The sequence below is a fragment of the Pseudorca crassidens genome, chromosome 2 (genome assembly GCF_039906515.1).
Source record: "Pseudorca crassidens isolate mPseCra1 chromosome 2, mPseCra1.hap1, whole genome shotgun sequence".
NCBI classification, from domain to species: Eukaryota; Metazoa; Chordata; class Mammalia; order Artiodactyla; family Delphinidae; genus Pseudorca; species Pseudorca crassidens.
In genome coordinates this window covers 10000762-10072419 of record NC_090297.1, presented here as the reverse complement: position 1 = coordinate 10072419, position 71658 = coordinate 10000762, and the positions used below count along the sequence as shown (strand labels likewise).

The 71658-nt window shown below is 49.2% G+C and overlaps 1 protein-coding gene across 1 annotated transcript; it reads left to right on the top strand.

Annotated features, from left to right (window-relative positions):
* The first annotated feature begins 23062 nt into the window (after window positions 1–23062).
* On the top strand, window positions 23063–58027 carry LRRC38 (leucine rich repeat containing 38). The gene is made up of 2 exons (XM_067729988.1): window positions 23063–23705; window positions 56559–58027. The coding sequence occupies exons 1-2, from the start codon at window positions 23063–23065 to the stop codon at window positions 56810–56812; spliced, it is 897 nt and encodes a 298-aa protein (XP_067586089.1). The 3' UTR covers window positions 56813–58027.
* The last annotated feature ends 13631 nt before the right edge of the window (window positions 58028–71658 follow it).

Sequence of the window (71658 nt, the reverse complement as noted above, 5' to 3'; positions counted from 1 at the left end):
CTTTCAGGGCTCGTGAGGAAGCTGAGAAAAAGGCCTTGAGTCAACCTCTGTGTTGGTGTGTGTGTGTGTGCCTTGCATTTGAAGGTGGAGGGTAGACTAGATGTCCAGAAGGACTTTGCCTGTAGGGCCTGGAACTGGAATGGGAAATTGGTAATTAGGTGTCATTTCTTATGAAGCATTTCCCTTTACCTCTTCTCATATTTTCAGGTGATAAAAACCACCCTCCAGTGAGGTCTTTTGCTCCCTAAAGAATCAGACACCTAGCCTCCTAATAGACTCTGGAGAATTTCCAAATGCAGCATCTCCAGTCTGATTTGAGTGACTCTGCCTAAGTGCTTCTCACTTAAACCCAGTGATGCTTAAGAGCGTTTCCATGATGAACTAGCCACCGAAGACTAGAGTTTAATGAATGTTGAGAACCAAGGACTCACACCTGTGGCTCAGAACTGTGTCTTCCACCGCCTTCCTCTCCTTCTGAGTTCCTGTTCTAGGGCTGGTTTAGGGCTTTGCGTGCACAGAGGAAGTGCTCAGTAATGCTTGCTGACTGACATGGTTCTTCACACACACACATACATAGCTCGTTTAGTGTAGTCTATTCCTTTCCTTGAGTGATCGTAGGTTTAACTGTGTCCACTCACCTTTCCATTCCACCACCTGGTCACTTTTTAAAAATTAACTAATTAATTAGCTAGTTAATTTTTGTCTGCGTTGGGTCTTCGTTGCTGCGTGCGGGCTTTCTCTGGTTGCAGTGAGCAGGGGCTACTCTTCGTTGTGGTGTGCAGAATTATTGTGGTGGCTTCTCTTGTTGTGGAGCACGGGCTCTAGGCACACGGGCTTCAGTAGTTGCAGCACGTGGGCTCAGTGGTTGTGGCTCGCGGGCTCTAGAGCGCAGGCTCAGTAGTTATGGTGCATGGGCTTAGTTGTTCTGCGGCACGTGGGATCTTCCCGGACCAGGGATCAAACCCGTGTCCGCTGCATTGGCAGGTGGATTCTTAACCACTGCACCACCAGGTAAGTCCCCACCTGGTCACTTTTGAGGTCTGTTCCACTTCATTCATCAACAGACCCAAATGTAAACTGCTAGGGAGAAGGCTTGTATCGATGAAAAAACTCATCAGAAAGCTCTGAGAACTCTTCCGTCCCTTGGAGGCAAAGCACAGTTATATAGGGTTTTTTTTTTGTTGCTGTTTGTTGGTTTGTTTTGCAGTACACGGGCCTCTCACTGTTGTGGCCTCTCCTGTTGCAGAGCACAGGCTCCGGACTCACAGGCTCAGCGGCCATGGCTCACGGGCCCGGCCTCTCCACGGCATGTGGGATCTTCCCGGACCGGGGCACGAACCTGCGTCCCCTGCATCGGCAGGCGGACTCTCAACCACTGCGCCACCAGGGAAGCCCTATATAGGTTTTTGAGACAGAGAGTTGTACAGTAAATGGCGTAGATAGTTTGCACAATCCAGGTCTGTAAGTACACAGTTGTGAGTCCTGATGACCCCTTTACAAGATCAGGAAGGAATGCTATTTTTTAAGGAGTTGTCTTCTCGGTGCTTAGGAGAATATTGCTCTCTATAGTTGAGCAGGTATTTCTGCCAATGGGGAGGTTTGGTGGATGCCTAACGCAGATACACAACAGCCAAGGGGAGAGAGGGGGCCAAAGGGCAGAGAGAATGTTCCTATGTTTAAATTTTCCTGGTCTTGCCATAAAATATTGTTACTGAACTCAGGTCTTATTGCTCACAAAAGCCAGTGCTCAAGAATCACGAATTGGTTGGAGAGGAAAGGCTGCTTTATTCAGGAGGCTGGCACCTTGCCCACCTTGGTTTCTCTGGGGAAGAGAAACCAGAAGTGAGTGTGCTTCCTGGGACATCCCTGAATTCAATTTCTAATCTCATGAGCAGATTGCAAACTGCTAGTTATTCATTTCCTGTTTTCTTTACTGGGTTAATTTACTAAGAATTAGAAATCAGTGAAGGGCAAGATTATAATGAACTCTCTCTTATGTCTCTGGTGTGTTTTCTCTGACATCACACAATTCTCCAATTCTTTGGACACCAACAGTGTGCCCGGATATTCAGTTCAATTCTGACACTATCCACCTGGAGTTCGTAAGTCTCACCTGAACTTCTGACTGACTGGCTATAAATCCGGTGTTCCCATGACTCCCTCAGTTTTGACAGGCTGTGGAACAGCTCACAGAACTTAAAAAAGCGCTTAAGTTTACCAGTTTGTTTTGAAGGACAGTTCAGAAGTAGCCAAATGGAAGAGATGCATAGGGCGAGGCATGGGGAAGGGCGTGCAGAGCTGCCATGCCCTCTCTGGGAGCACCACCCTCCCAGCACTTGATGTGCTCACCAACCCAGAATCTCTCTGAATCGAAGTGTTCAAGAGTTTTTATAGGAGTCAATCTCTAGCCTCTCTCCCCTCCCAGGAGGTCAGTGGTGGGGCTGAAAGTTCCCACCCTCTAATTACTTGGTCCTTCCGGTGACCAGCCCTACCCTGAGGCTGACTAAGGGTGCCACCCTAAGTCATGCATTAGCAGGAACTCAGGTGTGATCTAAAGGGGCTTGTGTCAGAACTGAATTGAATGGTTGGGCACGAAAAGAACTGAAGAACTGTGTGGTGTCAGAGAAAACACACCAGAGATATAAAGGAGCGTTTTGTTATGAATAGCAAAAGATACTCCTATCACTCAGGAAATTCCAAGGGTTTTAGGAACTCTGTGCCAGGAACTGGAGACAAAGGCCAGTATCCAAAGGTGACTTTTTTCAGCCCTCTATACGTTCATCCCCACCCTGGGGATGGTCTTTCTAATTGTTCCCACTGTTTCCCCGGGACCTCTTTAGATCAAGAGCACTGACTACAACTGGCCTGAGATTGAAACAATAGTGAAGTTGCTGGTTCCTGTCGACTTTAAAAATATGCACAACCTAAAAGGTGAGGGTTATGTTTTATTCGGTGGGAATTTTTAGGACTTCACACCTCACACCGGGAGACAGCATCTCAAGGAACCCTGATAACTGCTCCCAGGAAGTGAGGGGGAAGCCAAGATATACAGGAGTTTTGCAACAAAGGGCAGGTAGTCAGAACATCAAAAGATTATTGTTAAATTGAAGAAAACCAGATATCCCAAGTTAAGGAATTTAGTGCTTTTCTGTATATGGGAAGATGCAAGAGTCTGGGCTCACTGAAATCGTTCCTTTGATATGCACCTCAGCTATCTGGGGCCAGTATCATGTGTTTTCATATCGTGAGTTTCTTCAAGGCTCACCTTAGGGAGTGGCTGCAGTCTGATGGCTGCTAGGTGGCAGGTATTCTTTCCTTCCTGAGTTTCCTCAGGGCTCACCGGCTCACATTGGAGGGCTGCAGGTCTGCAGCTGTTGATGACTGTGACATTCTTTGTTTACTGATATGGCAGGAAATATTCCATTTCTCATTCCAATGGAGGTGGTATCCATTGTTTGCTGTTATTGTTGTTTTTCCAGTTGTGTGAGGCAGAAAACCCAACTCAAACTTCAAATTGCCTCAAGAAAAGTAGAACTTTATTGGCTCATGTAACTGAGAGGCCCAGAGAGACTGCACATCTTCTCACTGGCCCCCCACTCTGCTTCCCAACAATTCATCTGCAAGCTCCACACTGGTTCAGGGCCCTGCCTGCACACAGAAGGTGCTTAATAAATACTCACAAGGCCACAAAATGGCCCCAGAAACTGCAAGCACCACATCCTCACACCACAGCATCTCAACAGAGGGAGGGAGAGGATGCTCCTCTTTCCCACAAGCCCCAGCAAAACAGCCTCTGGCATCTTCTTAGAGCCAACTGAGTCATGTATTCAGAACCAAAGGAGTCACACAGAGATGGGGTGTGGTCTGTTAAACTGTTCACGACACTTGTTAAAAAAGAAAGGCAGGGGCTTCCCTGGGGGCGCAGTGGTTAAGAATCCACCTGCCAATGCAGGGGACACGAGTTTGATCCCTGGTCCAGGAAGACCCCACATACCGCGGAGCAGCTAGGCCCGTGTACCACAACTACTGAGCCTGTGCTCTAGAGCCCGCGAGCCACAACTACTGAAGCCCGTCTGCCTAGAGCCCGTGCTCCACAACAAGAGAAGCCACTGCAGTGAGAAGCCCGTGCGCTGCAATGAAGAGTAACTACCGCTCGCCACAACTAGAGAAAGCCCGCACGCAGCAACAAAGACCCAATGCAGCCAAAAATAAAAGAAATAAATAAAAGAAAGGCAGACTTTATTCAGGACTGTGGCAATAGATACAGGGACTGCTCCCATGGGGTTTTGCAGCAGAGGAGAGAAATTGTGCTCAGCTCCCAACACAGCAAGGAGAAGTGGGAATTTATAGCCAAGAAGCAGGGGCCAGGGATGGTCAGTGGATGGAAAATTACTGAGAGGAAGCATCAGAGTTAAGGGGGGATTCTGGGTAAACTGACCTCACAGAATCTTGCTGAAATCAGGCCAGGGTGATCAGATATCACCTGGGGGATGGTCGGGGGTGGGGGTGAGGAATTTGGTCAGATATTGAGAGTGAGGGTTCTGGCTAAACTGACTTAGCAAGATTCTTGCTAAAATTAAGCTCTTGAGGACATGCCCAAGGACAAGGCCTGGTGGGAAAAGAGGTCAGAGGAACCTGACTAGAATTTGGTCAAGAAGAGAATCTTTTCAGATCAGTGCCCCAAACGCAAGTCTGAGAATGGGGGAGGGGCTGAGTTCACCAACAGGAAAATCTTGGGAAGAGAAGAGAAGAAGGGATGGTGGGGTGACAATCAAAGCTTGTCTACTACGGGGGTGGAGCCAATGCTCCAAACCTGCAGAAGAGTGATGTTCAGTCTCCTGAACTGCTGGGGTGGGGGGCGGCTAATGTGAGTTTATTTCATCTATTTACCCAGCACGGCCAACCCATTAGAAGGTACTGTTACCCAAAAACTGGGTTCGCCTCTTGGTGGGAGTCGAGCCAAAAGAGACAACCAAGCCACGATCAGGAGAGGGAAGGATTTATTACTTGCAGCGAGTAAGGAGAACCCCGGGGATCTTACCCAAAGCAGGGTCACCCGGAACAGCAAAACTGGGGGAGCTTTAAGCTAAGGGTACAAGCATACTCATGAAGGGGCTTGGGCAGCAGGCAGAGTCCAAGCTTCGGTTGATTGAAGTCACGAGGGTCAGAAAAGGTCACCATCCTCATCCCTTAGGTTCCAGTTGACCTGGCGGTTGAGCACCTGAGGGGGGTTTAAATTCTGCAAAATAGCTCAAAGAAAGTGCCTTAGGCTCACCTCCCCCACTGAAAGGGAACTGGGGGCCTTTACAGCTGATTTGTTATCTTTGCTATCCTTACTTCTTTTGCCTGATAACAGTTTGTTCTTTTATGCCCTTAAGATCGTTTTTTACTGAGACCTGTTCTAGGTTAAGGATTGCGGCCAGGCTTAGATCACAAGATGGCTTAGGCAAAAATGGCTTCTCTTCTGTCCACAAAGCCGTGTCTGGTTCTCTTTCTCCAGGGACCACGCCCTCCACCCTATCTGTTTATCGAACCCCAGGAAGTGATATTAGGCATCATCTAGCCTAAGAGCGTCATTTCAGAGATGAGACCGAGGAGGACGAGAGAGCTTCATGACTTGCTTAAGATAACAGTGCGGAAGAGGCTGCACTGACCCCAGAACACAGATCTGCTGGCTCAAAGTTCAGAACTCTGTCTCCTGTCTGGAGCTAGGTGGAGAATGATAACCGGTGCCCGCCCTGGAACCAGCTCCTGCCTGCTCCCAAAAGCCAATCACCAAATGATAAGGAATTTTGCAAGCTGGTGGTAATCACAGCCATTATTAAAAATTAAATGCCATAAATTTACAATTAAATAAATTATATCAAAAATGAAGGCAATTGCAACTGTTCACAGCAGCACTATTCACAATAGCCGAAAGGCAGAAACAACCCATCCACAGATGTCCATCCCCAGATGAATGGGTATGTGAAATGTGGTCTATCCACACATGGGATGGAATATTATTCAGCCATGAAAAGGAATGAAGTACTGACGTACGATACCATATGGAAGAACTTTGAAAACATTATCCTGAGTGAAAGAAGCCAGACACAGAAGGCCACATATTGTATGATTCCCTTTATATGAAGTATCCAGGGCAAGAAAATCCAGAGAGACAGAAAGTAGATTAGTGGTCGCTGCAGTCTGGGGGTGGAGGTGGGGGGGTGATGGGAAGTCCTGCCTGATGGGTGTGGGTTTTCAGTTGGAGTCCTGAAAAATTCTGGAACTAAATAGTGGTGATGGTTGCATAACACTGTGAATGTACTTCATGCTACTAAATTGAACACATTAAAATGATTTTTTTTAAAGGCAATAAATACTCAACACATCATTTTCTAATTATTTAACTACATTTTACTATTATCTATGCTTGGGAGGTTATTTCTATCTCAGATGTCTGCATGGCAGAAAGTCTATTAAACGGTGTTCTACATTTCCCCGCAGCTCCACACTCAGTAATGTCATGCTGGTTGCTAGATGTTACCATGATTGGAGTATTTGTACCACAGAAATTGGAAAACACTTACATATCAGGGCTTACTTGGCTGGGCTTTTGAAAAATGCATAGACTTAAGAAAGTGATGGGAAAGCACTAATAACACAGATTCAACTGAAAAGCGTTTTGTGTCTGTGGTTATGGTATTGAGACCAGCCAGAAAAATTAAGGAAATATTCCAGTGTAGGAAAACAGTTACCTGATTCAGCAAAGAAGTTGCTCACATGATCGATGAAGTCTCAACATATACCTTCATGGTTTAACTTTTATTTTGGTTATTAATGCAAATGAAGAGATCAATGAATATCCATGCTAGAACTATAGCCAACAACCAACTACAGGAGTGACTGCTTTGCTGAGTCAGATAGTGATCAGGAAGTTATTTGTAGTCTGATTTTGCCAAATTATGGTTGAATTGCGACCAGAGGTTTGCTACAGCTCAAGAGTTCTATAAAAATCAGTGAAAACATGGGCTTCCCTGGTGGCACAGTGGTTGGGAGTCCGCCTGCCGATGCAGGGGACACGGGTTCGTGCCCCGGTCCGGGAGGATCCCACATGCTGCGGAGCGGCTGGGCCCGTGAGCCATGGCTGCTGAGCTTGCGCGTCCGGAGCCTGTGCTCCGCAACGGGAGAGGCCGCAGCAGTGGGAGGCCCGTGTACCGCAAAAAAAATTCTGTGAGAATTAGTTGGGTGTATGGAATTTACAAGAAAATGTATTGCATAATTTATTATTGGTTGTAAATTGTGTGCTCTACATCCTTTATGTCAGCAAAATTTTAACTTGTTTATGCATAAGTATATTTGGAATATATTTTTTCTGGAGAGGCAGATGGTTAAACACTTACCAACACATCACTGGCTACAGCACCTTTCTAACACGATAAGGCTCAATTTAAATGGGTTAAGCACTTCAAAGAGTCCTTCAAATGTGATAATCCTATTAGAGCTATCATTAATTATCATCAAGACCCAGAAACAGAATGTTGGCAGCGCTGAGAATAAGGGGGACTGGTATTTCTTGGAAAAAGTAGGATAAATTGAGTCAGAGACTTCTTGTTCAGAATTGGTTCCATTTATTTCCACCTGCCAGTTGAAATATCATTTTCTCCACTCAGAGAACCAATCTGCTGTATATTCTTTCAACCTTGCCTCCCAGAATTCAACTGGGAAACCAAGTTGTTTGATGTTTAAATGAATAAGCAAAATGACATTTGTTTAGAGTATGTTGCAGAAAATTTAGAACAAAATATTTTGGGATCCCCCAAACCTATGGGTTCCTTGTATGCTTGTCAAGAGAAATACACAGTCTTCTAGGTACGTAAGCTGGTAGGATTCCCACCAAAGGACCAGTACAAAGTGCTCCAAAGGACTCAGAACTCATCTGGTTTATCATGCCATCCAAGGAAGGGAACATTTTCGGTGAAAAACAGGTTTGTCCGACTTTTCTGCTCTTTCATACTTGAATGAACGATGGATGGATCACAGTTTCCAGGGGCTCAGGAAAGAGAGGACTCAATATTTGTGAAGCTTTTTAGAATCAATCAGGAGCTTCACAAATGTTACCCCGTCTAATCCTTGTGGCAAACTTGAAAGGGGGGTGTTATTGAGATACTGCATGTGAGGTGAGAAAACTGGGGCTCAGAGAGAGGAAACTAATGGTCTAGCCTCAAGCAGCTTTAGGAAAAATCAGATTTGAGCTCAGCCAGGAGACAAGCAAGGACCATCGGATAAAAAGGAGAGAGAAATAGCACTATGGATTTTCTATTGATTACTGATGCCTAGAGATGAAGAGGGTTGCTCTGGGCAGGAGTGGTTAAAACTAACTCCTATATAGCTTAGAAAAGAAAGTAAGAAAACGTAGTCTGCACTGATTGGGCTGCTGGGAACAGATGGAAGGCTGAGCAGGGAGGTGGTGAGGTTCAGAGGGTCTTGATAAATACCATCTCTTGTCCCTACCTGAGTTCTATATCAACTGAGAAACCAGAGAGCTGTCAGTGGACAGAGGTCTGGAACATTCTCTGTATTACTAACTTTGGAGAAGGTGGCTTAAATCTGAGAGCAAGTGGACATCCCACAGTGGAAACAGGCAGACGAAGGTGCCACGTATACGCAGAGCTGGGCCAGTTTCGTGCTGCCTCTGTAAAGCCCCAGCTTGGAGGCGCACAGATCCCAGGGGAGAGCAAGGGGAGGGGCTGGGTTAGCCAGACTCCGTTTCTCCAAGCTGCTCTTCTTCCTCTGTGAGGGATGGGTGAACCCACTGAGGACAGCTCCCTCCAGGTCGCAGGAGACATTGCCCACCATCAGCCAGCGAGGGCTGTGGCCACTATGGCCTTGGCTGGTCTGCGTGTTGCATGGCCCCTTTCTTAGCCAGCCATGAATCTGCGGCTCACCTGTCACGTGACAATGTGCATTCCAGTAGCTGGAACTGGAAAGGAGAAAGTCCCTTCCCACCTGCACAGCCCAGGAGCCGAGGAATGATTGTGTATTCACCTTCTCAGCACTTCCTCTCCATCTGCTTGGGAGGGTTCTGTCCTTTCTGTCTTTTCTGGGCTTTTGAGATATCAAATTGGGACCATGAGTAGAGAAAAGCAAGAGACAGGACGGGAAAGGACAGGAAAAGCGAGCGGGCCGAGGCTTCAGAGTGCGTGGAGAGTGAGGGATTTGGAGGGTGGAGCGTTCTGCAACAGCTGTGCGGATTTTTGCTTATATGTGGAATCTAAAAAAAAAAAAAAATGGTACAAATGAACCTATTTACAAAACAGAAATAGAGTCACAGATGTAGAAAAGAAACTTATGGTTACCAAGGGGGAAAGGGGGGGAGGGGATAAATTGGGAGATTGGGGTTGACCTATACACACTACTATATATAAAATAGTTAACTAATAAGAACCTACTGTATAGCACAGGGAAGTCTACTCAATACTATGTATTGACCTACATGGGAAAAGAATATAAAAAAGAGTGGATATATGTATATGTATAACTGATTCAACTTGCTGTACAGCAGAAATTAATACAACATTGTAAATCAACTATACTCCAATAAAAATTAATTTAAAAAAAAAGAGAGAGAGAGTTGGGGAGAAGAGAACCAGGGAGAGATTTCTAAAGAGTTGCCCTGGCTTGTTACTTAGATCCCTTTAGCGTCACTGGAGAAGCAGCAGCAAGGACTGAACCTGTACTGTAATTACTTTCCGGGACAGGATGGTGCTTCTTTGAATTTGACACCATAGAGACTATTTACACGTATTCCTGGCTTATACTAGGGTGCCCTAGATAATAAAACGACAGGCCTCTACATGCCAGGAGCTGATGGTTAGGGTGAGTCTTGGAATCTCTCCTTACAAAGCTCATGGTTTCATGCGAGAGACAGACAGGTGAGCGAATAATAATTGTAACTCAGTGAGGCTAGAGTTGCATCTGAGGGTTTACCAAGGACCAGGAGGACACAGGTGAGGGAAGGAGCCATTCTATCCTGGGGAGCAGTGCAGGTCGAAGGGGGCCCTAGGAAGGAGGTGGTACAGAGCAGGGAAGAGCATTCCGCATGGAGACAATAGCGGGATAGAGGCACAGAGGGCCAGTGACCAGTGTGTTTAGAAGCAGGAGGGAGGGTGCCTGGAGATTAGGGTGGAAAGACCCCCCAGGATGAGGTCACATCTGAACACTGAAAGCCTCGACATGTGCTCAGACTTTCTCTAAAGACAAAGGTAAGCCATCAAAATTTTTATTTTGATTTCAATACCCTTTTCCTCATTATAAAATGCCAGTTAGAGATAAATGGTTTTATTTTATTCTTTTTTCTCTGTGTGCATGTCTGTAAAACAAAATTGGGACATAATGTTTTGTAAACTGCTATGTTCACTTAATATTTTCCATGTCACTGAACAGTCTTCTAAAATAAGATTTCTAAGAGCTGCATAGCATTTCCTTAGGTGGACATTTATGTAACGAATCTTCTATTGTTGGATATTTGCCATGGTCTGAATGGTCCCCCATCAAATCATATGTTGAAATTCTAATCTCCAAGGAGATGGCCTTAGGGAGTGGGACCACTGGGAGGTGATTGGGTCATGAGGGTGGAGCCCTCGTGAATAGGATTAGTGCCCTTATAAATGGTCCCACAGAGCTCCCAGCCCCTTCCACCATGTGAGGACATAGCGAGAAGAATGCCATTTATGAACCGGGAAGCTTGTCCTCCCCAGCTATGGAACTTGACCCTGTGGGCACCCTGATCTCAGACTTCCATCCTCCAGAAATGTGAGAAATAACTTTTGTTGTTTATAACACCGCCCTCCCACTGCCCACTGCCCCGGTCTCTTGTATTTTGTTATAGCATCCCAAATGGACTAAGACAATATTTCAGGTTGTTTCTAAAAAATTTATGTCATTATAAATAACAATATAATGAACATCTTTGTGCATATCTCTTGACCAGAAGGCTATAGGCAAAAGTCAGCTCTCTTTTGAAAGATCACAGCGATAGGAATGTCAAGTGTGATTTAGGTTGTGGCAAAGCCTGGAGACAAGAAACCAGTTAGAAGAAGAAATGTTTTCCAACCACCGAGAATGTGAGGGCAACATTCCCAGACCAGGACTGTGGTCAGCTGGGAAGCAAAAGGATACAAGGAAAATATGAAGCAAATCTCCAGGACTTGGTGTTAATGGACATGGGATTGAGGGAGAAGCAGCAGCAGCCAGGGATATAATAGTGAAAATGGTGGAGACAATAATAATAATAATAGAACTCATACTTATCAAGGGTTGCTCTAAGCTTATATTATTTCTTTCCATCCTCACACAACCCTCTGAGGGAGGTACTACGATTCCCATTTTACAAATGAGGAGAACGAGGCACAGACTGTTTAAATAATGAGGCAAGATCACATAGTTAGTTATTGACAGCCTGGGACTCAAATGCAGGCAGGGTGACTGCACAATCTGTCAACCTAGCCCTGTGCTCACTGTCCCCACCCGGCTGTCCCAGCCTGGACCACACGTGACGGAAGCGGTGCGGCCTGGACCACACGTGACGGAAGCGGTGCGGCCTGGACCACACGTGACGGAAGCGGTGCGGCCTGGACCACACGTGACGGAAGCGGTGCGGCCTGGACCACACGTGACGGAAGCGGTGCGGCCTGGACCACACGTGACGGAAGCGGTGCGGCCTGGACCACACGTGACGGAAGCGGTGCGGCCTGGACCACACGTGACGGAAGCGGTGCGGCCTGGACCACACGTGACGGAAGCGGTGCGGCCTGGACCACACGTGACGGAAGCGGCGGCTAGCGCGAGAGAGGAGGCGTGGGGAAGAGCAGGCCTGCAGGCATTTTACCCCAAAATGGAGCACAAAGTCTCCGTGGCCCTGAACCAGCTTGTAAGGTACCTGTTCACCCCGCCGAGGGCAGAGCCTAGTACCTGGCTTGCAGAGCAGGTATTAGGTAAAGATTTGTCTGACGAGTGCATGACCAAGTGACCAATGACGGGCTCTGCCCAGAAACCAGGTGTTGCTGGAAGAAGACAACTCCTGACTGGGACCAGCTGGGCTGCGGGCTGGGTCTGCAGGGGTCCGAGTGTATCTGCAGAACCACATTCACAGAGCGCCACGGGACCAGAAGACTCAGGATGCGGCGGTGGGCAGCTGCCCCAGGGCTGTGGCTCTCACCGTGACGGCGGCTGGGATGAGATGCCGCAGAGGGAAAATGCCATCAGCCAAGCAGCTGACAGGTAACTTCCAGCATCTCCCTGCATCTTTGTCTTCCTTTCCTGCCCCTACCTCCTGCCGGGGAGCGGGGGTCCGCCATAGGTACAGGTGAAGTAGGCAGTCACTGGAAATGCAGTGACCTCCAGGGACACCCAGGAGCTTCCAGCCCCCAATCGCCCCACCCCCTCATCACTGCTCCATCTTCATCTTCCACTGGCTCAGATTCTGCTCTTTCCAACTCCACTGGGCAGCTAGAGGGCTGCTTCCCAAAGTTCCTGCTGTCCTTAACAGTGTCAATATTGGCCATTTCCTTCTATGTGCTTAACCGTTTTCCTTACGTAAACTCACACTTTTAAACCCGATTACCAACTTCTGCTTTGTGGTAAACAGTAAGATCTGTGAAATGCCTAACGTGCCTAACTAAGTTGTGGCGTGTGGGTTTTCTCTCTCTAGTTGTGGCGCGTGGGCTTAGTTGTCCCGCAGCATGTGGGATCTTAGTTCCCTGACCAGGGATCGAACCCGCGTGCCCTGCATTGGAAAGTGGATTCTTTACCATTGGACCACCAGGGAAGTCCCCCCGTTTGCCTTTTTATCCCAGTTCCTTGGCACAAAGGAGTTCAATGTAGTATATTTTCTAACTGAACTCATCATTCTCAAGTCTCAAGCTCCCCCATTGTCAAAGGGGGATGACAGTACCTGCCCTAAGTACCTTAAAGGCCTTTTAAAAAGAGAGTAAGATGACTGATAAATAAAAATACCTCAGTAAAAGGCATGAGGGACTCTATGAAGGTCAAATCCAGTCACCTCTTGCTTAGCCAGAGCCCCTGGTTTCTCAGCTGGACGTGAATTGACTTTGTTTGGTTCAGGGAGTGCTTGGAACTCTCCTAAGCCTAACCCTCACTGCGAGCACGGGTGTTTGTTAAGGAGAGTGATTAAGAGCTCATGACGGTCTAAAAACACGACCCTCCAGCCCCTTCCCCTGCTTTGTTTTTCTTCACTGTGTTCATCACTCTCTGACATTATCCAGTAGAGTCCTTTGCTTGGTGGGTGTGGTTCCGCGGCAAAGGCGGACGGTTGCCCACCCAGATCCATCCTCTCCTCCTCATTGGTCCCCGGCCAGACCCTGATCCCTAGCCCCTCTTGAAGTTGGATGTGGCCAGGGGCTAGGCTTTCACTCCCAGAGAGGAAACGGGAGCGATGGTTACCTTCCCCTCCCCCACCCCCAGCCTGGGCTTTAGCTGGGGTGGCCCCTGCATGTTCCCTTCCACCCTCCTTGACAGCTACACAGACGTGGCAGCAGCCCAGCTCCACTCAAGCAGGAGAGGACAGCATCGTAGGTGCTTGGCAGAGCAAGGACTTGGAAGGAACCTGGGCTCTCCCCAGCGACCAGGTGGAGCAGGGCTGCCCACCAGCCTGGGACACACATCTTAAATTACTACTGCTTGAGAGAGATTCACTTCCTTGTTCTTTAACTTTTTTTTCTTTTTTTAACTTTTTGGCTGCAACCCACGGCTAGCAGGATCTTAGTTTCCCGGCCAGGAATTGCACCCAGGCCCCAGCAGTGAAAGCACCGAGTCCCAACCACTGGACCGCCAGGGAATTCCCTCTTTGTTCTTTAATTTAACGAACGTTGGGGTCTCTTTGTTCAGCAATCCAACTTCACCCTAACTAACATATCCTGATGCTTTCTAACAGCTGGGCTTTGTCTTCTTTGTTCACTGCAGTGTTCCCAGTGCCTAGAATGATACCTGGCTCGTAGGAGGGGCTCAAACTAATATTTGCTACAGAAACGAACCGAGCCAGACTGCCCGTGTTTGAGTCACTAACAAGACATTTGACCTTAACCCCATGGAACTCAGTCTCCTCACCTGTAAAATGGGGATAGTTATTGGACCTTTTTGATTACTGAGATTAATATGTTTAGAGCTCATAGAGCCGTGCTTCAGACACAGGAAGCACTCAGTATGTGTTAGATATTGTTAGCATGATTATTGCATAAATGTTGTGTTTTCCTTTGAGGTCTTCAGCAATTCTGAAAACAATTTCATGTTAAATTAGAAGAAACTTCAGGGATAAAGAAGCCATGGCAGCTTGGATAGTAGATGTGTCCATATCTGCCATTGGCTGGCACAGATGAAGTGGATTTACCCATTAATTGTTCATTTCATGAACTCCGTGTGATGGCTTTGGGAAATGCATGCAGGTATGTATGCAAATTACATGCAAATCCACATAAAAGTAGCCTGCTTTGTGCCTCTGCATTTACTAGCAAGAATGCTGGTGGCTTTATACTCTGTTCGGGTTATGTCACGTTCCGTTCCTCATGTGCACTCTCAGGAAGACACACCTGGCTGGAAGGAGGGAGGCGTGTGCAGGTGGATGTATGCCTGTGGGGCTGTGTGCACGTCTGTGGGATGGAGGGCAGAGGTGGCTAGTGAGGGCAGCTGAAATACTGCTCTGCAATCAGATATATGTGGCTGGTCCAAACTAAACGTTAAAATTCCAGGCTCTGAGGCCCTGTATCCAATCAGTCAGCAGCCATCCTACCACCACCCGTTATTATTAAACAGCTCCCTTTAGACCACAAGAGCTGCAAAAGGAGCACAGGAAACTTGTTCCTGGAGCGGGAATGTCAAATATCCTTAGAGTTCCCCAGCCGTGCAAGCTGAGTAATCAGTGAGCCATCTGAGGCTCAGTTTCTGTAAAATGGACACAATGACGCACGGCCTGCGTACCTGACAATTGTTTTGAGGATCAGCTGGGATTATGGGTGTAAAGGGGCTTTGCAGTCCTGTGAATGGTTAATGAGAGGGCTTGGGGTCACCATCACTGTTACTGGGGAAGGGGGAGGGTTTGCAAGGAGCAGCTGCCACGGGGCCACAGAACAGCGTTTAGTATTTGTGGGGCTGAATGAACGGTTCTGTAGTATAATTCCAGAGACTCATACCTCTTGAGCTTTCCAAAGCAATTCAGACTTCAAACAGTCTTCGCCCGCTTATCATTCCGCACGGCAGAGTCATTCATTCATACAGGCATGTACTCATTTGTTCATCTAGCAAAGACATTGAGCATCTGCCCTGGGCAGAGTCCTGTGCTGGGTTCCAAAATTAAAAGATGGAAAAGACACGATCTTTGCTCACAAGGACATTTTCCTGCTGTCCTTGTTCCTAAGGACCTTTTTTCTTACACCAGAGCTCACGAACCATCCAGCAGGGGAGACAAACATGTCATCGATAAATGCCACACCACATGCAAGGGACAGTGACAGAAGCCTGGGGAGCAAGAGAGGTGAAGGGGGCTGCACTTCGGAAGGTCAAGGCCACCTGGAGAAATGCGTGGTGTCTTGAAGGGCAATCAGGCGCCTGCCAGGTGGACCAGCGGAGGGAACGCTGCGTATGCCAGGGTACAGAGCACGGAGCCACACGGCCACGTGCTCCGAAATCAGATTTGGAAAATATGGTTCATGGTGTCAAGAGGTACCTTTTCCAGTCACACAGTCACACAGTCACACAGTCACACAGTCCAGACACACAGTCCAGGCATCCCTGACTCCTCCAAATGCCTGTGACATTTATAAACTCCTAAGTCTTGTTGGCAGTCATCGTACACAGTGAGTCCTTGAATTGTCTGCCCTCTGCTGCTGCTGTGTGTCCCATCTCTTCGGAGAGATTGTGAGTCAGCTGACAATGAGACTTTCTATTCTATCTTTAGCTCCCAAGAACCCAGGTCAATGCCTTTCTTGTGAATATTAAGCAGGCGAAAGATGTTTGTTGCAGGAGGCAGCCGAACGGATGACAGCACCAGGATGCTGCTAGTTTTGAGCACCCACTTGGATGTTGTGCTGCATGCTAATTTGTACACTATCTCATTTAATCCTCACAGTAACCCTAAGAGGTGGATACTATGAGTGTCTATTTTACAGATGAAGCAACTGAGGCTGTGAGAGATTACTTGCAGAAGAGATGCAGTCTAGAAGTGATGGAAGTAGGATTTGAATGCAGGCTGACTGGCCCAAGGGCTGATGCTTTTAGCTCTGACTCTAGCCAAATTTACTGCCCCTATTTAAGTGTGCTTAATAAAGCAGCGTGAATTGGAGTTTTCAGGCTGACGGGTAAGTCCTGAGCTCTAACTAAATTGGGATTACCTCTTCCTATGGCTGCCTCCTAAGCCAGGCGCTCCTTGAGCATGGGGCTGTGCTTGCTTCATCCTTGTACCCCCATACCTAGCATAGCATCTATTCTCCTGGGATGGATAATAAGGGGACCAGGAATTTGTTCAGAGCAACTCTGGAAGGCTCCCTGGAGGAGGCCAAGTTTCCTTGAGCCAAACTTGGAACATAGTGAGAGGCAAGCTGGAAAGAGAGTGCGTGTGAAGGCTTGAGGGTGGATGTGTTAAAGCGATTTATGGGGTGCTGTGGGCTTTGATGGAGTAGAGAGAAGCTAGAAATATGTTGGTGGGAGCCCCAAACACCCAAGCTACTTCAAGGGTACAGCTGGCACACCTTGTCCTCCACACATGAATCCCTCCCCCTCCATGGGCCCAGAGCCAAGACCACCTTTGGAGGGATGAAGGTCCTTGCTCCCCCTAGGAGGTAGATAGGCATCTCCAGGTGAGATACCACTGGAAGCTGTTGGGAAACTGGTGGCCTAGTTTAGAAGCATCATTTGTAGGCGGCAATTAATTAATTAAACATTTTTCAAATGCCTATTATATTTTTGGGGTGATTCTAGCAACTGGGACAATGTAATGGTTCTCATAGAAGTTCTATTTTAGTGCCAGGAAGTAAAGCAAGTAAGTAAACTAACAAGCAAGCTAGATAATATCAGGTGGAACAAATGTTCTGAAGAAAATAAAACAAGGCGGTAGCACAGAAGTGATGGCGGGGAGAGGGAGGTCAGTGGAGGCCAGTCAGAGGAGGTGAGATTTGGGCTGAGAAGACCCGAATGACCAAATGGCACCAACCATGCCAAAAACTGGGGGAGGTGGGGGCGGGAAGTAGTCCAGCCAGAGGGCACAGCACAGGCAAAGGTCCTGGGGTTGGCACAAACGTGATGAATTACATGTATGAAAAGACCAGAGTGGCTGGAGGGTGGTGAGCCAAGGGGAGAGGGGTCCAAAATGGGGTGAGAGAAGCATGTAGGGCCAGAGGGTGCAGGGTCTGGTGGGATGATTTTATTCCAAGTGCCGAGGTGTATTAGCTAGCTGTTGCTACGTAACAAATTCCCCAGAAATTTAGCAGCTTAAACAAAACACATTTTCAATCTCACAGTTTCTGTGGGCCAGGGGTCTGACAGGCCTTTGCTGGGTCCTCTGCTTAGGGTCTCTCACAGGTTGCAACCAAAATGTTTGCTGGTCTTATGTGGTTGTTGGCAGGACACAGTTTCTCATGGGCTGTAGCTCTGAGGCCACCTTCAGTTCCTCACCACGCAGGCCACTCCAACACAGCGGCTTGCTTCATCGAAGCACACAAGCCAAAGAGGCAGCAGAGTGAGTCTGATAGCAAGATGGAAGTCACCGTCTCTTGTAACCTAATCATAGAAATGGCATCTGTCACCTTCGCTAAATATGTTAGAAGCAAGTTATGGGTCCTGCCCTCACTCAGGGAGTACCAAGAGGTGGGGATCATTGGGGGTCATCTTAGAAGTCTGCCTACCACTCACAGGAAGCCACTGGGGGTGTCTGAACTGGGAGGTAACATATTTTCAAAGGCTCACTTTGGCTTTCTTGAGTGTTGGGAGCGTGAGTGGGGAGCATGAGTGTTCCCTTGTTGGGAACAAAGCTGGAAGCAGGAAGGCCAGTGGGACTTCTGTAAAGGACGATGCCAGTTTGGACTAAGGAGATCCCAGTGGAGGCAGAGACATAGTACCAAAGGGCCTTGCTAGTGGACAGGAGGTGGGTGTGAGGGAAGAGGAAGCGGGGATGAGTCCCGAACTCGCTGGAGATCATGTGCCTCCTGCCTGTGGGATGGCAGTGCCCTTGACTGTTGGGACGTGTGCTCTGCATTTTTCTCCTGGGAGAGACGGGGTGGCAGTATCCCCATCCTCCTTACCCAAGGTCACTCATTTGCTGGCTGGCTGGCCAGCACTAGGAGCACCGGCTGTGAGCAGAGAACAGATGTCTCCTTGTGCCAGGCTGAGGGACTGACCCCATGTCCTTGGTCTCATTGGTCTGCCCATGCTCAGGCCAACCAAGCCAGGATGCTGGAAGCTGCTCACCTATAACTGTGCTTACAAAGTCAGCCAGAGCTGGAGGGGGCTAAAGGGGTGGGGATGTGTGTGTGTGTGTGTCTGAGAAATGCTACATTTGGAATAAGGTTCAGGGCAGAGAGAGTTACTAAACCCAATCCTAGAATGTAGACCATCCCTAGAAAATACATTCCAGATAAACACTTTAATTATTTACCTAAAGAATACCACTTCCATTAAATATTTATCTGCTATATGTGAAAAAACAAAGAAATAAATAATTATGATGTCAAGACTCACTGCTAAGCACTTGATAGATCTCATTTAATCCTCATAACAACCCAGTGAAATTGGCACTAGTATTATCCCACTTCATTGATGGGAAAACTGGGGCTTAGAGAAATTAAGCAACTTGCTCAAGGTGACAGAGCCAAGGAACAAGAGAACCAGGTTTGTCCCAGGTCTGTCCGACTCCAAACCCATGTTCTTAAGCACGACTACCACCCTGCCTCCATTGAGGTTGGTTAAGGATTCGTTTCCTAGTACCAGGGGTGAAACAGGGGCAGGAGCTTTTCTTCTAAAAAGTGGGTCCAGCCTTGCCAGAGGAGAGCAAAACAAAAGCAAGTTTTATGGGAGGAGACAGAGCTGCTGCCTTGAGAGAGGAAGGGTTCAGCTCGCACCAGTACAAGCGGCGGATGGTGCCCCCTGGTGGTAGTGGTGGAGAAGGGCAGTGGGTGGGAACAAATTGGAGCTTGGGGTTTGCCAGTTAGTGAGGGGACGGATACAGAGCAGTGTCCTCCTCGGAGCAGAGAGCTGGTTCCACTGAGTCAGCCTGCCCCCAGGCAAAGGGCCAGAGCACGTCTCCCTTCCTAGGGCCCACGGGGTGCCAGGTCAGCCAGGCACCCATCACAGGTGACACAGGCCAGTAACCCAAATGACATCACCAAACGCCATCCACAGTCTTATCCTTCAAACCTAGCCTCTGCACCTAAATTCAGATTCCCGCACATACCATACTGGCATCATCTTGTTTACAATTTAGGGCCTAGGATTTGGGCTAATTTAGAGGCAACCAAAGGGGAAGCCCTCACGCCCGGTTTGCTTTTGCTCAGGGACCAGCCACCACGTGGGGGATTTCCTGCGGACCCCAACCACGTAGCTCCCCAAGACCCAACCTCAGGGGGCGTCAGACAGCGGCTGCTTCCAAGATAAGATAGGAAGTGCTCTGTATCTCGGGGGGCATAGAAGAGGGGTGAGGGATTCTGCTTGGTGATTTGGGGAAGGTTCTGAAAACATCAGGATACCTCCGGTATTTGTCCCACCCCTGTTTTGAACCTCTTGATCAGGCATCACAAAGTGTGTTGACTCTGGGAATAAATACAGAAATGGAGCCGATAAACTGAGTCTCTGAAGGTGTCTCTCCACATCACCTGCAGTGTTTTTCCTCAATCTGTAAGAGGCCCCCTTCCCAGGGAGGCAGCACGGTGAGTGGGGTGGCAGGGGAGTCAGGATGCCTGCGTTCTATTTCCAGCAGCTACCACTGACTCACGGTGTGACCTTGCTGAGGTCACAGCTATGTTTTCCTTGCTGGGGGAAAATCAGAGGTGGCAAAGCTTGCATTTTCCCAAGGCATGGGAGTCTTGGAATATGGGGGGCCTGTCTGCTCCCCACGAGCCCCAGCCATGTCTGCTCCTTCTGCTATTCACAAAAAAAGCCTTTCGATTTGGATTCAAGGCACTTTGGGGGACACAAAGCAAGAAGCAAGGCGTTCCTGCCACAGCAAGACTTACCGCCACTTTTATATGCAGTGTCTCTCCAAACACTTTTCAGCTCACGTTCCAAACCAATATTTCCCCACGTTGCCTTCACAGTGGCTGTGGAAGGGGAGAGGGAAGGTATTTTCCCTCTAGTTTCAGGATGAGGCAGTCAAGGCCCAGAGTGTCATTTCTCAACATTTTCATTACCGGGGACCCTTTGATTCTTTTACAACCGTGCAACCCCCTGTTTTGCAGGCCCTTGCTAAATGCTCTGAACTTATTAGGTAGAAATTCATCTGTTTCCATGAATCAAAGTCACCAGTTTCTGCTCAACATAGAAGAACTAGGGCTATCACTGAGTTCATTGCCAAGAACTGCGGCATTTGCTCTGGGTGACCTCCTTACAGGAAAAGGCCCAATTTTCACCAGAGTTTTTGAAATTCTGAAAAGAGTTGATCCTCAGGGGGCCCAAGGATCCCCGACTGGGAAGTATTTCCCTAGAGAGGTCGAGTGGCCTGTGAAAGGTTTTGTGGCTAAGGGTAGGGCCAGGACCAGGTCCAGGGGCCTGACACTCCGGCCAGGGCTCCAGCCTACCAGACCACTTGGCAGGCAGGTAGGTGCTCTCAGACACACAGGCCCAGGGGGGCACGTGTGTAGGATGGCAGCCCAGCCAAACGCAGATGCCCCGAGCAACGATGCTAGGGGCTCAGACAGGTAAGGAATAGGTTCCCCTCAGTGCTAGAGTGAGGGACCAGAGCCAAGCCTGAGGCTGGAGGGGTGGAGGGTGTAACCGATCGTTCCAGGGTGTTCCTGGAGAGTTGTAATGGGGGGACCCGTTTGTTCTGACACCTGCCTTTGCCTTGACACGGCAATAATGCATTATTTATGCAGCCTGGGGTGTTCACCCACTCTGGGACGATTCAGACGTTTCCCCCAGACCTGCCTCATCAAAGGGATGAGACCAGAATGGGGGCTGAGCCCTTGCAGCGGGGGATGACCAAGACAAACTGGGGACCCTGGGAGAGTGGGGACACAGACAGGAGACTCAGGAGGTCTGGTGTGGAGGCCTGGGGTGTAGGCAGGCCCCCAAGTACCTCAGAGCTTCCCTCAGGGCTCTGTACCCCTCCTCACCCAGGGCTCTGTTGAGCCCGTGGCTGTGTCCCAGAGGCTGAGGCTTTGATCCATCGGAAGGCGTCAAGCTGTGTGTACCTTTGGAAAAAGGCCAGGGCTTAGCTTTGTGGCTTCAGAATTCAAGGCTCCATCAATCTGCATGGGGCCAGGGGCCAGGGCACGGGCTCTGGGGGCCTGCTGCCCAACAGCTGTTCCTGGGTTATTTTGGTCCAGGGGGAGCTTATCAATTCCAGGACACTTGGACCAAAATAGCCAACAGCAGGACAATCTCTTGGTGGCTCTGTGGGGACTTCTCCTTAGAAAAGTTTCTAAATGGGGTTGGGAAGGGAAAGGAGTTTGACTTGGGGGCTGGTGAAGGCTCTGAGGCTACACATGCCATTCCTTGCTGTCCTTCCAGCCTTGGCACCGCCCTGACCACCTTCCTTGGGGACCAAAGCTGGGGGCTGGTTGAGGATGGAGTAGAAATTAAGAGGGAAAAGATCATTTTTATTTATTTTTTATTATTTATTTTTTTGCGGTACGCGGGCCTCTCACTGTTGTGGCCTCTCCCGTTGCGGAGCACAGGCTCCGGATGCGCACTCCCAACGGCCAAGACCCACGGGCCCAGCCGCTCCGCGGCACGCGGGATATTCCCGGACCAGGGCACGAACCCGCGTCCCCCGCATCGACAGGCGGATTCTCAACCACTGCGCCACCAGGGAAGCCCGAAAAGATCATTTTTAAACTCTGTTTCTTGACTCTGTGTTCCTCCCCCAAAGCTGGTGTCATGCATATTACCTTTTCCCATCTTACAGATGGGGCACACGGGGTCCAGAGTGTGGAAGCACTGGAACTGAGGCCACACAGCTGGGAACCCTGGCCTCTGAGGCCTCTGAGGGAGCCTCTCGGCTGGGCCTTGGTTAGATCAGCAGCAGATCCGCGCCCGGGTGGCTGCCAGTTCCCCGACAAACTCAGGGCCAGCGTGGAAACTGCTGACTGGCCCCTGGCTTAACTTCGGGCCACAGCGGGGGCCCTGGCAGCGCCCCCTGGTTGACGCCGCCTGTCTCACTGAGATGGGTTAAGTGCCGGTGGAGGAAAGGTGGAAGGAGGACCAGCCACCCTGGAGCTCCCTGGAGCCCTCTGGAGCCCCGCCCAACCCCGGATCAACAGCCCCTGGCGCGGCCCGAGAGAGCCCGCCGGGAATGCCCTGGCGCAGAGCCAGAGGGACCCAGGTCGCGCTCCCTTTTGCAAGGGGTGGCGCGCGGGGAGCGCGCTTTGGCACCAGGCGGGCGCGGGGGTGCGGGGCGCAAGACCGTGACAGGCCCTCTGAAATCCACTGGGGCTGGGGGCGCTTGGTCACTGAACTTGGTCGTCGAGTGTTCCGCGCCAAGTCCGCGAGACAGGTCTTATTGCCCGGTGTCGGAAATAAGCTGCCCGGGCGGGGCCGCGTTTGGGACGGCCACTCCGCCACCCCTGCCGCTCCCGCCTCTCTCCCGGGATTTTCCAGAGGGTTAATTTCCTGTTCGGGTAAATCCTTCGCGAGTCCCTCGGCCCTCCCTCCCCGGAGCTGCCCCCTCCGCCCGAGCCTCCCGGGCTCCCCTGGTCGGTCCGCGCTGCGCTCCATCGCCCCGCGCGCCCGGGCGCAAGCCCTCCCCGCCCCGGCAGCCCTCCGGCTCCCAGCGTCTGGCCGCCGGAACCCCGCGCGCCGCCCCGCGCCAGGGCTCGGCCCCAGAGCCGCGTCCGCGTCGCCGCCGCTCGCGCGGGTCCCGGCTATGCGCCCCCGCGCCGCGCCCCGCGCCCCCGCCGGCGCCGGCGCCGCGCTGGGGCTCTGCAGCCTCCTGCTGTTGCTCCCGCCAGGACCCGCGTGCCCCGCGGGCTGCGCCTGCACCGATCCGCACACCGTGGACTGCCGCGACCGCGGGCTGCCCAGCGTGCCCGACCCCTTCCCCCTGGACGTGCGCAAGCTTCTGGTGGCCGGTAACCGCATCCAGCACATCCCCGAGGGCTTCTTCATCTTCTACGGCGACCTGGTCTACCTGGATTTCAGGAACAACTCTCTGCGCTCTCTGGAGGAGGGCACGTTCAGCGGCTCGGCCAAGCTCGCCTTCCTCGACCTCAGCTACAACAACCTGACCCAGCTGGGCGCCGGCGCCTTCCGCTCGGCCGGGAGGCTGGTCAAGCTGAGCCTGGCCAACAACAACCTGGCGGGCGTGCACGAGGCCGCCTTCGAAACCCTGGAGTCGCTGCAGGTGCTGGAGCTCAACGACAACAACCTGCGCAGCCTCAACGTGGCCGCCCTGGCCGCGCTGCCTGCGCTGCGCACCCTGCGCCTGGACGGGAACCCCTGGCTCTGCGACTGCGACTTCGCCCACCTCTTCTCCTGGATCCAGGAGAACGTGTCCAAGCTGCCCAAAGGTGAGCCTGCCGGCCGGACCGGGAGGCGGGAAGGAGTGAGGCAGAGAGCGCGGGGAGAGCCTAGGGCAGCGGCCTCGCGTTGAGCCTGGAAGGGGAGGCCTGGGCGCCCACGGCCACTGTCCTGGATGAGAGTTGCTCCCGGTGTAACCCTCCCAGGTTCCCAGAACTTTCCCTGGGACTCTGCTAGGGAAGGGAAGTGGGGAGGGACACATCTGGGATTCTCTGGAGATTCTGGGCCTGGTTGCCCTGCTTTCCCCAGTTTCTCCAGTAGTGTTTGGGACCTGGATTTCCGAGATCATCCTGTGGGGCTTTGGGTCCTAGTACTGGTGGGTGTGGGTTATTTCTGGGCCCCTCCTAAGTGGAAGACACCCTACTCCGTGGGTAGCATTTCAGCACCCATCTCACTATACTGAACATGGGGAGGGAGCCCACCAGGTCTAAGAGCTCTCCAAGGGCTTCTGTAACCTGAGTAGGTCTTCCTTTCTCAGCTCCCAGTTTGCTCTTCTGTCTAAAAGGAGTGAGGAATATTCCTGGTGAGGAAAAGCAGCAGCTTGCTAAGAGCCAGTCATGCAGTAAAGATTGGCCGTTCAGTAGCTTTTCAGCCCAGACGTGAAATTGCTGAACAGTCTTGTGGGCTGGGGCACCCTTTGCTTGCCTCGTGCACTTTTCTGGCAGTGACATGGACATACGTCCCCACCTGGCAGACAGGAACATAAGGGCACAGCAGGTAAGAGAGCCTGTGAAGGCCAGTGGGAAGGAAGCAAAGGCAGAGCTGAAGAGAGGGGACTCCAGCATACATAAGAATGACCCCATGACAGGGAGCGGGTGAAATGCCCTTCTTTTCAGTGGATTCCAGGCTTCCCCTGGTGAGCATGTGAGCAGCGACCTCTCAGAGCCAGACTCCACCTCCCACCTTGACCCCGAGGGTTTGTCAGAACAGGAACCAGAGCTGAAAGACCCACAGTATAAAAGGTGACATAGATGTGGATTTATCATGGGTAAATATATATTTTTTCCATTTATTGAGAATTCAGAAATGCTGCTCATCTGTGTCCGGAATTCCTGTGCTCGCTTATTCATTCTGTACTGTCACTAGCACAAATCCCAGGTATCAGGGGCCGTCACTTCTCTGCAGACACGGGTCCCTGAGCTGGAACTTTAAGCCCAGGCTGGCTCTCCCACATGAGCAAGTCCTAAAAAGATCTGACCTGCAAGGTACAGAGTCGCCTGACTTTAAACTTTGCCTTCACTCACTCCCCAGACCCTCCCCACCAGAAGACAGGAAGGTCCAGATGCAGACGTCACTGTTGAACGGCGGTTCCCCTTGGTTCTCATGGCATCTGCCTTTGCTTCTTGGTAGAGTTGGCATCATGAACCCCAGCTGTCAGTTGAGGTGCTGTCATTGGCTCCCACCATCATTCACTCGAGGGCTAGGGGTGACGGGTCAGGAGCTGTGGATTTCAGTCTCAGTTGTGCCGTGGCTGGCTGTGACCTTGACCGGGACAGGTATCCTGTCTGGGCTTCGGTTTCGTCATCTTTACAGTACTTTGGTTGCCCTCTGAGGCCTCTGCAGAGCCCTGGATTGGAAGGTATACACTGGAGTCCTGGCTTAAAAACTGGGTGACTCTGGGAAAGTTCTTTGAACCTCCTCTTCCTCCTGTGTGAAATTGGGACACAGTGGTGCTGACCAATCCATCTGACCAGTGATTGTCAAGATAAAGCGGGTAAATTAAAGAGCAAAGAATATAAAATGTTATCCTTCCTACCGTCTGTAATGTAGGAAAGCGAAGAGCCATCAGATGAGGATGTGTGGCTGGGGGTAAGGATGGACGGGTCCAGAGCAAGGAACAGTGTCCAGGCCCTGGGGAAGAGTTGGTCTCATTCAGGCGGGGAGAGGATGGAGACAGCAGCATGGCAGCATGGGGGCTTCCGGCATCTCCTGGGGTGGAGCACTGAGAGCGGCTCTGACCTCACTGCCCATGTTCTGTGGCCAGAGCAGCGTCCCGAGCTCTGTGAACCGGAAGTGGGGCGGTTGCGAAGCACCTAACCCAGGCCTTGACGTGGGAGAGCTGAGCTCCCACGTAGACTCAGGTTATGACCCTAGACAAGTCCCTGACCTTCTTTGTGCCTCCGTTTCCCTGCCTCTGACTTCAGACTGAAGATCAAAATCCCACAGCGTGTTTGCGGCGAGGGTTGTGCGAAGTCAGCTCTGTCGAGGGTGTGGTAATCTTAGCAAGGAGTAGATGATCTAGGTGATCGCTAGGTGTCAGTCACCCCCTTCCCTCCTCCTCCTGCATTTGGGCCTCTCATGTTTTCACAGGTGCAGCGGGCAAGGGGGCCAAGTGCCCAGACTCTGGCACAGAGCTGCTTAGTTCAAATCCTGCCTCTACTTCTCACTAGTTCGGAGGATTGAAAGGGTATTATCTATAAAGCACTTAGAGCAGTGCCTGACACACAGTATGTACTAACAAGCATTAGTGCTGTTACTATTACCCCGTTTTCTCTGGAAGGCCCAGAGAGGTGATGCGAGTGACTTGCTCAAGGTCACACAGAGAATTAGAAGCAGCTGGGAATGCACCAGGGCCTCCTGGCTCCCCGCCCCCCGCCCCTGGCCACGCTGACTACCCACTTCCCACGAAGGAAAGCCAGGCACCATGGGGCACAAGCTCCAAGGCTTTCTAGGCGGGCACCCAGGGGAGGGAATTCAGAGGAAGGAGCAGAGGGGACCCACCCTCATTGTCTTTCCTTCACCTCCCCTGTCCCTCCTCCCCCAGAGAAGCAAATTGAACAAGTGACCTTGAGCAAGTGACCTTGACTAGCTCTGACAGCACAAAAAATGTGATCGGGGCTTCCCTGGTGGCGCAGTGGTTGAGAGTCCGCCTGCCAATGCAGGGGACATGGGTTCGTGCCCTGGTCCGGGAAGATCCCACATGCTGTGGAGCGGCTGGGCCCGTGAGCCATGGCCGCTGGGCCTGCGCGTCCGGAGCCTGCGCTCCGCAACGGGAGAGGCCACAACAGTGAGAGGCCCGCGTACCGCAAAAAAAAAAAAAATGTGATCGTCTGCCAGTGAGCCTCCTTGCTGATGGGAGCGCTCAGCCACCCGTCGGGGCAGCCGGTCCCCTCTGTGCAGGCTCCTCAGGGCTTGATGGGGAAGCGGGGCACGGAGGCATCTGGGTCTGAGGACTCGGGGAGCCGGCCTGCCGGTGCTGGGTCTGAAGGAAGAGAGCAAGGGGACGCCTGCCAGAATGCCCACTGGCCACCTTAGCAACAGCAAACAAGCAAACCAACCCCAAACAAGAAAGCAAACAAGCAAAACTCCAGGATGCCCAATTCACTCTGAATTTCAGATCAACGCGGCACAATATTTTAGTATCAGTGTGTCCCGTGCCCTGTTGGGATGTTCTCACACACAGGATTACTTGCTGTTCTTCTGAAATTCACGTCACTGGCCATCCTGTGTTTTGCCCGGTGGCCCTACCTTACGGCGGTGGTTTGTGGTTTATAAGTGCCGTCTCTTTTAGTACAATACCTGCGCCTGGCAAGTACCTTTACCCACAACTTCCCCAACAAGAAGCAAACGAGGTGCAAAGGTCACATCGTTAGTGACTGAGAAGAGCTTGCACTCAGGAGCGTCTGACCCCACTCCTGACGCTTTCTGGAGGGTGAGAATAGCCCCAGCACTGTCCTACCATCCCTGACTCTCATGGGTGACAGCTGACCTTCCAGCCCCAGATTCTGCACCTGGTCTGGTGGTTCTCCCAGTAGATAGTAGGTCCTGGGCCAAGTGGGACAGTATACCGTCAAGGGAACACTGACCATCCCTCTTTCAGTAGAAGGGCTCCAGACCTGGAAGCAAGAGACCTGGGAAATCGCTCAAGTGACCAGCAGGATAGAGAGGGAGAGATGGGAAAGGTGTGGGGAGACAGGGAAGCATGAGCACCTTCTCAGCAGACAGTGATCTTTAAAAAGCCCTCCAGCCCCTCCCATTGCCTTCCCATTACAGCAGCCCAGTGAGGTGGGTAGGGAATGAAAACACACGGGTGATGAGAAACCTGTGTGCTAATCACCTAGGGAGCTTGTTTGACATGCAGATTCCTGGGGCCCCAGACCTACTGGATGTGTGCCTGGGGGGTGAGGCCCGGGGATCTGCATTTTAATTCCCCCCACCCCCAGCCCCTGAAAGGGGCTTGCAGTGCACACTCACTAAAGCTTGAAAACCGTGCTGGAGGGGGAAGTCATTTTGCTGCAGCTGTGGAAATGCTGTGTGACGTTATACGACTTTCCTGTCTCTCTGTGTCTCAGATTTTTCTTTGGTAAACAAAGGAGTATGGGTAGGAGGACTTTAAGGTTCCTTCCAACTCTAAAGTTCTATGGTTTCAAGGGAAGGGAAGACTGTCTCTGTCTTAAAGTTTGGGAAGTTGAGGCCTGGGGAGACCAGGTCCCTCCAGAGACCCCTCTGTTGGAATCCAGGTGGCCGTAGTCTCTGTGCGGTGGGGAGGGGGCAGATCACTCAGGCAGCCCGGGGCTGTGGGCTCACAGGACATCTCATATGTCCCAGCCTTGAGCCTGGAGCCTCAGGCGGGAAAGGCCACTGGGTATGAGGAACCATAGCCGGCAGGCAAGGGGCTGTCTCTGTGCTCAGAGGTGCATGGAGCCAGCAGGCTTCCCCGGGGACACGGACCACACGGAGCCTGGAGTGTGTATTATGGGAGAAGCCCAAGCAGGAGCTGGGGCCTGGGGGTGAGGGGTGCCGAATAGTGAGGCACCTTCTGTCACCTCCCTTTGCAGCCGTGGCTTCGTGTGGCCTGCAGGACACAGCCCACAGCCCCAGGGGAGAGATCTGAGCTGCAACTGGGACCTTGACAAGGGAGGCTGTAGGGAGGCAAGGGCTGGGAGAAGCGGGGACTGGGGGGAAATTAAACATGGCTGCATGTCATGCCTTGAGTCTGTTCACCCTGGCCCCTTGGGTGGGTACAAGCCTCCGAGACAAGGTCCACTGTAGTGCCTGGAGCACCCGGGCATTCTGTGGTGTGGCTCAGCCCCTGCAGGGTGGACCCTGCAGGCAGAGTCCTGTCAAGGAGGGGGTTCATGGCGAGTGGGGTGCTCACCAGTTATATCACTAACCCTGCCTGCTTAGCAGGTCAGACTCGCGGCCTTCTGGGGGAGCCTGCCCCCCAATCTCCCAGTAACTCCACCTCCCTTTCCTGATGTCAGATGCTGTGAGGGCCTGATTTGGTCAGATGAGTGGGGACTTGTTGTCATACTGACAGAAGAAACAGTAATTCAGCCAAAGGAGCACAAGCTGATGCTTGCCTGGAGGTCACACAGGTCCTTTTCGCCCAGGTGACTCCAAGGTGACTCGTTTTCTTTGAAAATAAAAGCATTTTATTTTTCTGATTATAAAATAACAGGTCCTTTGTAGACTTGGGAAATGTAGGTAAATATCATGAAGAGAATAAAAACCACGCAGAATCCCACTGCTATGAAAGTTTTACTGTGTTTAGTTCTGGTTTTATTCTTACGCACATATATATATTTTAAACAAATTGATATTATACTATATATCTTATTACTGACTCTTTTCCTCTTACTGAGTTGTGAGAGTTACCTGTCATTATAGCTCTTTGAAAATTTAACATTTTACGGTCATGTAAGAGGTCATTTTGTGTCTAGTCATTGAACCTGTCTCCTGTTGTTAGAAATGTGCATTGTTTTTTTTCTTCTGTTTTGTATATACACGGTGCTGAACTGAACATCCTCATTCATATAAATTTGTGGACATCTCCGGTTATTTCTCTGGGGTGGATTCTTTGAGGTGGAATCACCAGGTCAGGGTCTATGGTTATGTTAAACCTCTGGATACCTTTTTGCCTAATTGCACCCCAGACAGCAGGCTCTGTTGGCAAATGGAAAGTACCTGTCTCACTGTGCCTCTCCCAGGTTTATGTATTATTATTTTATTTTTTTTATTTTTTGCGGTACGCGGGCCTCTCACTGCCGTGGCCTCTCCCGTCGCGGAGCACAGGCTCCAGACGCGCAGGCTCAGCGGTCATGGCTCACGGGCCCAGCCCTTCCACGGCATGTGGGATCTTCCCGGACCGGGGCACGAACCCATGTCCCCTGCATCGGCAGGCGGACTCCCAACCACTGCGCCACCAGGGAAGCCCTGTATTATTATTTTTAAACATGCTTTCGAATTTAATAGACAGAACAATGACATCCCCTTATTGCTATAATTTGCATGATTTGCTCGCCAGCGGAATGGACCGCTCCCTTGTGTTTTACACTTAAGAGAACCACATTGCTGGCAGGGGTTGACTGAGGTCTTGCTCGCTCTTGCAAGGGGCCTCCTCCTGCGGTTCACAGGCCTGTACATGTCCTGGCGTCATAGGCTCATGTGTTTTTAACTTATGTCTTAGTTAGAGTTGATTCCCCGGCTCACCTTTCTCACCATCCCGTGTCCCAGTCAGGTGTCAGCTTCTACAGACACCACGATCTGGAGTCCGGGGGAGAGTCAACTGCAAACATGACCTGAGACAGCCCTGCCCTGTCTCTCTTCTCCCTGGAGAGCCCCACCCGGTCTCGCTACTCTGTCCCAAACGTTGGATCTTTCTGGAAATGTCACCTTCATCCTGCTGTTCTATCAATTAACTCAAAGGGTGACCTCATTGCCGGGCTAGCGGACAGAGGACCCGCCTTCCTTCCCAGCTAGGACAGCCCCGGGGGAGCTGCACAGGCAGTTGGGGATTTGCTCTGGAGAGGTCAGTGTCACTGTTACCTGAAGCTGACAGGCTGCCATCTGACTCAGATACCCAAAGGCGTAGGCCTTTCAGCCAAGTGGCCGTCCAGTGCCTGCTGTCCCAGAATCCCGTGGTCTCCGAGGTAGCTGGGAGTGAGGTGCTTGGCAGGCCTTGTCCTTCGGGCTGGCAGTGTGATGATGGCCCAGAAGGGCCTCCTCGTGGGCGGGTTGTCGTGAGGACCAGAATTGGGTGTGTTCACGGTTATGTGAGCCAAACCGTATCCTGAACTTGGTCACTGTAGGAGAACAGCAGAGTGTGTCAGTCCAGTCCTGGGAGTGTCCTGGGCTCCTGCCCTCGGGTCTTTGCCCAAACGGTGCCAGCCAGGTCCCCAATTCTTCCCTCCCGCCCTTCCCCACCTCTGCTTCTCTGCCCTTCTGGTTTTTACTTGGCCTTCCAGCCTCCAACCCTCTGGGCCTCAAGGCCGGGTTGGGAGTCTGGCCTGTGTGACCTCATTGGATGCTGTTATCTCTGTGGCCACTACTTGAGCTTGCCAGGTCACAGGTCTGGCCTGTTTTGAGGACACAAACCGTGTCTTTTTGTCCTTGAGTCCCCAGCAGCTGGTGCAGTATATGGCATGTTTGGAAACCTTTTGATGCACTTAGAACAAGCCAGCTCCCTCCTATGTCCCACGAGGCTCCTCTGTCCCGTGAACACGCCAGGTGCCAGGGACCAACCAGGACCTCCTAACTTACGGCTCCCTCTCCTGCTAAGACGTTTCCCAACCCAAATGGCTGCGTCTTCCTCATCATCACGTCCCCAGGAGATGTCCCGTCCTCAGAGAGGCCTTCCCTGACCACCCCGCCCAAGCAGTCCTGTCCCCACCCTCTCCTCGTTGTCATATCTGCTGGTTGTGTCTGTGGCGTCTCGCTCACTGAGTCCACATTATCTGGTTCACAAGTCTTGTCCCTCTAGAAACAGGAGCGCCAGATCAGCACGCCCCCTGCTGTGTCCCTAGCGCCTGGGGCCATGCCCAGCGTAGAAGGGGCTCCGTGGGGCAGTGGGCATGTGTGAGTGAGTGGACGAATGCACACGCCCGAGGGCTGCGTCACAAGGGCCATTGGGGGGACAGGCCGACATCACTGGCCTTGGCTTTTGTCCCCACCCAATACCCGCTCTCTGACTTCGGTCGGCCACGGATATCCAGATCACCTTTTAGCAAAGACAGAGCCCAGAGTGGGGGTTCTCGAGCTCCTTCAGCAGATTCTGTGTGATCCTGGTCAAGTCCTGAGGCTCAGGCTCTCCACTGCGAAGGCGGGAGGGAGCCGGCTGTGCCTGCGCCATCTGTTGGAGCAGCGCTGGCAAGACGGCGGGGCGGCCATTCATTCTGGGAGTCTGTTAGCCTCTGCTCTGCGAGGTGCAGTGAGAATGGCTGGTGGGGGGAATTCAGGACACTGAAGCCGCCGATCTCAGTTTACCCCGATGGATCGGAAACCAGCTGCCTCTGACATAAGCAGACAGAAGGGTGTCTTGTAAGCATGTGGGTGTCACCAGGAACCCAAGTCCTGAACAGTCAGACCTCCGGGAGCTCGTGGCTGAGACCCGAGAGGCTGCAGGGAACACAGCGCCTCCTTTTTGCACCCTCTACTTCTCACACTTTTTTTACCCCCCCTTCATATACTGATGGACTTTCTGTATTTTTCCATCCATGTGGCCAAAAATACGCTGCTCCGTTCACGAGACCAGCTGAGGCTGCGCGAGACTGTGCTGTCTTGGTCCCAATTTCCAGGTCCGGGGAGGAGGCTCTGGTGGGCAGAGCTTAGGGATGGGGGCTGGGCAGGCCATGCACTAGACATCCAGCTAGGCAGCCGTGACCGTGGCCGAGCTTCCAGTGAACTGTCTGACGGCAGATAAATCCCCCGACATTCCTGGGCCCTGGTGTTCCCTCTGTCAAATGCAGGTGATAGCACCTGCCCTTTGACCTCGAGTGATGTCATGTGAAGATGCTCAGAGTGCAGCTTCCTCCAGCACTGCACGTAGAAGCTGTTCTTTTCTTCCTTATCCAATTCATAGAAATGTGCAAACAGGCTTACAAATCCCACCGGATTTAAGCCTTTCCTGTCAAATCCCAGATGTCTACAATCCTCGGAGACGGGCATTATCTGTGTGTTCACAGCCCATCCTCCCAGTGGCTCTCAGCCTGGCCCCTCTGCTTCAGAGGCTGCCCATCAAGGAGCCCCCGGGTGCCTCATCTTCCATCCTCTGGGCTGGTCATGGGATAAATGCCAAGGGCAGGAGTCAGGACCCTGAGAGAGCTGCGGGTCACTCGGGATCCAGAGAGCTAGGAATCGGGGTCCCTGTCCCCACTTCCTTGTTAGCCAGCAGTCGACCTGTGTCATGTCCTCTTTCTCAGTTGCTCTAGATCATGAGTGGTGACCCCAGACGCCCCTGGGGGCTGTAGGTGGGAGTCATCAGAGAGGGAGGGGCAGGAGGGGAACCACATGCATATGAGAAACAACCTAGGGCACCGCGCTGGCCGGATCCCCCGGAACACGGTGGTGGCTGCGCTCCTCTCCCCAGCCACCCGCTTTAGACCCTGGGGCTAGATGACCTAGAAGGCCTCTTCTTCTCTGACTTTGGCTTGGTCTGTGCCCTCCCCAGCCAGCCTCCTCCGGGTCGTGGGATGAGAGGGTCTGGAAGCCGCTCGCCCCCAGCTCCCAGCACAGGTTTCCTGGGTGGGTTCCCTTGGCATATAGGCCCCATCACCCCGGTATCTCTCTTTCAAATCAGTAGGTGCAAAAGTATGTTCCTCTCTTCTCCCTGGTCATGTGAAGAAAAGGCCCTCCCCTCACATTATTAGAAAGAATGCCATTGCTTTTGCACAAGACACCAACGAGATGATGTCCCTTTTAAAACATAACCAACATAAATGATCGTCTGCATCAGAAATGAAGATGCTCATGGTCCCGTTGCGGGGCTGAGAGCTTAGAGCTGACAGTCAGGACACCCTGGACCTGCTGCCACCTCCTTGACCTGGGCAGGTCACCTGACTTGTCTGGGCTGTGGTTCCCTCATCTGTTACCCCGAGGTTTATTTGAAAGATCAGGGAAATACCGATGTCAAAGAGTTTTAGAAGAAACTGGGGGCATGCAGAATAATTGTCTTTTTTATATATATATATAAGCTTAATTTATCACAAGAATTTAATGCTTAGGGGAGATTTTTTTTTAATTTATTTATTTATTTTTGGCTGTGTTGGGTCTTCGTTTCTGTGCGACGGCTTTCTCTAGTTGCGGCAAGTGGGGGCCACTCTTCATCGCGGTGCGCGGGCCTCTCACTATCGCAGCCTGTCTTGTTGCGGAGCACGGGCTCCAGACACGCAGGCTCAGTAGTTGTGGCTCACGGGCCCAGCTGCTCCACGGCATGTGGGATCTTCCCAGACCAGGGCTGGAACCCGTGTCCCCTGCATTGGCAGGCAGATTCTCAACCACTGCGCCACCAGGGAAGCCCCAGAATAACTGTCTTGAAGGATGAAGTTTTCTACTCACACATCTCTAGAAATAGGAAGAGTGGAAGCCATGCAGGGCCACACGGGGAAGCACTAGGGATGGTCAGGAGACAGAAGGAATGAAAGGAAAAACAGGTGAGAGTCTTTATTGTGGTTTTTGCAGGAAGGAATGGGCACGGCAGGGTAAGCAGAGGAGGCAGGTTAAAGGTTGGCTAGTTTGAATAATTTCAGGAGGCTCTGGCTAAAAGGGTGATCCTTAGCTGTCGTGTACCTGGCCCTGTGGTGATTTAGGGCAGGGAGATAGTGTCTCGGACTGCAAGAACCTGATAAAAGGAGGTGAGTGCGGTATGGACTTGGGTTGGTAGCTTTGCATGTCAAGGGTGTGCTCACTGGTGAGGGTTTACTGTCTCTAGGAGCTGGCCAACCCCGGGAGGGACAGTCCATCCCCGGTGGCAAGGCCCCAAGATGCCAAAGCTATATAAAATATAGAATGTAAAAATCATGATTAATACAAGGGTCATTGCAGATATAATTGAGTAGGATGAGATCGTTAGGGTGCACCCTAATCCAGTATGACTGGTGTCCTTAGAAAAAAGAGGAGGTTTGAACACAGATGGGCGCAGAAAAAAACACCAGATGAAGGTGAAGGTTGAGCTCAGTGATGCCTTTACAAGGCAAGGAACGCCAAAAATTGCAAACAAACCACCAGATGCTAGGAGAGGGGAAGCAGCCTCTCTCACAGCGCTCAGCAGGAAGCAGCCCTGCCCACACCTCGGTCTCAGACCTCTAGACTTCAGAACTATGAGACAATACATTTCTGTTGTAAAGCCCCCAGTCTGTGGTGCTGTGTTACGGCAGCCCTGGGACGATACTGCAGGGGATAACGATAAACACCCTCCTTGCCAGAGGCAGGGGGATGGATTCGGTAGCCTCCAAAATGGCATCCAGCCCTTGGATTTTATGACATCAAGAACCAGTTGCTTCACTTCCTTTGCATGTGGGAAAATAAGGTTCTAAAGGAACAAATCGGGCGCTTGTCTATGTGGCTGAGGGCTGTCCCTGCTTCCTGCCCTGAGCAGGCTTCTCCCATTGGCTCCATTTATTGCGTGTCTACTGTGTTCCAGGCACTGAGCTAAGCACTCTAGGGCGGCTCCACCCAGTAGGAATAGGATTCAAAGCACGTCTAGAATTTTAAATTTGCTAGTAGCCACATTTAAGTAAATCAAACGAGTAGGTGAAATGAATTTCAGTATTTTATTTAATCCAGCGCTTCCAAAATGCTATTCTTTCAACTTATCAATAGAAAACTCATTCATGAGATATTTTTCCATTCTTTGTTTCGTACAAAGTCTTCAAAACCTGGGTGTGTTTTATACTCACAGCACATCTAAGTCCAGAATGGCCGTGATCAAGTTCTCAACATGTGGCTGGTGGCTACTGTAGTGGACAGTGTAGCTCTATGGGTGTCTTCCAAAGAGGTCAGTGCCAGGCGCACCCCATTTTACAGGTGAGAACTCCAAGGCACAGACAGGTTAATGTAACTTGGCCAAGGTCACCAGCCAAGAAGTGATAGAGGGAGGGATGAGCCAGGGTCTTTGTCACCAACCATTGCAGGGTTTCTTAAATATCATGACAGAACCAGGTCCTTTATCCGCAAGCCCACCCTCTCAGGTCCACAGCTCCTGCTTTAGGTGCAGAACGAAACTTAGTGAGTCTTGCCAACTCAGAACCTTGACTTGGAGGAAATCAAAGCTGACGAACATATTAGTGGAAACCAGAGTAGACTAAACACCTGTTGAAAGCAAGTTCAGCTCCTACTTTCTGCTCTTCTGAGAGCTTTATCTGGAACAATGACCCCTCCCTGCTTGCCAGAAAGATATCAAGTCACGTCCTTCCTCTGCTCAGAACTCTTCAGTAACTCCCATGTCACTGAGATTAGAAGCCAAGGTTCTTCCAGGGGCTTCTAAGCAGCCCCCACCCCCATGATCTGACCTCCTCCTTTCTTTCTGGTCTAATTTCCTACGACTCCCCTTTCATTCACTCTGATCCAGGCACCCAGACCCCTTATTGTTCCCCAAACACACCAGGCATATTTCAACCCCAGGGCCTTTGCACTTGCTGCTCCCTCCACCTGGAGCACCCTTTCCTGATGTCGACATGACTTTCTCCCTCATTCCTTTTAGCCGCTTGCTCAAATACCATTTTCTCACCAAGCCTTTCCTCCCAGCCCCACTGAATCCTGCGACCCGCCGCTTCCAGCTCTCCTTCCCTCCGCACTTTGCTTCTCTTTCTCCATAACACCTGTCACCATCTGCTGCATAATACATATTACTGATTTACTCGTGGTCTGTCTGGTTCCCCTCGCTAAATTGTAGTCACAAATGATTTTTTCACTGTTTTTACCCCAGAGCTGGCCTATATTAGGTGCTCAATATGTATTTGTTGACTGAATGAATGACTCCGTGATGGATGCTAACACAAGGCAAAGGGGAGAAGGGCAGAGACGAGGTGGCCTCCAGAACCACCCCCCTTGCTTAGAGAAAACAGTTTGGTCAACTAACTCTCAGCAAAGTGGTAGTGACTTGAGGGCTAACCAGGAATAAATACAGTAAAGGCAGAAGGAAGGGACCGCTGCTCACTGTGGAGGCACAGTCTGCGTAGAATTTCAGATGCGGGGAGGCCTGGAGGGAAGGTCGGAGCCTCCAGGCCTCACCAAACTGCAGCTTGTAAGCAGTTACCTGGGCTTCCTGTCTGTTGGAAATTGCCAGAGACTCTTTGTATTTGGAGAATAAGACCATATTGACATAGGAAAATGGATGTTTAACTAAGGACAGACGTGGAAGGACATAGCCCCTGTCTCCTGATGTCTGAGGAGCTGTCACTGAATGTGAGCAACTTGTTTTGGCCTCTGAAGATGGACCCATGGTTACGAACTACAAGGACACTGATTGTGACACTCTATGAGGAGGGACCACCAGCTGTTGGGCTCCGCGAATGGCCCCGAATTATTGTGATCTCTGTTTCCGTCCTTACACCTCCTCTCTGACTCTGACCTTCCTCCCTCTTATAAGGACCCTTGTGACTACATTGGAGCCACCTGGACAGTCCATACCCTGAACTTAATCATATCTTCAAATGTAACATTTTCTCAGATTCCAGGAATTAGGACGTGGCCATTTGGGGGGCATTTTTCTGTCACCACGGGGAAGTAACTTCACTTCCCCAGGGCGGTTTCTCCACCTGTGAAAGGAGAGGGTCAGATACCGATGCATCCTCTCCACCTGCACACGTTGTTTCTAACGACCCCCCCACAAACGCCATACCCTGAAGTCACTTCCCAACAGCCCACAACTCTGGCCCCAGTGACAGCAGTTGCCACAGTGGCAGGACCCGCTGAAAACTGCAGGGTGAAGGTGTCCGCCACCGGGATCCTGGGGCTCCCCCTGGTCCCCGCTGCCAGAGGAAGCGTAAATCTAAAAAAAAAAAAAAAAAAAACCAGCCTGGTTCCTGACTTCCCAGAAAAATCAGAATTTCTGTGTTGGTAAATTGTTTCGGAGCCATCCGGGGCATAGAGAGAGCTTTATGGGTTGAGAGGGAAGTACCAGCACCCGTGGGAAGACGTCCTGGAGTGGTCGTCATGAGCAGCACAGATGGGGCAGCCACCAGGTCACTCCAGAGAGAGGCAGGTAAGTGAAGTCCAACCCATGACCCATATGTGAGTGAGCCTGACCAAGACTGAGGACACCGTGGTGTCGTGGAGAGAGGATGGGCTGTGATGACAGCCAGGCCTGCCCTTAAGTCCAGACCCTCCCAGACGACTTGTATGACTTCGGGTGAGTCACACGGCTTCTTAGAGCCCCGGTCTGTGCATCTAAAACCTACCCCGCATTTGCACCCGTGTTCGTAGCAGCACTATTCACAATAGCCAAAAGGTGAGAGCAACACAAGTGTCCGTCGATGGATGAATGATGTCCAAAATGTGGTCCATGCATACAACAGAATATTGTTTAGCCTTAAAAGGAGGGAAATTCTGACACACACTACAACATGGATGAACCTGAGAACATGATGCTAAGTGAAAGAGGCCAGTCATAAGAGGACAAATACTGTATGATCCCACTTATCTGAGGCACATTGGAAGAGGCAAATTTCATAGACACAGAACTGTGGTTGCCAGCGTCTGGGAGGATGGAAGAATGGAGGGTTAGTGTTTAATGGGAACAGGGATTTAGTTTTGCAGAATGAAAAGAGCTCTAGAGATGGACGGTGGTGATAGTGGCACAACAATGTGAATGTACTTTATGCCACAGAACTGCACGCTTAAAAATGGTTAAGATGACAAATTTTACTACAAAATTTAAATTAGAAAAATGGGGCTACAAAAAAAATACTCCAAAGCAGGCATCCCAGCCTCGGCATCATGGGCAGTATGGGCTGGCTAATTCTTCGCCTTGGGGGTCACCCTGGCACCGTTGGGTGGTTAGTAACATCCCTTCTTCTACCCAGTAGATGCCAGTAGCACCCCACCTAGTGTGAGAACCAAAGATATCTCCAGACATCGTCAAATGCCCACTGAGGGGCAAAATCACCCCCAGATGAGAACCACTCTTCAAAAGGGCTGTGGAGAAAGAGGATTAAATGACACGGTAATGGTGAAGTACTTATCATAGTTCCTGGCAAATGATGAGTTTCAGTAAATATGACTTCCCCATAGAACGTCATCTCCACAGTGAAATCTGAGCGGGCCTGCTTAACACACACACCCCTCCTCACCCCCGGGACCGCTTCTTCCAGCTGGCCAGTGAGTCCACTGACAGAGATTAACTTGGGACACTGGGTGCTCAGCGGGGCAGGTCTAAGGAGGGAGGCCCAGTGGGGGACTCTGAGCAGTATAGAGCATCAATCCCCATGAGCAGTGGGAGGTACCAGGCTCAAGAGGCCAGTCTTAGACTTCCTCACGCTGGCCTTGCCGGAAGGTTCTAACCAGTTCATCAGTTATAATAACTAGACACAGGTTGGTATCCTCAGCCCAGAGCCCAACTTGTAACAAATGTCTGTAATGGATGATGGAGGTGGCAGCCCTGGTGGTGATGGTGGTAGAAATACTGGAGGTGGGCATCAGGGTGGAGATGGCGGACATGGGGAGGTAGAGAAGATGGACATGGGGAGGTGGACATCAGGGTGGAGATGGCGGATGTGGGGAGGTGGGCATCAGGGTGGACGTGGTGGACATGGGTGAGGTAGAGAAGGTGGACATGGGGAGGTGGTCCTCAGGGTGGAGGTGGAGGACATGGGGGAGTGGGCATCATTTTGGAAATGGTGGACTTGGCCAAGGTGGGCATCACGGCAGAGATGGTGGATATAGCAATGGTGGTGGTCAAGTTGATGGCAGTGGTGGTGATAGTGGAAATGCTTGCCAGCTTCCCAGAGAATAAAGTGTAAGCTGTCAGGATCATCTCTGCTCATTTCTTACCGGGGGAGGACAGTCTGGGCAAACCGCATTGTGAGTCAGTCAGTTTTCCATGCTTGTGTGTGTGACTAATGTCAGTGTCCTGAGGTTCGGGGTGGGAGTCAGGCTGGAGTGGAGGACAGCAGACACAAGTCTCAACCCTGGTGCAGGATCCACTCTTCCGTGCTGCCCCTTCTACAGGACATGCTCTGCGGAGCCAGAACCAAGCAGGAGCCCTTGACCCAAAACTGCAGCTGCGTCTTCCTCTAGTAGAAATCAGCTGATTACTTAATCAGATGAAGTGTCTGCCGGCTGATACGGTGAGAAGTGGGAATTTTCCCCTATGTGGTGATACTTAATGAAGGTGGTGGTAGGGAGCAAAGGTCAGCACTGTGAAACATGAGAGCTGGTGTTCCCCAGCATCGTGCTCCCCAGAAGCATGAGCAAGCCCTGCCTGCCATCTGCGACGCCCCCTCGTGCAGTCTTCCCGTGTAACACGCAGTGGCTGCAGTAGGGGCCACAGCACATGCAACTCCAGGTGCTTGTAGTGAGCTAAGAACATGAGCTAAGAACCTCAAAAGAGTGCTAAACGGGGAGTCAGGAGACCTGGGTTCTGTCCAGACTCCATGTGACCTTAGACAAGCTGCCTAACTTCTCTGGGCCTCTCATCTGTAAAGTAAAGGAGAGAGGTTGGGGAGGGGCACCTTCAAGTCTAACTCTGTATGACGCTGTGACGTCAGGAGGCTGAAAGTCTGGCTGTGTATGTAACAGAACCAAAGCTGCTGCTTTTTCCTGGTCCTTTGGGTTTGGGTTCTGGAAGGCTGGCAGGGAGGGCCTGGCTGGGTGTTTCACCAGCCCAGGCCGAGCCCTCTTACTCCAATGAGCAGAAGAGGAGAGTGGAAGAGGCAGTGGAGAACTCTGGCCAAGGCCAATGGGACCGACAGCAGTGGTCCTGGACAATGTCCTTCCTCCCGGGTGTGGGACAGGGAACCCCCTTCCCTGGGAGCTGTAGCGCCAGCAGTGAGCTGGGTGGAGGGGATCAGCCTGACTCTCTCGCCAGTGTTTCTTCTCATCAGGGCCTTCTCGTACCTTGGTAAGCCTTGCGAAGCTCTTAGCACAGGTCTTGGGAAGGCACTTTACAGAAAAACAACTCCAAGTGGGTGGTGAGCACACCATACAATGGTCAGCTCTCCTGGTAATCAGAGAAATGCAAATTCAATCACCAGTGTGCACTTTTATGGCTTATCAGGTTGGCAAAGATGAAAAAGTGACAAAATCCATTGTGGGCCTGAGTTCGGGGACTCTCACACAACCTCCAACTTGGCAGAATGTGTCTTGGGGAAATAATTTAAAATGTGTACGTGGTACTCATAGCAGCTTTGCTTCTAGTAAGAAAAAAACTGGAAACATTCAGTGATTGGGCAAGTAAATCATGGCTCATCTGCACAGTAAAGTACGCTGTAGCCATTACAAATGATGTTTGATAATTATATTGGTGGGATGAAAGATGTTCCCAGAACGGTTATCCACCAGAGTGGCGGAGTGTATTTCTACTCTGGGGAGTACGTGCACACACAGAAGAAAAAAGTCTAGCAAGGTGTAAGCCAGTGTGTTAAACGTGTATTTGTGAGTTCTTTTATCCCGCTTCTTTTTGATTACTTCTATTGTTTCAGTGTATACAGAGGCTTTGCATAATAAGTGGAATTAGGAAAGCAAAAATATATTTTTAATGACAAAAAGCACTTAGTGGCAGTTCCCGAGAGGCCAGATCAGGAGAAACGCCTGGCTGCAGGCCTGTTTGCTGGCATGGGCGAGAGATAAATCTTACTCTGCCTTCTGCTGTGTCACCATCTATTTCGGGAGAGTGGCAGCAATTCACGCTCTCCGGCTCAGGTGTCAGCTGCTGGGGAGATGTCATCAGTCAAGGGCAGAGGACCAGGAAGGGCGGCAGCAGGCAGGGAGCCAAGCCACCCTGCACGAGGAATGGCCCATCTCTTCGGAGTGTGCCTGGTGGAAAGAAGGAGGTGCTTCTGAAGCAAAGGAGCAGTGAACCACATTCCGCCTGGACCCAAACGAGCCAGAGCCCACTTTGTTTTAGTGGAAGGTCAATCTGTGTTGGAGGAAGACCCCTAACAAGACAGAAGGTAGGAACTCAGCTTCCCATCAGTCGTGCCTATTCCCTGAGTTGTTTCCCTAGGAGGGGAGATGGGTTGCACAGAATCAATTGCACTTCCTCCAGAGCCTGGAACCGCCAAACACGTGGTTTTGTGGGACAGCAGGGCAGAGTGAGATGATTTGTGACTGTGGAACAGGGGCTTACCTGACTCTGTTTTCATATAATCCATTGGTTAATTGGGCCTCTTGACTGTAAACAACAGAAGCCAACTCTGGTTAATGTAAGCAAGAAAAGGACTCATTGCAGGTATGTCAGGTAATTCACAGAACTGAAGAGAAAGCTGGGGAAGCAGGCTCAGAAAAGAATGAGGCAGCCCTGGGAGTCTGGAAAGGAAAAACCAGTTGAGGAGTTCTCCAGGGTGGGGCTGCTGGATTGAACGGGCCCTGGCCATACTTTTTGGTCAGTCCACTCAAGTTTCAGTGTATTGGGACAGAGAGACTCTGGTGAGGGGCCATGCATTTGAAGAAAGTCTCACTAAGACGTACCCATGGGGTGAGAGGTGATTGCCCAACATGAAATCTGGGAGCAGACTCCAAATGAGGAGAGATGGAGGTGAGAAGCTGAAGGATGACAAATGACTGTTACACGTAAGACACCTGGACTGGGTTGAATTGCATCCTTCAAAGGGATATGTCCAAGCCCTAATGCCTGGAACCTATGAAGGTGACCTTATTTGGAAAAAGAGTCTGTCCATATAACTGAGTTAAGGATGTCGAGGTGAGATCATCCTGGATTTAGGATGGGCCCTAAATCCAATGACAGGTGTCCTTGTAAGAGAAAGAGAGAGATGTGAAAGAGATACAGAGCAGAAAGCCACATGACGACAGAGGCAGAGATCGGAGTGATGCTCCCACAAGCCAAGGAATGCCACGAGCCACCAGGAGCTGGAAGAGGCCAGGAAGGATTCTCCCCTCGAGCCCTCAGAGGGAGCCTGGCCCTCGGGCACTTTAATTTTGGACTTCCAGCCTCAGCAACTACAAGAGAACGAATTTGTCTCAAGCCACCTGGTTTGTGATAATTTGTGACCGCAGTCCTAGGAAATACGACAACACCCAGACCCTTTAGAATGACCTCTCCCCGCAGAGTACTCTGGGCTTGGGCCACCACTGGAGGTGACGTGGGTTCCAAACTGGGTTTACAAGTTTCCTGTGCAGGTTTGGCTTAAGTCTGTGACTCACTGGGTCTCAGTATCCCCACAATAACTTGTGCAAGCATTTTTAAGACAATAGGGGAGGGTAATGGCTAACAGCATAGGCTCTGGAGTCAGACCACCTGACTCCAAATCCTGGCTCCATCATTTCTCAGCTGGAGAACCGGAAGCAGGTAACAGAAGTAGCATTCAGCTTCTTTGTCTGCTGACCGGGGTCACTATAGTACTAGCCACAGAGCTTGTTTTATGGATTAGAGGAGTGTAGACAGTGCAATGCTTAGAAGACTATCCAGCATGTGGTAAGGCTGCAGGGGGTTATAGCTGATTTGCTCTCACTGTTTGCAGAGTTACTTTGTTCTAATCCATCTGTGTCCAAAGAGCAGTGAATGTTTCCACCTCCCAAGAGGGAAAAGCATGGGAGAAATACATACAGCTTCTTCTTCCTCCTAGTGAGCTGCAAGGTACATGGCGATGAATTTAGGGTAAAGGACTTCTGTCCTGCAAGGGAGGGACCTGTGCTTGTCCAGCACCATCAGCCATTAGGTGGGATGGACTGTCTGTTTGGGGAGGTAGTCTAGGAACCCCTCTGTGGCCGCGCAGCTAAGCCCCACTCTCCAATCCTGTCTTTATTCATACATCATTCAAAAATACTTTTGAAAGTTCTAGGTACTGGGAATACAGCAGGGAACAAAACCAAAAGCCCGACCTCCCAGAGCTGACAATTGAGTGGAGAGGGGCAGGGAAGCAGGAAATAAACAGATAGATACACATATACCATGTCAGGTGGTCCCCTAGAGAAAAATAAAGCCAGGTATAGGGGATGGGGAGTGATCGTGGGGCTGGGGAGAGCATCTCTAATAAAGTGACATCATCGCTGATAAAGTGACATCTGAACAGAGACCTTAAGGAAGTGGAGTGAGCCAGGCAGAGGGAACAGGTGCAAAGGCCCTGAGGTAGGCCTGTGCATGGGGTGTCTGAGGAATGGCAAGCAAGGTGGAGTGAGGGGTTTGCGGGAACAGTGGTAGGGATCGTGGATTTCACTTTGGGAAACATGAGGAGCCTTAGTGGCGGTGGTGGTGGGAGGTGTTGAGCAGGAGAATGATGGGATATAAGTTTTTCTGTAAAAGTCTCATTCTGGCTGCTGAAGGGAGAATTGGGGCAGCCAGTAGGGTAGACACAGGAAGACAGCATAGACTCCTGCAGTTTTATCAGTAACAAAACTGATGTTCTCACCTATTTCCCCTGAGTCCTGTGTCTCTCAATCATTCAGTTCCAAACTCAGGGCGGGAACTGAGTTATCTATTGAACCCACCAGCTATTACTAGTATTATTTCAGAAATCACGTGTAATAAATAGGAAGAGGTCTCCGCATCTCGGATGCACTTCACTGAAGAAGACAGAGAAATCACAAAAGTTGATAGCTCCCAGCATTTTTGCCAGTAAAGAACCTATTGTATTAATGTTTCCAGACCCTGAGTTTGAAAGATTTTGTCTACCAAATTGCATGTTCGAGTAAATAGCCCCTGAGGCCTTCTCACAAACAAGTGACTGATTGGCCTTTTGACAACTAGTCCTTGCTTACAGAACCCCAGCCCACCTGCAGGACCCCGGCTGGGAACCATGCACGAGGATCCTTCTCACCCAGATATTTCTGAGTTGTTTTAGATTTTCCCAGTTTTCCTGATGTTCGTGTGCTGTGTGCCAGGCCCTGAGCTGGCAGCTGTGTCTGCAGACGTGAGAGACACAGGCCGCCCCGTGGAAGAGTTGACTTTTGTGGAGGAGGTGTGGGGGGCCAGGAAGGGAGGGGTCTGATTCAGGGGAAGGGGGAACACAGGAAGCATTCAGGGCAGGCTTCCCAGAGGAGGTGTTTCCTGGGTTGAGTTTTGAACAGGAGTTGGCAAACTTTCTATTAAGGGCTGGATAGTAAATATTTTAGGCCTCGTGAGCCATAGAATCTCTTGCAACTACTCAAACTTGCCATTGTAGCTCGAAAGCAGCCTTAGCTAATGTGTAAACCAGGGGGTCTAGCTTTGTTCCAGTAAGACTTTATTTACAAATACATGTGGGAGAGGGAAGGAAGGGCAATTTGGGCCTGGAGCTGTAGTTTGCAGGTGTACCTCTGGTCTTGAAGAATAAGGAAGTGGTCCCCGGGCTCTTGTTCCAGGTGGGATAGAGAGTACGGAATATGACGATGCTTCCCAAATGTGGCCTTTTATCAGTGGTCACTTTTTTCCAGGCAAAATGAGAGCAATGAGGGCACTGTGGTGAGTGTTTTTTAAGGCTAGTGTATTAACTGATTTGCTGTTATCCTCCCTTTCTTAACTTTAATGGTGTACCAATGTTCTCTCTTTTATAAGATGATGATGGCATGTGTGTGTTTAATGTCCTGAGAAGAATTATCAGCTGCAGCCCTGTGTCAGTCTCCTCTATTTCTTATTTTTATTTATTTATTTATTTATTTATTTATTTATTATTTTTTGCGGTACGTGGGCCTCTCACTGTTGTGGCCTCTCCCGCTGCGGAGCACAGGCTCCGGACGCGCAGGCTCAGTGGCCATGGCTCACGGGCCCAGCTGCTCTGTGGCATGTGGGATCTTCCCGGACCCAGGCACGAACCTGTGTCTCCTGCATCGGCAGGTGGACTCTCAACCACTGCGCCACCAGGGAAGCCCTATTTCTTATTTTAAAAAAAATTTGTACCATTATGTAAAAGTCAAAAGCCGGAGGATCATAGCTGTAGACTCTAGGCTTCTGAGAGATCTTAGTCACAGGCGGGTGGTCTTACCCTAAACTTATGCCCATGCCTTGCAGTCCCTGGCTGCCTCTGGGATGCAGGACAGGCAGAAACCCACTGCCCCAGGGGGGTACAAACGCACATGCCTGCACAGGGGCCAGCAGGTGACATGAATGAGTGAGCAGGCTCACAGCATGTGTCCTGTCGCATTAGGGCAGCCTGACAGTGGTCTCCATGTGACAACATTGCCTTATCTGCTGATTTGAATGTTTTTTAAGATTCTTAAGATAAAAGACCACTATTGTTGCTTTGACAAAAAAAAAAAATCTTTTGCAATCTGAGCCTGGCTCAGCGTTGCCATCCTTTAATCTCTTAATCCAGATTCTCAGATCCTGGCCATGACGCGCTCCATCGACTCCACACGCAGCCACTGGACATCAGCCTGTGGCAGCCATTTGGGAAGATATTGTATTTGAGGGTCGCTATCCTAGCCCAGGAGGGCGCCTCTAATGTCATTCTCACCCACACTTCCAGATTCCATCCGGGCCTCTTGCCTGCAATGCCTTTCTCATTCCTCCCCAGGAATCCCCTGAACTCAAAGGTATGTGTTCATTCCATAAATACGGATGAGTATTACCAGACCTTCCACACACCCTGGCTCTTCATTCTCTGAATCTGTAAAGCCCAAAGTCGAGTCTCAACCATATATTGTCTTCCTTCCCCATTGCTTGATGTACTTTAGTTTGGGCTCCTCTGTCAGATTATAAACTTCCTGAGGCTGAGGATGTCACTTTCTTCAGCGTTACAGACAACATAGAGTGACGGGAAAAACACAGGCTTTGGAGTAAAACAAAGTGAGAGGATAGTTTGAATTTGGGCTTCCCTATTTAACAGTACGTGAATTGCCAAAGATTTCTGAGACCCGCTTCCTCAGCTATGGATTGAGGATAATGCCACTCACCTCCCAGTTGGAGGTCAACTATAAATGACGTGTGTTAAGGGGTGTGCACTGCATCAGAACATAACAGGTGCTCAGTAAATACTACCCACCCCCTGCACACACACATTCTTCCCAGTTTAGGGCGTGGATGAAGGCGCAGGAAGTAGTAGGTGAATGATACTGGATTGAGAGATATGCCTAGTCTTCCTTTTCAGAAATCTGCCCAGTGTGCCTCTGGGTCCCCCCCCAGGGTTTCTCAGCCCTGTTTTCTACCCAGGTTTGACTTACCTGGGACCAACCTTTTGCAACATGGCTGCTAATCCTTGATGAAATGCCCCATGCAGGCTGTTTAGGAGACTATGGCCTTCATTTAAAAAGAAGGAGCAGGCCAATAAACACATAAAAGGATGCTGGATATCACTAGTCAGTAGAGAAATGCAAATCAAAACCACCAGGAAAATGAATACTACTTCACTTCCATTAGGATGGCCATTTTTTAAAATGTAAAATAACACGTGTGGGCAAGGATATAGAGAAATTGGAACCCTTGTGCACTGTTTTTGTTTTTTTTAATATTTATTTATTTATTTATTTCTATTTGGTTGTGCCGGGTCTTAGTTGTGGCAGACGGGCTCCCTAGTTGCAGCTCCAGGGCTCCTTAGTTGCGGCTCACCAGCTCCTTAGTTGCAGCACATGGGCTCCTTAGTTGCGGCAGGTGGGCTCCTTAACTGCAGCTCGTGGGCTCCTTAGATGCAGCTCGCCAGCTCCTTAGTTGCGGCACACAGGCTCCTTAGTTGTGACATGCAAACTCTTAGTTGTGGCATCTAGTTCCCTGACCAGGGATCGAACCCGGGCCCCCTGCATTGGGAGTGCAGAGTCTCATCCACTGCACTATCAAGGAAGGCCCCTCTTGTGCACTGTTTATGGGAGTATAAACTGTGTAGCCATAGCGGAAATCACTATGGTCATTCATCAAAAAATTAAATGTAGAATTACAATCTGATCCCTCAATTCCACTTCTCAGTTATGTACCTAAAAGAATTGAAAGCAGAGACTTCAACAAGTCTATTGTATGCCAAGGTTTATAGCAACATTATTTACAATAGCCAAAAGGTGGAGACAACCCAAGTGCCCATCAGTAATGAATGGATAAACAAAATGTGGTGTCGCCATACAATGGAATATTATTCAGCCTTAAAAAAGAAGGAACTTCTGGGGCTTCCCTGGTGGCGCAGTGGTTGAGAGTCTGCCTGCCGATGCAGGGGACATGGGTTCATGCCCCGGTCCGGGAAGATCCCACATGCCGCGGAGCGGCTGGGCCCGTGAGCCATGGCCACTGAGCCTGCGCGTCTGGAGCCTGTGCTCAGCAACGGGAGAGGCCGCAACAGTGAGAGACCCGCCTACCGCAAAAAAAAAAAAAGAAGGAACTTCTGATACATGCTATAACATGGCTGGACCTCGCAGACATTATGCTAGGTGAAATAAGCCAGGCACAAAATGACAAATATTGTATGATTCCACTTATATGAGTAGGCAATTCATGGAGACAGAAAGTAGGGAGTGGTTGCCAGGGGCTGGGAATGAGGCAAGGGGAGTTACGGTTTAATGGGTACAGAGTTTGGGGGATGACAAAGTTTTGGAAATAAATAGTGGTGATGGTCGTACATCATGGTATATGTACTTAATGCCAATGAATTTATACACTTAAAAATAGTTAAAATGATAACCGCTATGTTATGCATATTTTACCAAAATTTTAAAAATACAAAGAATAAGACAGAGAAGGAAAGGAAAGGGAGGAGGAGGAGGGAGGAGACAGAGGAAGAGCAGAGAAGGAGGCTCCACCGGCTCTGTAGTCAGGATGACTCGGGACATGCAGATCTTTCTGGCATTGAGGATCCTTAACGAGTTCCACCTCCCTATCTCAGATGTCTTGAGCAAGTAGAGGAAAGGAGAGTTTCATTTAAATTTCTGCCTCATTCTAATGTAATTAGAGAAGCATCTCTCCTGCTGCTGCTGGAAGTGTAGAGAGCACTGTGATGGCCGATTTTATGTGTCAACTTGACTGGGTCGTGGGTGCCCTGATGTTTGGTCAGACATTATTCTGGGTGTGTCTGTGAGGGTGTTTGGGGATGAAATTAACACTTGAATCAGTAGACTGAGTAAAGCAGATGACCCTTCCTAATGTGGGTGGACCTCATCCAATCAGTTAAAGGCCTGATTACAGCAAAAAGGCTGACCCTCCTTCGAGTAGGGGGAACCCCTCCTGCATGACTGCCTAGGGCTGGGACATCAGTTCCTTCTTGCCTTCGGATAGAACGGTAACACTGGCCCTCCCTGGGTCCTGAGCCAGTGGGCATTCGTACTGTAACTAAACCACCAGCTTTCCTGGGTCTCCAGCTTCCCGACTGCAGATCTTGGGACTTGTCAGCTCCATAGTTCCATGAGCCAATTCCTTATAATAATTATCTCCGTGTATACTCATCCTATTGGTTCTGTTTCTTTGGAGAACCCTGACTAACAAAGCCACCCTCATCAGATACCGGGAGTCAGGCCTGCTCACAATTTGAAACCTTGAAAATCTGAATGATACTAACAGTGGCTTTTTCAAGCTTGAATGGTGGCCAGGCACCCTGGTAAGAGCTTTTCAGATATCCCCTCATTACATGCTCAGAGCATCATCACAAGGCAGTGCTTGGGGAGACAGGGCCTGGGCCAGGATCATAGGATATCAAGAGGTAGAGCCAGGGCCCCCCCGGGGGTCTGTTCGAACACTCACAGGATGGTTTCCCTCCACATCTGCACTTCACAGTACCCACGGAGCACTTCCCCTGACCAGGGAGAGGCTATGCCAGCACCTTGACCTTTCCAGGTCAGGGCCTGGGGACCAGGAGGGTTGCTGGAGAGTTCCAGAACATCTCTTTAAAAGACGATTGCAACAAAAAGAATAAAATACCTAGGAATAAACCTACCTAAGGAGACAAAAATCTGTATACAGAAAAGTATAAGACACTGATGAAAGAAATTAAAAATGATACAAACAGATGGAGAGATATACCATGTTCTTGGATTGGAAGAATCAACATTGTGAAAATGACTATACTACCCAAAGCAATCTACAGATTCAGTGCAATCCCTATCAAACTACCAATGGCATTTTTCACAGAACTAGAACAAAAAATTGCACAATTTGTATGGAAACACAAAAGATCCCAAATAGCCAAAGAAATCTTGAGAAAGAAAAACGGAGCTGGAGGAATCAGGCTCCTGGACTTCAGAATATACTACAAAGCTACAGTAATCGAGACAGTATGGTACTGGCACAAAAACAGAAATATAGATCAATGGAATAGGATAGAAAGCTCAGAGGTAAACCCATGCACATATGGTCACCTTATTTTGATAAAGGAGGCAAGAATATACAATGGAGAAAAGACAGCCTCTTCAATAAGTGGTGCTGGGAAAATTGGACAGCTACATGTAAAAGAATGAAAATAGAACACTCCCTAACACCATACACAAAAATAAGCTCAAAATGGATTAAAGACCTAAATATAAGGCCAGACACTATAAAACTCTTAGAGGAGAACATAGGCAGAACACTCTATGACATAAATCACACCAAGATCCTTTTTGACCCACCTCATAAAGAAATGGAAATAAAAACAAAAATAAACAAATGGGACCTAATGAAACTTAAAAGCTTTTGCACAGCCAAGGAAACCATAAACAAGATGAAAAGACAACCCTCAGAATGGGAGAAAATATTTGCAAATGAAGCAACTGACAAAGGATTAATCTCCAAAACTTATAAGCAGCTCATGCAGCTCAATATCAAAAAACCAAACAACCCAATCCAAAAATGGGCAGAAGACCTAAATAGACATTTCTCCAAAGAAGATATACAGATTGCCTACAAACACATGAAAGGTTGCTCAACATCCCTAATCATTAGAGAAATGCAAGTCAAAACTACAGTGAGGTATCACCTCACACCCATCAGAGTGGCCATCATGAAAAAATCTACAAACAATAAATGCTGGAGAGGGTGTGGAGAAAAGGGAACCCCTTGCACTGTTGGTGGGAATGTAAACTGATACAGCCACTATGGAGAACAGTATGGAGGTTCCTTAAAAAACTAAAAATAGAACTACCATACGACCCAGCAATCCCACTACTGGGCATATACCCTGAGAAAACCATAATTCAAAAAGAGTCATGCACGATGTTCATTGCAGCTCTATTTACAATAGCCGGGACATGGAAGCAACCTAAGTGTCCATCGACAGATGAATGGATAAAGAAGATGTGGCACATATATACAGTGGAATATTACTCAGCCATAAAAAGAAACGAAATTGAGTTATTTGTAGTGAGGTGGATGGACCTAGAGTCTGTCATACAGAGTGAAGTAAGTCAGAAAGAGAAAAACAAATACCATATGCTAACACATATATATGGAATCTAAAAAAAAAAAAAATGGTCATGAAGAACCTAGGAGCAGGACAGGAATAAAGACGTAGACCTACTAGAGAATGGACTTGAGGACACGCGAGGGGGAAGGGTAAGCTGGGACGAAGTGAGAGAGTGGCATGGACATACATACACTACCAAATGTAAAATAGACAGCTATTGGGAAGCAGCCAGATAGCACAGGGCGATCAGCTCAGAGCTTTGTGACCACCTAGAGGGGTGGGATAGGGAGGGTGTGAGGGAGACGCAAGGGGGAGGAGATATGGGAATATATGTATATGTATAGCTGATTCACTTTGTTATAAAGCAGAAACTAACACACCATTGTAAAGCAATTATACTCCAATAAAGATGTTAAAAAAAAAAAAAAGAAAGAAAGAAAGGAATGCTCTACACCATAACAAAAAAAAAAAAAAAAATAGACGCTGCCTGGAGGAGGGAACTTGTTCTGAGGCCCTGGGAGGGGCTGGTGCAGCCTTAGGTCTCCCTGCCTGGGAAAGTGGGTGGGACCGCATAGTGGCTGGTGTCAGTCTAGGCTCTGTCTGTTTCCTGGCGGTGTGGCCTTGGGCAAGTCACTTGACTCCTCTGTGTCTCACTTTGAACACCTGTAAAGTGGGGATGACTAGAGGCTCCTCTTTGTGTTGGCCTGAGGATTCAGTGAGCTAATGTGTATAAAGCCCTAAGAGCAGGGCCTGGCAAACATGAAGTGCCCCATAAATACTGGTTCTTGTTTACTATTCTTAACTCAGACAGCTGAGGAGGTGGACTCAGAAAAGGAGGGAGGGGCTTCCCTGGTGGCCCAGTGGTTGAGAGTCCGCCTGCTGATGCAGGGGACGCGGGTTCGTGCCCCGGTCCGGGAAGATCCCACATGCCGCGGAGCGGCTGGGCATGTGAGCCATGGCCGCTGAGCCTGCGCGTCCGGAGCCTGTGCTCTGCAACGGTAGAGGCCACAACAGTGAGAGGCCCGCGTACCTCAAAAAAAAAAAAAAAAAAGAAAAGAAAAGAAAAGGAGGGAGAACATTCCAAATCAAGTAGGGACATCACATGGACTCCCCTCCTCCCCTCCACGGCTCATGACCAGCCATCCTCCCTCTGTCCCTCCGGGCCTCCCCCCCAGAGACCCCTACCCCGCACTCTCCTCGCAACTTCACTCCAGCTTTCACTGGACCTCTTGGGCGACTTCTCACTCTTTCTCCTAAAATATCACTATTTATGCTTGCGTCCTGCTGCCCCTATTAGACCTAAGTTCCTTGAGGCCAGGACTGCGTCTTCCTCTTTTTCTCCTCCCTCTTTCCCTCCCTCCCTCCCTCCCCCCCTTCCTGCCTTCTTTCTTTTGTCCTTTCTTTCTCTCTCTCCTTTCTTTTCTTTTCTTTTTTTGGTATCTAACATTAAGCTTTACCCATTTTGTTTAATGCATGAATTAAAAAGCCATTTAACAACTAAATGTCTGCCTAGTAGCCAAGAGCAGCCCTGCCTTAGAAGCTTACCTACTCAGCTGAGCATTTCAGTCTAAAGCAGCGGTTCTCAACCAGGGGATTCTGTCTCCTTCCCCGACCTCCTCCTGGGGACATGTGGCACTGTCTGGAGACATTATTGATTGTCACACTGGGTGGGGATGCTACTGGCATCTCGTGGGTAGAGGACAGGGATAATGATAAACATCCTGCAGTATATAGGACAGCCTCCTACCTCAAAGAATTATCCAGGCCCGAATGTTGGTAGCGCGGAGGTTGAGAAACCCTGGTCTAGAGTAGCTCCGGCAGGAGAGAAGAGGGCACCCCAAAGTCAGATTACTCCAACTCCTGAGTTCTGCAGTTGGCCTTGACTGTGTCCTTACAGCAGCCGGCAGTGGTGCCCTGCCCCCCTCTGCTGGGTCCTGCTGACTCTCTTTTCTCTGCCCTTTGTGAGCTACGGAAACCCATTAAGTCAGTGTATCTTGTGATGGCTCCATTGAGCGTGGGTCCAGAGCCTCCCACTCCTGGTGGGCTTGTGTGGGGGGTTTTTCAAGCAAGCCTGCTTCCTCTAGCCACAGAGAAATGTGATATGACAGTTTGTAAAAGTGTCGCTTTGTAAAAATGCCAGGCGTAATCTCAAGGCACAAAGAACACCGTAGAAATCAGAATCGACTTGAGGAGTCGTGGCCAGCAAAGGTTGGAATTAAATGGCAGGCTCTGTGGGCTCGTGTTGTTTTGTTGGGGTGTTTGCCAGTTAATACAGCTCATTGAAAAAATGACTTCTAGACCTTTTCTCTCTTTAATAATGACCTGTTACGGGTTTGAAAATGGCAAATATTATCTTCGTTTTAGAAACTGCCTGAGCTTCATGTGGTCCAATGGTGTCCATCTTTTTTATTTTTGTAACATCTTTGGCTGGTGGGGAGGGGTGGGGTGGATGTTAAGAAGAGGCAGGTCAATTGATTTTCCTGCTTTTCCATTGAAAAAAATAATGTCTGCAAGGGAACCCCACAATAACTCTTCATAAAGCTCTCCTGTTCTGTTCAAATGCATTTAAAATGCTCAGAAGTAAACAAAAGCTTGGCTTAAGAAAAGAAATAGTCAAAAACGTAGTCAAGTGTAAACTGGAGAAACCTGCAGAGCTTTGGTCCAGCTAATTCCTTGGATATCTAAGGTAGGCATCCATTCAGGGAGAGGAGGGAACGTGAGTATGGTTGCTGAGCAACAGTTCCCATGGGGAGAAGAGCATCAGTGGGTTGGCTATAGACTGCATAAAAGATGGGTCAGGACAGAAGGAAGGAGGAAGCTCAGTCATTCTTCCTCCACCTTCTGTTTCTGAGCTAGAAGGGAAGATACACAATAAAGACCCAAAGGGTGGTGGCAGGATTGCTGTGCAATTAGCAGGGCTGCTCTTTGCAGAACAGAAACCAGCTAATTATTGAGGTGTGAGGAATCATTCTGACTTTCAGATTATGCTAGATATGGGTTGAAGGCAGCTTTCTGAAACCAGGAAGCACTGAAAAAGAGAATAATTGAAGGTTTCCTGAGAACTGAAAGGATGCCAAAGATACACAGAAATTGCAGGCAGGTGAGCTTAATGTCAAAACGGTGTCTTCACATCCCTGTGAAACTGTGTTGCTGAAGGCAAGGTGTGTAAATTCTCTGTGCTTCAGTTTTCTCATTCATAAAATGGGTGTAATAATAGTTGTGAGAATTAAGAGTTAATATAGAACTTAGAACAGTGTTTGCATGTAGTAAGTGCAACATGAATATTAGGTACTATTACTTTATTTTTCTCTCCTCTTCCAGAACAAAGACAGGTCTGACCTTTTTATGCATTTTAATATCATGCATTTTCTTATATTCGAAGTTCGTGAAATTATGACAGTAACTTGACTTTGTATGTAGTTCATATTATATCCATCAGGATGTGCAGATTATGCTTGATAACGAACAGTCTTTAGAGCTTAATACTAACACAAGTCTGTATCTTTTGTTCTTGTCCAGTGAGGATTGTTTTTAGTCTACTAGGGTTGCCATAACAAAATACCACAGATTGGGTGGCTTAAACAACAGAAATTTATTTTATCACAGTTCCAGAGGCTAGAAGTCCAAGACCAAGGCGTGTGCAGGCTTGTTTTCTTCTGAGGCCTGTTTTCCTGGCTTGCAGATGGCCACCTTCTCGCTGTTTCTTCACATGGCCCTTCCTCTGTGCACACACAGAGAGAAAGAGAGAGCTCTCTGTTATCTCTTCCTCTTCTTATAAAGACACCAATCCTATTGATCAGGGCCCCACCCTTATGACCCCATTTAACCTTAATTACCTCCCTAGAGACCCTGTGTCCAAATATAGTCACATTGGAGGTTAGGGCTTCAACATATGAATTTGGGGTGGGGGGAGATACAATCTAGTCCATAACAGGATTGGGGGTGGAGGTGGGCCTTTCTTCATAGTATTTATTTGAAGACCCCGGTTCTCAGGGGCTTCATCTCAGCACATGCCCATCTCTCCCGCCCCAGCTCATGCTGAATGAACTCACTCTGATGCCCCAGCTGCACGGTTCCCCGAACTCCGAGTTCTTTGCCAGCTTCCTTCTTCTCTACCTGGACTGTTCTTCCATAACTGCTTCCATCTCATCCTTTAGACCTTAGTCGACACCCTATCTACAGATGGTCCTTTGTCCCAGGCAAGCCTCAGCTTTAGGCTCCTACGAGTAAGTAGAAGGGGTAAAATTCACCAGCCTGCAGTTCTTGTAGCTGCCCTACCATTTCACTTGATGGTAGATGGGGTACCCCGAGGGGAACCGCTAACTGATAGAGGAGCAGTCATACAGCGGTATCTCTAAAATGCCATGAATTCATTACACTAGGAACATGTCCCTCACCCCCAGGTGACCGACAACTGCCGTCACCACCACTCCTCTTGGTGGCAGCCATGAGAAGACAGTGTTGGCTTCCTGTGCCCCGGCCCCTCTCTTCCTGGCTTTCCTCTCCAGCCCCACACCTGCTTTCTGTTCCTTTTGGAGGCACAGTGGCTGCAGGCCAGGTCTCTGGAGGCAATGGTTTGAGTTAGAGTCCAAGCTAGGCCACTTACTAGCTGTGCCACTTTGGACAAGTTTCTTTACCTCTCTGAGCCTGTTTCCTCATCTGTAAAATGGGGATGATGGCAGGACTTATCTCACAGAGTTGTGAGGATTAAACTATTTATGATGTGTGAAGTGCTTAGAACAGCGCCTGGCCCATGGTAAGCTCTAGATTGCATTTATTGCTGTTGCTATGAAGCACTGTCTCAGCACATACCCAGATGTAACATTTGCTTTGAACTGTGGATTTGAAACTTCTTTTTAAATTAGCCAAACACTTTTCAAGTGAGATCTTAAAGGGAACCCCAATATATAAAACAGAGTTTACAAGGGCCCTTCTGGTTGTAGCGGGGTGGGTGTCCCAGGAACTCTCTCTCAAACCCCTCAGTCTCTCTCACCAACTAGAAGATAATGTTTCTCACGTGTGCCTCGTGGACCAGCGGCATCAGAATCACCTGGATTTTAAAAATGCAGAGGCTGGGGTCCCAGTGCAGCCTGCTGAATTGGATTCTCCAGGGGGCGGAGCCTGGGAATCTGGATTTCGGTATAGTCTTCAGGTGATTCTGAAGCACAGAGGAGCTCATGCAAGCATCATAACTACATATTTATTTTCCCCATTCCTGCCAAGGGAAAACCCTTCTAGGGTAGTGAGTGGAGTTTCTACAGCGCCACACTGATCCTCTGTTCAGTTTCTCCTGGGTGGCAGTGGAAAGGAGGCTGGCGTTCTTCTTGGGAAGCTGCCTTACACACTGGAGGGTACTGCCATTGGTTGGCACCACCCCTCCGCATCCCACAGCCTTGCCCTGCCCTCTGCCCCGAGGCCGCTGGGTATTACCAGATCTGGATTACGGTCTACAGAGCTTCTAAACTCTAAAAAGATTATGCTCCCTTCCATCACCACCTTGAGTGATTCAAAATCAAGAATGCCACACCTTAAAGTAAGGGAGACCAGCACATTCTGGTTTCTTCCATGTGATTCCCCTGAGGCTTTTTGAAAACGTTTAAATTGCATTCAAGTCAACTTTTTCCCCCTTTTGTGTTTGGGGGCACGCGCCTGCTTTGCACCTGGTAAGCACTCACCTTGCTAACTTGTAGGCAATCCTGGGCTGCAGCCTAAACCTCTCTCTCGTTCTGCCTGCCTTTCTCACAGGCCTTGATGAAATCCAATGCTCCCTGCCCATGGAGAACAGGAGGATATTCCTGCAAGAGCTGTCGGAGGCCAGCTTCAGCGAGTGCAAGTTCAGCCTCTCGCTCACAGACCTGTTCATCATCATCTTCTCTGGCGTGGCTGTGTCCATCGCCGCCATCATCTCCAGCTTTTTTCTGGCCACCGTGGTGCAGTGCTTCCAGAGGTGCGCCCCCAACAAAGACACTGAGGACGAAGATGAGGATGAGGACGACTGAACCACCTGCACCCCCTCCTCGCTCTCCAGACCCCCAGCAGGTGGCGCTCCTCCGAGGGAAATGCTGAAAACGGAGAAGAAGTGACTATCAGTGACCAGAGCAGCGCCTGCTCTGAGCCTTGCCCCCGGGGCGCACCTGCTGAGACCGCTGATCTCAGAGTTTAGAATCCGCAGAGCGAAGGAGCCCAGGAAGGATTCCCCGAGGAGAGCCTGCCTCTCGGCTTGAGGTGCGTGTGGGGAGAAGATGACCGAGTCAGGTTTCAGAGGTGACAGCTGAAAACAGCACAGGGGATGTGAAGACTGGCAGCTCTCACCTGCAAAGGTGACTTTGTGCCGTCCATTTCTCTGACCTGGACCGCAGAACCAGGCAGCTTCTCCTTCCTCCTGAGAGGCAGCAGCCTAGACAGTGGGGATTGGAGTTCAGGTCCGTCTCCACGGGAGTGGGACTTCTGCCCCTTCTGTAATGGGCTTCGGCCGCCTTAGGGTGTTACGCAGAGAACAGCCCCACATCTGGCTACAGTGGCACCGAGGAAAAAGCTAAGACCTGGCCAAAGGGTGTCTGTTGTTATATTTTGGTGAGCAGGTCAGAAAAACATTTGTTGACAGAACTCAAACCCTGATCCTTATCCTAAGAGGTGGCAACTGGTAAAGGAAGAACAGTCGTTTCTGTACAATTGTGATGGCCTCTGCCGAGAGTCACTCTTCCCTCTGAAGCACAGCAGTTGTTTCCATCTTGACCCGCCACCTCCTTCAGCCTTGAGTCCCGCCTCAACTGAATAACGCTTGTTCATTCTCTGTGCTGGCACCGTTCCAGACTTGTCATCTCCAGAACTTGTGATAAACTTTCCCGGAGGCCAGGATTCCAAAAAGCAGGTTATATTGGACCAATAAAATGTTAAAAAAAAAAACAAAAAAAACATGGGACTTGGCTTCTGTAGAACCTCCATCAGTGGCCTTAGGGTGTGTGTGACATTCTTTGGAGCATAGGCTGTGACAGGCAGTGTTTTCCAGGATGTGGACTGCAGCACTTTGGTTCAGAGACAGTAGGAAACAATGCCATGCACCCAGCAGGTTGATGCAAGATGATGGGTATCGGCAGCGTCGGACCTTGCTGGGGACTGACGCTTAGACGAGGGGCTGGTGAGAAGCTCCTGGGATATTTGGGGAAGTATCTTTCCATTGTTTTCCATAATATATTCCTTATGTTTCTTCCTCATTGCTCTCTTGCATCTTTGCCTCCACAAAGAATTACTGAGTGCTTGCTAAGTGCCCTGGTCCAGGAATTGTGGGTACACCTTCCAGAAGGAAGGTGGGGCCCCAGCTCGCTTGGGCCTCAATAATCTTATGGGTAGAATATAAAACAAACAAGTAAACAAAACTATAATTGTAGGTAGTGATAAGCGCCATGAAGGAAAGAAATGAGACCTTGTGACAGAGAGTAAGTGGGAGGAACCGGTCAAGAGTGGATGGATGGGTGTATTAGGCAGGGCTCTCTAGAGAAACAGGATCAATTGGAGCTCTGCGTATCCATCTATGTGCATTACAAGGAATTGGCTCGGGCAGTTATGGGAACTGAGAAGTCCCACAGTCTGCAGCCAGCCAGCTGGAGACCCAAGGAATGCTGGTGGTGCAGATCTGGTCTGAGTCCAAAGGCCTGATAGCCAGGAGAGGCAATGGTTAAGTTCTAGTTTGAGGGCAGGAGAAAACTCAGCTCAAGTAGTCAGGCAGAGGGAGAGGAAGGGGGGAGGGAGAGGGAGGGAGAGATGGAGAGGGAGATGGAGATGGAGAGAGAGCGAGAGAGGGAGAGAGAGAGGAGAGAGAGAGAGAGAGAGAGGGAGAGAGAGAAATTCCTCCTTTCTCCGCCTTTTTGTTCTATTCAGGTCCCAATGGATTCGGTGCTGCCCACCCACTTTGGGGATGGGCATCTGCTTTACTCAGTCTACAGATTCAAATCCTAATCTCATCCAGAAACACCCTCACAGACACACCCAGAAAGAATGTTTAACCAAATAACTGGGCACCCTATGACCCAGTCAACTTGATGCATAAAATCAGCCGTCACTCGGGGGCCTCTGATTGGGTCGTTTTGAGCTGAATCCTGCCTCCTTCTCCCACCTCCTTGCTTCCCTCTCCCCTTCTCTCCTTTCCTCCTCTTCCACTCTCTGTCTCTACTCTTCTTTCTCCTCTTCACCCTCGAGGAGACTCCCGGTCACCTTTCTAGCCCCCAGCATTGCTGGCTCCAGTGGAGGAGACCCCTGGCTCAGAGGGGCTGTCTTCTCAGAGTCGCTGGGCAAATGGAGAAGTGGACCAGCATCTTCCCAGACTCCATGGCAACCTCCGTGGGCCCCACCCTCAGTGCAGGTAATGCTTCCATTGAGGAAACAATATAGGCAAACAAAATGGTCATCACGAACCGTTAGGTGCTGCTCGAATTCCTGTCGAAATGTTCCAGCCGTCATTTGTACCTTATTGTGTATGAAGGTTCCTGGAGACAGTTTTCAGTCAGGAGAGAGAACTGCACTGATGGGCCGTCATAGGGGAGATAGAAAAGACCATGGAGTAGGGGGCCGAGGGCTCAGAGGACACGAAACAGTCTAACACCAGCACCTCCCCAGCCTGGCCACAGACTCAGCTGAGACTTGTGTGGGGTTGGAATTACGGTCTGTCATCACAGTCTCCAATCGCCATTCCCGGGAGCATCCTACCAGGGACACAACTAAAGGCCCTGGATCCAACTGGGCCCCCACCGAAGGCACACTGTGTTTTTCCCAGAATCCTAGGGAGGTGATACCCCAAGTTGTGGAAACTGCACTAGACCCTTGTTATGATAGGTTCTGATAGATGAATTCCCTCTTAATAAGTCTATTTTAATCCTTCGGTCCACTTCAAGTGGTTCATTGTGGTCAGCAGGCTCAGCTCTTTGCTCGGAAGACACACACCCTGCAGAGTGTAGGGGCCGGTGGTCATTTACTGAATGAATGAGTGAGCAAGGGAGGGGCCCCAAGGCTTGCTGGGTGCCAATTAACCATCATTTCTGCGAACTGCAACCTAGAGTTTTGAAAAGAACATGATTTGGGGGAAGAAGAAGAGTTTTCAAGTATTGGCAGTTGAAACAGTCATCTCCTGGATATAAAGTTCCCGTGAAACACTGGGGACATGGGGACATTAGGGACATCTGTGGTCAAATCCAAGGAAATATACTGACCAGGAGCCACAGCTCAACTGGGGAAACGCCTTTGAGAAGTGACATTGCACAAGCAGCAGGTGATGATTTAGTGCTCTCTGTTGCTGTATCATCTCAAGTTATCATTAACAACAGTGGTAATGCTGCATACCAGTTGAGGGCCTCCTCTGCGCCGGACGTTTCCCTCTCCCAGATCTCCACTAGTGTCATCTGGGTCTCAAGTGTCACCTCCTCAGAGCTACTCTCATCACGCCATCCTGTATTATCTTTTGCACAGCGTGTACCATGGTGTGAAGTTACCCCACCTGTTTGTTTACATGTTTATTGTTTACCTTTTCTGAACTAGAACATGAGCTCCCCAAGGGCAGGAACTCAGGCCCTTTGTGTCTCCAGCATTTGAACAGTAGTGGCACAACCAGTATGCATGTGGGGCGCAAAAGCAAACAAATGAATTCCAGGCACAGTACTAGAAACTCTAAAAACCTGAGCTCTACTTAAGCATACTCACAACTCAGGTGGAGAGCTGCTATCATCCTCATTTTGTCGACTGAAAAAAACTGCACAACCTAAAAACTGAGAGTTATGTTTTATTCGGTGGGAAGTTTTAGGACTTCAAGCCGGGGAGGGAGCATCTCAAGGAGCCCTGAGAACTGCTCCAAGGAGGCAACAGTGGGCAGCTAGGATATGTAGGAATTTTGCAACAAAGGGTAGGTGGTCTGAACGTCGAAAGATTATTGTTAATTAAAGAAAACCAGACCTCTGAAGGAATTTAGTGCTTTTCTATATATGGGAAGGTGCAAGAGTCTGGGCTTACTGAAATTATTCCTTTGATATGCACCTCACCTATCTGGGGCCAGTATCCTGTGTTTTCATATCCTGAGTTTCCTCGGGGCTCACTGAGGGGGAGTGGCTGTAGTCTGATGGCTGCTAGATCCAGGTAGATCTTTTCCTTCTTGAGTTCCCTCAGGGCTCACCGGATCGCCATGGCCGTGGCTACAATCACTGATGACTGTGCATCCTTTGTTTACTGACATGGCAGGCAATATTCCATTTCTCAGTTTCATAGGTGAGCAAACCAAAGCTCAGAGAAGGTGGTGGATGACAGGGCACGACAGAGCCAGAACAGATTTGTGGCTGTAGGACTTCAAAGCTGTGCTCTCGGTTATAATAGTTCATGTGTATCGAGAGCACTGTCCATGCTAGGTGCTGAACCAAGCCCTTTGTACAACTCACCCCTGTAAAGGCAGTATATTTGTCAGGGTTCTCCAATAGGATGTGTATGTATATATATATATATATATATATATATGATTTATTTTAAGGAATTCGCTCATGTGATTGTGGAGGCTCACAAGTCCACAATCTGCAGGACGGGCCAGCAGGCTGGAGACCCAGGGAAGAGCCAATGTACCAGTTCAAGTCTGGAGGCATCTGCTGCACACACCCTCTTGCCCAGGGGCAGTCAGTCTTTTATTCTATTAAGGCCTTCAACTTATGAGATGAGGCCCACCCACATTATGGAGGGCAATCTGCTTTACTCAAAGTCCACTGATTGAAATGTTAATTTAATCTAAAAACACCCTCATAGAAACATCCGGAATAATGTTTGACCTCACGTCTGGGCACCGTGGCCCAGCCAACTTGACATGTAAAATAAAGCATTACAGGCAGGTACCATTATTGTCTCACCTTTATGGATCCATCACCTCCATGTGGTCGTTGAGAGATCTGATTTGGTCTTGGGAATAACTTACCTGGTGGGACAAAGCTAGTCAGTGTTGGAATAGGCTTTGTGCTCTGACCACTGCATGCCCTCTCTACGCCCAACTGCATATTCCCTTCTCGGGTCAGCAGGAGCTGACCTGGCAGGGACAGCACAGAATGGCACATTTCCTGGGGTTGTATGCTAGACTCCAGGAAAAGCAACCTGCACTTGCTAGGTGCACCCAGAATGAGTTTATTTTAAGCCTCAAGTTCAACATCTCAGACCCATTCAGGAGAATCAAAACCACCAAAGTATCTTGTCTTACCATCTTGCTCTCCTTAAGATCTGATGACCAGAAGGTTACGGCAGCATCACAAATGAATTCCTCTCATCGTGAACACAGCAGGAGCCACCAGTGCGGCCCTTGGACCTGGGCAATGGGCCCTATTTGGGCCCAGTGCTTTGGAGGGCCCTGTTCCAGCTCTCCTCCAGTTGTCCTCTTCCTCTGGGGTAAAGAATCTGTGAGGCCAAGGGCACACTCCCACCCAGTACCAGTGCCCTATTTTAGCACATCCTCAGGATCCCAGAATTCTCTGCACAAATGACCCCAAGCTCGGGGGTGGGCCCCTTCCAAGCATCCCTCCTCCAGGGTGAACTGAGCGGCCAGGCAGTGGATGTTGGCTGGGCATGTGAACAGAGGCTGGATGTGTAGGCTGAGGTATCCACATATGGGTACCCAAGACCCTTAGAGGCTCAGGATGGAGCCAGGGCTGGGAAGAGAAAGGGGAAGGTCTTATACGGCTCAGCTCTCCCCACACTGCCATATTCTGGTGCAGATTTCCAGGAATTCAAGAATCATCATTTAAACCTGGTCTTCCAAGTCATTAGGAAGGTATTTTTGTCAAGGTAGCTGGGTGGAACGTTTTCTTAGCAGTTTATCTTTATGACTTATGAATGTTTAGATATGGGTGTGTGGAGGGTATTTGTACTCTGGTTCTGGCTTCACAGATGGTACAGGTAGGCCTGGGTACCACAGTAGAGACCAAAGGGTGGCCACACACCCTGGCTCTGGCCCTAGAACTGAATATTGCTTCTTCCCTATGGGGCTGGTCCACAGGAACCTTTATACAGAAAGGCTGAAAAATGCATGCACACTGATTGCTTTCCCCAGTGATGGAGAGATTCGCACTGAACATCCATGCGTCCCCCTCCCCATCCGCCAATCCTCCTCCTTCTCCCCCTCTCCCTCCCCCCTCTCCTTTCCTTCTCCTCCGCCCACCAATGCTATAGGCTTGAACTCTAGGTGCAGTCAGTGGCTGGAGACAGGTGGTTTTTACACCCTTATTACACTTAACTGGACCCTGGAACACATCAAGGCTCTATTTCCTTAACATCTCACCACCACCGACTGAGCCAGCTGCAGGCCCTGGGCCTTGGCCATAAAATTCTTTTTAGTGGTCTCTAATGACCTTGAAGGTTAAGTGATTTATTATTTGCAAAGTGGTCTACTCTCACCGAACCTCCCCAAAGCAGACCCCTGTGGATTTCATTTGCCTGCAACCAACAAGGTAGCCTTGTTCTTTAAGACTCCAGGCTAATGAACACACATCCAAACTTATTATTTTTCCACGTAAAAGAATTTTTCAAAACAGAAAGGAACATTGTTCTCTGTTGTTTGCAAACGTGATCCATTTTCTGAAAACATGTCTTTCCAGGGTATAAGTGAGACAGCCTTGGAAAACATACAATGTGCTTTTCTGGTAAAACGTCACATGCATGCTCAGGACGTTAGTCATGAACTCAATTGCTCTCTGGAGATCTTTGGTACCAGCACTGGGAGTGCTTTTCCAGTACAGATCCACAATCCCCAAGTGAGCCCCTGACTGTGAATAATCAGAGTGGGGCAACCGCACGTCAACCAGCCTCAAAAGGAGCCCTCGGGGGTGGAGGGTCAGTCTCCAGTGGAATGTCCACCTATCCTCATACCTGATGCCCTGGGCTGTGCCAGGGACCCTCTGGGAGCCTCAAGCCCTCCCCTGTGAGCAGAGAAACACTGACTTGTTGGCAGAGTTGATGAGAATACAGTGGAGCGGTGGGAGGGACACCTTCCCTCCTCTTCCAGAATCTTCCTCCAGAATCCTTAAGCATTCATAGAAGAGGGTGCTGTCTAAAGAGAACAGTAGGATCAGAGCTCGAATCCCAGCATCAGATAACAGGAGCCGAGTTCCAGCAGTCTGAAGACCTCAGCAGGTATCACAGGAGCTCAGTTCTCATTTCTACATGTTGTAATCAGCCCCCAGCCCCGCTGCCAGTGACCTAACAGTCCCAGCTGCATCTGGGGCTCACGAGCCTGCATAAATGTCAGAGGCCACTTTTGCTCGCATGTCCCCAGGGTCCACTCACCAGGAATACACATGAGGCCACATCAATACTCAGATTATGTTGTCCTGGTGGATCCTGCCAGCCTGACTGCAAGTCAGCAGAAGTACCATCACCCCAGGCTATCCCCCAGCCCACAGACACTATGTATTTATGGGAATGGAGAGCCTCTCTCAGGCTCGAAATCCAGCATGAACTGGCATCCGCCAAGCATCCATCACATCTGCTGAGGGTTGACACTTGCGTTGGGCAGTGTGGCCTCCACCAGCCATGCGGTGGCTCCTTGGGGGGCCCCTCCCCACACCATCCCTGCCCTGTCCAGGTTTTTAATCCCAGACTTCCATCCCTCACTCACCCTGCAGAACCACATTGTATTACCCATGGAAATGGGGACAATGCCCCAGGTGTGGGGTAAGACTAGACCATAGGCCAGGCTTAGAACCAGACCCCCTAAGAGCCTCCCAGTTTCCCCGTCTCTCCAGCCTCCTCCCTCAGGTTTCCACTCAGGTTTATCAACATAAGCAAATAGATTCCCTGGGAAGGGCTGCCACCACCTGCAGCCACGGCAACCAGCCAGCTTCCAAACCAGAGAAGGCTCAGGTAGGACGGGGATATGGACATCAAAGCCAATCAGCACCTGCGTTCCTTCCTGATTGATGGGGGAGGCTGCAGATTCTGCTGAGACTGGGGGAAGCGCTGGGCTCTCCACACCCTAAGAGCTGCCTGAGAAGGTAAGAAATGCAGGGGCAGTTTAAGAAAATTGAAATTGTATCAAGTATCTTTTCTGACCACAACGCTATGAGACTAGATATCAATTACTGGAAAAATCTGTAAAAACTACAAACACCTGGAGGCTAAACAATACACTACTTAATAACGAAGAGATCACTGAAGAAATCAAAGAGGAAATCAAAAAATACCAAGAAAAAATGACAGTGAAAACACAATGACCCAAAACCTATGGGATGCAGAAAAAGCAGTTCTAAGAGGGAAGTTTATAGCAATACAATCCTACCTCAGGAAACAAGAAACATCTCAAATAAACAACCTAACCTTACACCTAAAGCAATTAGAGAAAGAGGAACAAAAATACCTCAAAGTTAGCAGAAGGAAAGAAATCATAAAGATCAGATCAGAAATAAATGAAAAAGAAATGAAGGAAACAATAGCAAAGATCAATAAAAATAAAAGCTGATTCTTTGAGAAGATAAACAAATTGGTAAACCATTAGCCAGACTCATCAAGAAAAAAAGGGAGAAGACTCAAATCAACAGAATTAGAAATGAAAAAGGAGAAGTAACAACTGACACAGCAGAAATACAAAGGATCATGAGAGATTACTACAAGCAACTCTATGCCAATAAAATGGACAACCTGGAAGAAATGGACACATTCTTAGAAAAGCACAACCTTCTGAGACTGAACGAGGAAGAAATAGAAAATATAAACAGAAAAATCACAAGCACTGAAATTGATACTGTGATTAAAAATCTTCCAACAAACAGAAGCCCAGGACCAGATGACTTCACAGGCAAATTCTATCAAATATTTAGGGACGAGCTAACACCTATCCTTCTCAAACTCTTCCAAAATATAGCAGAGGGAGGAACTCTCCCCAACTTATCCTACAAGGCCACCATCACCCTGATACCAAAACCAGACCAAGATGTCACAAAGAAAGAAAACTACAGGCCAATATCACTGATGAACATAGATGCAAAAATTCTCAACAAAATACTAGCAAACAGAATCCAACAGCACATTAAAAGGATCATACACATGATCAAGTGGGATTATACCAGGAACGCAAGGATTCTTCAATATACGCAAACCAATCAATGTGATAAACCATATTAACAAATTGAAGGAGAAAAATAATATGATCACCTCAATAGATGCTGAAAAAACTTTTGACAAATTTCAACACTGATTTATGATAAAAACCCTCCAGAAAGTAGACATAGAGGGAAACTTACCTCAACATAATAAAGGCTATATATGACAAACCCACAGCCAACATCGTCCTCAATGGTGAAAAACTGAAACCATTTCCACTAAGATCAGGAACAAGACGAGGTTGCCCACTCTCACCTCTATTATGCAACATAGTTTTGGAAGTTTTAGCCACAGCACTCAGAAAAGAAAAATAAATAAAAGGAATCCAAATTGGAAAAGAAGAAGTAAAATTGTCACTGTTTGCAGATGACATGATACTATACATAGAGAATCCTAAAGATGTTACCAGACAACTGCTAGAGCTAATCAATGAATTTGGTAAAGTAGCAGGATACAAAATTAATGCACAGAAAGCTCTTGCATTCCTATACACTAATGATGAAAAATCTGAAAGAGAAATTAAGGAAACACTCCCATTTACCATTGCAACATAAATAATAAAATACCTAGGAATAAACCTACGTAAGGAGACAAAAGACCTGTATGCAGAAAACTATAAGACACTGATGAAAGAAACTAAAGATGATACAAACAGATGGAGAGATATACCATGTTCTTGGATTGGAAGAATCAACATTGTGAAAATGACTATACTACCCAAAGCAACTACAGATTCAATGCAATCCCTATCAAACTACCAATGGCATTTTTCACAGAACTAGAACAAAATATTTCACAATTTGTATGGAAACACAAAAGACCCTGAATAGCCAAAGCAATCTTGAGAAAGAAAAATGGAGCTGGAAGAATCAGGCTCCCTGACTTCAGACTATACTACAAAGCTACAGAAATCCAGACAGTATGGTACTGGCACAAAAACAGAAAGATAGATCAATGGAACAGGATAGAAAGCCCACAGATAAACCCACACACATACGGTCACCTTATTTTGATAAAGGAGGCAAGAATATACAATGGAGAAAAGACAGCCTCTTCAATACGTGGTGCTGGGAAAACTGGACAGCTACATGTAAAAGAATGAAAGTAGAACACTCCCTAACACCATACACAAAAGTAAACTCAAAATGGATTAAAGACCTAAATGCAGGCCAGACACTACAAAACTCTTAGAGGAAAACATAGGCAGAACACTCTATGACATAAATCACACCAAGATCCTTTTTGACCCACCTCCTAGAGAAATGGAAATGAAAACAAAAATAAACAAATAAGACCTAATGAAACTTAAAAGCTTTTGCACAGCCAAGGAAACCATAAACAAGACGAAAAGACAACCCTCAGAATGGGAGAAAATATTTACAAATGAAGCAACTGACAAAGGATTAATCTCCAAAATTTACAAGCAGCTCATGCAGCTCAATATCAAAAAACCAAACAACCCAATCCAAAGATGGGCAGAAGACCTGAATAGACATTTCTCCAAAGAAGAAATACAGATTGCCAACAAACACATGAAAGAATTTTCAACATTACTAATCATTAGAGAAATGCAAATCAAAGCTACAACGAGGTATCACCTCACACCCGTCGGAATGGCCATCATGAAAAAAATATATAAACCATGAATGCTGGAGAGGGTGTGGAGAAAAGGGAACCCTCTTGCACTGTTGGTGGGAATGTAAATTGATACAGCCTTTATGGAGAACAGTATGTAAGTTCCTTAAAAAACGAAAAATAGAACTACCATATGACCCAGCAATCCCACTACTGGGCATGTACCCTGAGAAAACCATAATTCAAAAAGAGTCATGTACCACAATGTTCATTGCAGCTCTATTCATAATAGCCAGGACATGGAAGCAACCTAAGTGTCCATCAACAGGTGAATGGATAAAGAAGATATGGCATGTATATACAATGGAATATTACTCAGCCATAAAAAGAAATGAAATTGAGTTATTTGTAGTGAGGTGGATGGACCTAGAGTCTGTCATACAGAGTGAAGTAAGTCAGAAAGAGAAAAACAAATACTGTATGCTAACACATATATATGGAATCTGAAAAAAAAAAGTGGTTCTCAGAACCTAGGGGCAGGACAGGAATAAAGGCACAGATGTAGAGAATGGACTTGAGGACACGGGGAGGGGAAGGGTATGCTGGGACGAAGTGAGAGAATGGCATGGACATATATACACTACCAAATGTAAAATGGATAGCTAGTGGGTAGCAGCTACATAGCACAGGGAGATCAGCTCGGTGCTTTGTGACCACCTAGACGGGTGGGATAGGGAGGGTGGAAGGGAGATGCAAGGGAGAGGAGATATGAGGATATATGTATATGTATAGCTGATTCACTTTGTTATAAAGCAGAAACTAACACACCATTGTAAAGCAATTGTACTCCAATAAAGGTGCTAAAATAAAAGAAAGAAAGATAAAGAAAATGAAATGCAGGGGCAGGACATCCCCACTAGGTGGCTCTGAGCTGGCACTGTGGATGTCTCCCCCTGCCTCATGGAATCCTCTGTACCCAGAGATGCTCCATGAGGTCAGAGCCAGTGGGTCACCATCACTGAACACCAACCCTTGACCAGGACTGGCAGAAAGGAGCCCTCAACTGTCGCATGAACAGGGGAACACACAGTATCCCATCTGAAGAGGGCCACACTATGTGGCCTCCCTCAAGGAAGGAAGTCCAAGAGGGTGAGGAGGTGGGATAGAGTCCAGGCTGGGGTCCAAGCCAGCTTATTGCAGTTGACCTACAGCCACTGAAATGGTCCAAACAGAGTATTTGGGAGGAGTATTACTGGAGCATTAAAATAGCAGAGTAATAAAAGTTTCTGGTATGTGAGTATCAGGGTATTCACATGAGTATTGGGAGGGCAAGCAAGCTGGCCCTCAGATTGTGTGGTGCTGCTGTGAGTGGTCCCTGAGTTTGCTGACTCCTGCCCTTCTCCCCACGCAGGTCCCCATCACTCACTCTTTTCAGCCCCTTGGCTTCTTCAGTCAAGGGCCCTTGCAGTTGGCTGTCCCCTCATCCTGGGATGCTCTCCCCATAGATCTTTTCTCCTTCTTGTCATTTAGCTCAAAGGTCACTTTCTCAAAAAGTCCTTCCTGCCCATCCCAGCTGAAGAAACCCTTACCTGTCACCCTCTAACCCATTATCACCCTGTTTCATTCTCTTCACAGGACTCGTTGTGTGGGCTTCTAGGGTTTTGTTTGCTTGCTTGTGTACTGTTTCCTCCTCTCTGGATTGTGAAGTGCAAGATCAAGGTCCATGCTTGTCTTGTTTGTCTTGTATGCCCAGAGCCTAGCCCTGTTGTGGGTTTGGCAGGAACCTGATAAATATCTGTGAAGTAGATGGATGAGGTGGGTGGATGGATGGATGGATGGATGGATGGGTGGATGGATGGGAAGGTGGATGGATGGGTGAGTAGGTGAACAGATGAATGGATGAGTGGGTGGATGGATGGATCAGTGGGTGGATGGATGGGTGAGTAGGTGAGCAGATGAATGGATCAGTGGGTGGATGGATGGATCAATTTCCACCATTTCTAAAGACTTGAAAGCCACACATAACGTGTGACGAATACAACAAAGGAAGGATTTGCAAGACATGCTGAGTACGTTAAAGTGCTTCTTCACCTTGCAGAGGGCACAGTTCTGAGCCTTGGGCTGCAGTAATGTCAGGAACCACTTGTATTTCCTTCCTTAGCAGTTGCCCATCTTTTTTGTAGCTCTGAATCTTTCCCCTCTGCCCGGTGTGGGCTGCTGATTATGGATGCAAACCCCCAGACTTCACAGCTTGCCTTTAGTCTGAGAGCCGGGAGAACAAGCCCCCCTCAGATCACCACATCCTGTGGGGCGATGGTGGTGGCTGCCTCTTCTCCTCTTTGGACCCTCCCCCCCCACCCCCTCCATGTTCGCCTCTCCTTGGCATGACCAAGCTTGGCATTGGTGGCTGGGTACTGAAAGATTTCCATTCGTGACCACCCGACCCCTAATTACTTCTATTAAGTATTTGGACAGCTTTCCCTGCAAAAAGGACTTGCACCCAAGGAGGATAAGAAGATGATGTTTTTCACCTGTCCTTGCCCACCACCTGCCTCAAGAGGGAGGAGGCTGTGTACCACTCAGGTTACTCAGTTTTCCAGAGATTTGCTCTCAAAGGAGATCAGTCTGTCCCTTGGATGAGTTCTGTCTAAGAGCTTATTCTCTCACTAATTCTGCACCTTCTAAAGTGCTTGATAGCTTGTTGGGGAAACAAGTGTGATAGCAGGAGAGGGAGGGGAGAGCTGGTGCAATGTGGAATTAACTGACTCATTCATTTCTGGTCCCTGTTGTCACTCCCACATCCAGGGAAAGGCAGCATGGAGCTGCCCGACCCAGGACAGAAGTCCAGGTGGGGCATTAAATGCCTGCAGGTCCCATGCCCCTCAAACCATCATCTGACACATTTGTCAAACCTCGCTTCTCTCTGATTCTAAAGAGAGTGTAACAGGCTCCCAGGTTGTCTGACTTTTCACCTTCCCCTCATTTCCCCCAGTTTGTTCTGCCTAAATCCACCTTGTCTTAGATGCTTCTTACTTGGGACTCATTCATTCATTTAAACATTCATTAATTCATTCAACATTTCTTAAGTGTTTCCCCCTGGCCAGGCGCTAGACATACAGCAGCACAGGACAAACAGGCTCTCATCACAGGCAGTTTTCCATCAGAGGACACAAATAAAACAAGTGATCACAATAATGTGATAATTTACTCCAGGGAATGCCAGTGCCTGGGGAACCCAGAGCAGGGGCCAGCTCAGGGTGAGGGGCCAGGAAAAGGGTTCCTGGTGAGAACTAAGGACTCTGTCCAAATCCCTGCACTGGGAGAGGACCAAATCCTAGCAGGGCTTCTAGGAGCATAAGGCCTTGTCCCTAGGAAGACCCTAGCCCCCCATCAAATGCCTGCCTGGGCAAGCTCCAGGAGGCCAAGAAAATTTACTACTGTTCTAGCCAACACCTGAAGTCGACTCCAGTCTCCATTTCTTAGAGATCTACAACTGTTAATCCTTCCTCTGTCCCTTTGAGATGTATATGTACCTCCTACAACTCAGGGGTGCCTTCTCTAGGGCCTGGGGAAGATTCCTGTGAAAAGTAATTATCAGGAAGATAGGGCCTCTCTCCCACTCTCCGTGGGAGGATGGAATCCTGACTTCCACAGCTGTCAGCTAGCAGACACAGCTTTCCTAATTGCATGGACACCAACCAACCCAAGAAAACCAGACCTCTCAGGTTAATGAATTTAGCACTTTTCTATGTGCGGGAAGATGCAAGATCTGGGCTTACTGAAATTATTCCTTTGATATCCACCTTAATTATCTAGGGCCAGTATCCTGTTTTTCTCCATCCTGAATCCCCTCAGAGTACACTGTTGGGGATGACTGCAGAGGCTGGTGGCTTGATGGCCTCAACATCTTTTGTTTACTGAAATGGCAGGTGACGTTCTTTGTTCACACCGACATTGCAATGGGTTGGGGAAGGACATCACCAGATGCAGTTTCGGGTTAGTTAGGCTTTGCCCATCCTTACGTTCCTGCTGGGGTTTCGCCTAACAGCTATAGCCTTCTCTAGTGCTTACAGTTGGACTGTTTCTTAAATTAATTAATTAATTTGGTTGCACCAGCTCTCAGTTGCGTCTTGCCAGCTCCTTAGTTGTGGCACGTTGAAGCCACCAC

Coding starts and splice junctions, on each gene's coding strand:
- LRRC38 (XM_067729988.1), top strand. CDS start 23,063: ATGCGCCCCCGCGCCGCGCCCCGCGCCCCCGCCGGCGCCGGCGCCGCG. Junction 23,706..56,558: donor CGTGTCCAAGCTGCCCAAAG/GTGAGCCTGCCG, acceptor CCTTTCTCACAG/GCCTTGATGAAATCCAATGC.